Below are 72,089 nucleotides of genomic sequence, written 5' to 3'. Positions count from 1 at the left end.
TTGTCCATAATTCTCTTATAAAAGAGTTGAGGAGTCATAGAGACTTATTCACACGGGTGCTCGGGAGTAAAGAGAGAGTTGAAGAAATTTATCACGATCTTGTACCTTGCCTCACCAGAGAAGTAACAGAAGATAAATGGACGCACTTCCATGAGATAAGACATCTCATAGAAAGTGCGTATAAGAGACCGTGTATTAATCTTACAAGATATGGTTTCTCAGAAACTTATTTCCCACTCCGCACTACTCCACCTCCAAATCAAAATGATCATCTATCTGTGTTGGGTGTATTTTTAATCCTCGACATTTTCTTCAAGTTTATTTGAAATCAGGATGTCTTATACTAGTTACATCACCGGAATGGGCAAATCATTTTACAATCGAATCTGAGACTTGGGCGGACCAATTTATTGAAAGGATACAAGAGTACACCAAATTAAACAACATTGAAACAACAAAAAATAGGTTGTCGGACGACAATTATTTCAGGTCATTTAAGTAATTATTTATCATATTATTATATGTGACATTATGTTAACGTATTATGATGTTGAATGAAAACATATTGTTATTATGTCTCTATGTTGGATTATGTCTCTTGTTTATGTTTTTGTTCTATATTATGCTTTTGTTTCTGTTTTTTGATATCAGGGCAGTTACTAGAAATGTACGTTCATAATAGGGTTTATGTGGTCCATAACATCCTCCAACTATTATATATAACCTCCTTCTTCATATCATTTCATACCAAAATACCAAAAACCAGAATGAGCATCATTTGGCATGTTGATGTTGATTTTACCAGCAATACACAATCACGAGAATTTAAGATCACCGAGTACACCCCTCTTGAAGATCTACAATACACACTGCATGAGATTCTACCATAAGGCGACAATAAAAAAGTTGTGAAGATCGAGTACCGCTCGCCATCCATTAACAACGCAGGGAAGCTTAAGTCATCAATCATGAGCTAAAGACGAACTGGATACAATTATTGCGAGATCGGTCGATGATATTATCAACATGTTGCAATGTCCAACTGGAAGTTGAAGTATAATGTTTGAATTATGTTAAAAAATCCTTAGTGTATTGCTTATGTTATGTTATCAATGTTTGAATTATGGTATTTTGAGTTTGTGAATTTGGTGAATTTGGTTTCTGTTTCTCGGAAAATAGGTTCCTGGTGCGTCCCGAAAATTTATTTTCGAAAAATTGATTCTTAGTGCGTCCCGAAAATGTATTTTCGATAGGGGTGGCAAAACGGGTTGTGGCCTGCCAGGCCGGCCCGCGCACATGCCAAAAAATAACAGGTTGGGTTAGGATTTTGGGTCCGCCGCTCAGCAAAGTCTGTCCTGCCAAAACCCGCTGCTCGCCAAAGACCGCCTCTTCGCCAAAATCCACTTTTTTTTAGTTAAGTCTAGTAATTTTAATTCTCGATGATTTTATTATATACATTTATTTGTGAATATATGCAATAATTTTTAAGTAAAATTAGTTTAAAAGATGCTTTATAAAAATTATTCTAAAAATTATGTGAAAAATCTAATTAAAATGTAAAAAAAAGTCTATTAATCTATTAAAAAATAAAAATAAAAATAAATAAATAAATAAATAAATAAGCGGACAAGTCCGCCGGCCGTCACCTTAACGGGGCGAGTTAGGCTTTTATGCCCACTTAAACATGGCGGACTTGTTTGCCTCGCTCTTTTTTTTTTACGGACATATGACGGAGCGGACAGACCGCTTTACCACCTCTAATTTTCTATTTTCAAAGATATTTTTGAAATTACATTATTGGTTAAAAAAACTCTAATTATTTGATTTTGAAGCAACACAAACACTTGAATAAGACCAAAAGATCACATTTCCGGATATAAATTTTTAAGAAGGCATTGTGAGAATTTTATGTTTCCTCAATTTGACAAAGATTATCTCTATATTAACAATGATTAAATTGCCTATGGCACTGGCAGCAAACATAAACAGAAAATTAGTTCCCAATCATTATGTATCTTCCATTTCTTTCAAATAAATGGAACAAACTTTTATTTTCTAAACAAATTGCATCAAAATTAAAACAAGACTCAACAAAATAAGGCCAGTTAATATAGCTTATTTTTTATATAAATGATTATTTATAATTTTATATTTTTAATTTAAAAGAAATCTATAAGATTTTTGTAAAAAAAAGTTTCAAATAAAAAATTAATTGAAATGGTTATTTATAAAATGTTATTTTCAGTATTTTATCATTTATTATATTTTTATATAAAAAATTAAAAATATTATTTAAATTTATAATTGTTTTAAATAGTTTTAATTAAAAATTAAAATAAAATATAGTATCTTTTTAGAAAAAAATGTAATTTTGAGTATGTTTTAATCTTCAAGAATATTTGTTATGAAAGGTTAAAATTAGTCTTTTAGTTTAAACAAATGAATTTTAATTTTTTTAAAATTATTTTTGAAATTATTTTTTTAAAATTATTTTTTAAAATTAGTCTTTTAGTTTAAACAAATGAATCAAGACCCTCTGAAGAATTACTAAATCTAAAAAAAGGCAAATCAAGCCTATTCTTTACAAAATATACCCTCAAAAAACTAGGAATGCTACTATAATCAGTGTAATCAGTAATAATTAACCCTATATTCGCCAGAGAATCCGCATAACTATTTCCTTGTCGGAAAATGAGATACCATAAAAGAGATATTTTCCGTAATATTAACACAATTAATCAATCTTGTGCGAAGATGCCAAGGAACACAGAAAGGAGAAAGGAGGAGAAAAAGCACGCACATAACAAAGATGGCCAAAGGCCCAAACAAAAGCAAACTGACTAGGGACTAATCTCAAAGGGAAATATCTTAAGCCACATATATTCTTTTTTTTAGGAGTTTGTGACGTTATTTATTTATTTTTAAAATTCAGAGATCCATTTTTGAAAGTACTATATTTTATTTTATTAGAGGTATTTTCGGAGATGCATTTCTGAAATAATCTAATATTTATTAAAAATATTAAAATCAAGGTGAATCAATTGTATTAATTGTAGAGTGAAGACCCATTTTGGTCCCTCACAAATATTACACGAGTCAAATTAGTCCCTCACAAAAAAATTGACCCAACTTAATCCCTTACAAAATTTAACCGGGTCATATTAGTCCTTCTGCTAATATTTTTCTCAAATCGGTTTTTTCTACTTCTAAACCGGTTCTTTTCATACTTCTAAACCGTGACTGGACTGACACGTTAGATTTTTTTTAAATACTAAATTAATTTTTATTTTTAATTTCATTTTTAAACAGCTATCAATGAATAATATCAAAAAAGCCAAAATTATTTCTTAGAAAGTAATTTTTAAACAAATAATTTCCATGATTTCTACTAATATTAACAAATTCTATACATAAATTTTTACCTATGAGGTCTCAAATTCAAGTCCCATTCAAGTTATAAATAATTTTCACTTTACAACTAGACAAATCAATTTCTATCGTTAATAAAGTGACTATCATTTACAACTAGAAAAATCAGTTTCTATTGTTAGTAAAGCAACTATTATTTACAACAAGACAAATCAATTTCTATTGTTAGTAAAGTGATTGTCATTTACAACTAGATAAATCAATTTCTATTCTTAATAAAGTGATTATCATTTACAACTAGACAAATCTATTTCTACGGTTAGTAAAGTGACTATCAATAACAACTAGACAAATCAATTTCTATTGTTAGTAAAGTACTATCATTTACAAATAGACAAATCAATTTCTATTGTATAATTGACTGTCATTTAATCTGAAGAGACTTAGTTTCGAGACCATATTGATACAGCTTTTATATTTTATATTTTAAATTTAGAATTGTTTAAGATTAACTACGTGGGCCTAAGTTCAACTCCTTATAAGAAACAATTTTGGCTTTTTTATATTATTAATTTATAATTGTTTAAAAATGAAATTAAAAATAAAAATCAATTTAGTATTTACAAAATAAAAAATAAATAAAATCCAACGTGGCAGTCCAGTCACGGTTTAAAACTAGAAAAAAAAGCCGATTTGAGAAAAATATTAGCAGAAGGACTAATATGATCCGGTTAAATTTTGTAAGGGATTAAGTTGGGTCAATTTTTTTGTGAGGGACTAATTTGACTCGTGTAATATTTGTGAGGGACCAAAATGGGTCTTCACTCTTAATTGTATAACTAATTGTTTTTTTGTTTGGAAATTGTGGTATCCGGTTTTGCGACCGACTAATCTAAGAAGGACTAATTCCACCGTGGGACCAATCCCACTGTGCACTAGCGGATGCTCCGTTTAAAGCAAGAACAAAGTTCTGTATGGAATAACCAAACACAAGGATTGATAACACCTAGGCTCTGTTTGGTAATACATGTTTTTGAGCTTATAACTTATGTCTTATAAGCTCATATGATAATTTAGACCCGTTTGGTAACTGTCTTTTCATCACGAGCTTATAGCTTATTTTACTAGCTTATAGCTTATTTTCCAGACGCTATTTTAAATAACGTTTTATCTTATGTCTTATAGCTTATTATTTTTTCTTCCTTTTATATCCTTATTATTTTAATTAAAATACATTTTTAACCCTTATAATATATTTTAATTTAAAATAAAATAATTATATATTAAATATATGTCATTTTACATTTATAAGTTAATTGAACTGCTAATTTTACCTAACACTTCAATTAACTTATAAGTTATCAGTCTGAACCATCCGCAATAAGCTATAAGCCATCAGCCATAAGCTATAAGCTATCAGCTAGCTTATCAGTCAACTGCTATTTTTACCAAACAGACCCCAGGATTCGAACTCAGGACCTTGAGAGGAGCACATTCTCAAAATATACAATCGTTATAATTATTATGCATGCAGTTTTAGTCTTATTATTTTTCAAAATTTTGAAAATTATTTAATTACCCTTAAACTTTTAAAATTTTGAATTTTTTTTCATATGTGTTTAGAATACAATAAAATATTTCTTTATCAAATTATAGAATTTTTTAAAATAAGAAGAATTAAATATGAATTTTTAAAATTTTAAAAGATAACGTTAAAAGTAATGTAATTCTCGACTTAGAAATCAAATTTTGAGTTGCTTTTTTTCCAATGAACTTTTTATAACGTTCTAAACATGTCTGTAAAATAATCATTCAAAAGTACACATCGGTTTAACAGTAAAGACTAAAACTACGTGAATAATAATTTTGTAGGGAGCAAAATATTTCAATTTTTTAATAGGAATCAAAAACAAAATTTGATAATCCTATAGGTACCAAAAACATATTTAACCATATATATATATATATATATATATATATATATATATATATATATATATATATATATATATATATATATATATATATAATTTTAACTAAGATATAACAATTATTTGTAAATAACGATCTACCTATTAAATATTTAAATCAACACATTATTCTCATATAAAATTAATTAAAAAAAATTAATATAAGTTAAAAATTATAATGTTAATAGGAGGATATTTTTAACATGATAATTTTATTAATTAACAACATTACTCTAATATTTTTTTTATTGATTAAAGTGTTCTTCATTGCACCTTTAATACAAGAGAAATCAAGTTTATTCGAAACGCACTAAATGCATAATGTTGTAGTCATTTAAAAAATAATTATTTTTATAATTTAAAACAATTTGTGATAAATAAATTATAATTTTTTAATCATTTTAAAAATATTATTTTAACTGATATTTAATCAAAATCAAAATTTTATTTAATCTCTTTAATATTCTTTAATGCTAAATTTAAAAAATTAAATAAACAAAATTTTATTCATGTACACTTGTTGAATATGTGCATTGGAAATTATTCTTTTTATTGTTATAACTTATTGGATGTATGTCGTTGAAGATTAAACACATGATACAATAAACTAATAACGTGTAATGAAAATTTATGGAATTGTTGATTTGTTATTGATTAAGGGTGTGTTTGGTTCGAGGTAGAACGATGGGAGGAGAGAGAATACTTTTAGTGAAATGTGTTTGATTTAAAGGAGAGGAGAGGAGGGAAGGGAAGGGGAGGAGAGCAAAATTCCTACAAATGACACTTTTTGCGTCCCCAAATTGAGGGGGGGGGGATTCAGGCGGTGGTGAGGAAATCTGATGACACTTTTTGCGTTCCCAAATTGATGGGGGGGGGGGGGGATTCGGACGGAGGGGAGGAAATCTGAATTTTAATGTAAATTAAACTTTATTTTTCACTTTCAATTATTTTAATTTTTATTTAATAAAAATTATAATTATTGTAATTTGTTGTTTTTTATTATAATTTATTTTATGTATTCAAAAGTTGTTATCAACGCATATTTTATTTTGTGTCGAGAGTTATAATACTAGTGTACTCAATTATTTTAATGTTATGTGATAAGTTATGACTTTTTAATCACTCAATTATACAAATATTATATCCAAAAAAATATTTATGAAATTTTTACCTTTTAACATCATATCACTTATATAAAATTACAAAGATAAAATTGTAAATTATTATTAAAATCCATCTCATTCCCTCGTGAACCAAACATATATATAATTACAAAAAATACCTCCCCTCCCCTCCCCTCCATTAAAATCCCTCCCCTCCCCTCTCCATCATTTGAACCAAACAGACCCTAAGATACGTTTTAGTATCATTTTTTCAGCATATAAAAAAATAAGAGAATTTTTCAATATGAAGAAAAATCTTTTAAAAAAAATATTCACGTACAAAAGTGTCTTGAAATAAATAAATATTCTTTAATTTTATATCATAAATTTATTTTAATATTTAATTTTTAATTATAAATTTAAGTTATTCTTTATTAATAATAAATCACTTTAATTATATTATAACTATATTATAAATAAATATTTTTTCAAAATAAAAAATTGAGATATTAGTTAATTTGGATAAACCCGAAAATAAAATATTGAAATACTTCGGATAGACATATTTCAAAAACACTTTAAACTAAAAATTAAATGCTTTCAGATATACATATCTGAACCAACCAGACACTGAATTATAATACAGAAAACCAACACCTAAGGTAGTGGCGAAGCTAAGGCCCGGCTAGGGTGGGCCATTGCCCAGGCTGTGGGCCCATTTTTTTTATTTGGAGTAAAAAATAAAAAATGTCAAAAAAGAAAAAAAGTGTGAAAGAGACCGAAAAGAAGGATGAAGAAAAGAAACAAGGAAAAGGGAACGACGACACGCACGACCCATCAGCCACCTCTCCCTTTGAGTCCGACGACGCCCACACCCCTCCGAGTCTGACAGTCCGACGTCCGCCCCACTGCCCACTTGCCTCTAAGCTCCAGCCAGTCTAAATCCGACGCGAATCGCGACCCGCAACCTTCGACGAAACTCCGATATTCTCTTGCTTTAACTTTTCCTTGTTTCATGATTGTCATTGTTCTGCTATTCTGTTTGTGGGTTTGTGGTTGGAAAAGAAATTTTTGATTTTAGATTTGAGGAAAAAGAAGAAAATAATGCAACTTATTTTGCACTTGCAGAGAGAGATGTTTTTTATTTATTTCATGTTTGATTTTTCTGCATAAATTATTATCAATATGGGGTTTGTTGTTATTAATTTTGCAGCTTATTGAGTTTGTTGATTTGGTACTTGTTTACGTTGTCTTAAGAATATGGAGGTATTAGATTTTTGTGTTGCAATTTAAGTTTCAAATGGAGATTGGAGGGGTACTATTCCATGTTCAGAAAATAAGAAGGAAATTTCTTTATCCACCCCCATGTTTTCTTGGTCACCTCTGGCGAAAAACCCAAAATACCCCTTATTTCGGAAATGCATTTCCGAAATGCAAAAAAATGCTGTTTTCGGAGATGCATCTCCGAAAATGCCTTTTGTAATACGGTGAACTGACTTTATTTGAAATGTCGCGGTAAGCAAGAGTCGCCACCGAGTTTTATTTTATCCAAATATCAGAAAGGCTAAAAGAACAGGAAAAACCTTTTAAATAAAAACTGAGTTCGGGGGGTAATTTATGCAAAGGGAAGGTGTAAGACACCCTTTGCATCCATGGTTTTCCATGGGCTCTTAATTGCTTTGCTCTTTGAAGAAAAAGTTTCAGAAATGTAGAAGAAGAAAATAAGGACTTTAGCTCGTAAATGAGCGTAGCCTTATTGAAGTTTTTTAAGAAAAGGATAGAAAAAGGAATTTAAACCAGAGCATGCAATTAAGGGCAAATTACCTTGATATTTGTAAAAAGATTCTTTTAGCCTTTCAGGGCTATCCATGCCATAGGAGGACAAGGAAGTCCTTTGATTTGGAGGTTGAAGGATCGTCGCATTATTATTCGCCATAAGACTGTCCCATGCCATAGAGAGGCAGGTAGTCTAAGGGAAGGATCAGAATAGCCTTTCGTTTAGGCAACCAGAGGATACCTCAGCCTTTCGTACGCAACTTCCGAGGGACGAGATCATATTAGTGTATCGAAGGCAACATCATTAGGGACTTATGATCTTTGCATTAATCGAGGCAACATGGCTGAGGTATCCTCGTATTCGAGGGACATGGCTATTCTGCAAAAAACACAAGGCAACAAGGCAACAGGCAATTGGCAACAGGTAACAAAAGGGGTTACCAAAAAGTGTGCGTGGGTGCAACAATCACGTGATTAATTCAGAAATTATCTTATAATTAGTTATTCTAATCTGATTAACAGACTTGCACTCCCTAGGATTACTAACCACACAATAATATAGGGAAGGGGAAAAAGAAACCAGCGGATTCATAGTGCAATCGGGTTTGGCATAAGTAACAATTAAGCAGAAAAATAAAAGAGATTAGAGTTTTAGGGTTACCGACTATTTGAGCTTTGGCGGTTGGCAAACCCTGAAAAGGTGGGAAAAATAGAAACCAAAAAGGGGTGAGTGCATTATCAATTCAATGGCAGATATGGTTAACCCTAATCAAAATAAAAAAGATAAAATAAAAGGGAAAATAAATATAGAAACTTAGCTTCGATTGATAAGGTTGATAGTCGGAGGTTGCCTCGAGCATTGACTCTGAACATCCGAGAATTAATAAGAAAATAATAGGAAGTGAGTGTATGGACAGTTCTTTTTAAATTAGCAAGGCAAAAAGAATAATTAAAAAAATTAAAAGTGAAAAATAATATTGTATTAGATATAAAAAGAAAAGGAAAAATAAATAATAAAGAAGGTTGAATCGGGACTTAGCTTCGTAATGGGCGTGGCGCGTAATCGGAAGAAACCCTGTTGCTAACCCTGAAAAACGCACAAAGAAATATTTTTTCAGTGTAGGTGTGATCTTCGTAAACCCTGATTAGGGTATGAATTAATTGACAATTAACAGAAAATATAATCGATTTAATTAATTATTGGTTTTTCAACCTAATTAATTAAATCGATGGCAAAATTAAATTCGATTAAATAAACGACCTTTACATAATTTTTATTAATTAAAAGAAATTTAATTATGATTTTATAACATTATTTGAATAAGATAAGAAACAAATTAACAAATTAAAAATAATTAAGATTTTATTATTATTTTTTCTTATATGATTTGTAAAAAAGAATTGAGTAAAAGATCTATTAACATATTTATTAAAAAACAACATATTATATATATATATATATATATATATATATAAACTAGGTTATACAATTAAAAATAAAAAAATTACAAAAATCTTAACTTTTAATCCTATGCGAGCAGGCGTTGCAAGTCCATGGTACACATGCGTTCCCTGGTACGTTAGATGTATGGCTAAGACAATCCAATGGATGGATGACGAGGGTGCATGATATTGCCATGGAACGAGAGGCATCAGATCCGAGGAGAGACACACTCAAGCGCGCGCCATTCTGGTTTTTGAACCGGCCAATCACGCGATGACACGCAGTCATCTTCTTCACGAATGCAGCCTGCAAATTTTGCTACCGTTTTGCTACGATTTTGGTTCGTAGCTGTTTTACCTGCAAATCAAAAAACGATGTATACACATAATAAATTTGGCGCGACCCCCCGTCCTGATCATCCAGACCTCACGGTCGTCATGGTACCTGAAATTGATCCTAATTTTGCCTAACGAGAAAACCCCAATTCGAGTTTGTTAACCCTAACAATGGTAGATCCTCATACGTACGCTCAAACATCAATCAAACCAAACAGAAACTATTATAACATTCAGATAAGCACATGTATACCATCAAATTACATTAATTATGCATGAATTGATGAAATCGAAAAAATCAAGAACCATGTAAATATAGGCTATGCATTCATGAACAAGAACCTGTTAGCGTGTGCAAAGACTTTGGGCTCGATCAAGGAACTTCAAGTGTAATACGGTGAACTGACTTTTTAATTGAAATGTCGCGGTAAGCAAGAGTCGCCACCGACTTTTATTTTATCCAAATAAGAAAGGCTAAAAGAACAGGAAAAACCTTTTAAATAAAAACTGAGTTCGGGGGTAATTATGCAAAGGGAAGGTGTAAGGCACCCTTTGCATCCATGGTTTTCCATGGGATCTTAATTGCTTTGCTCTTTGATTTCAGAAATGTAGAAGAAGTGAATATGGACTTTAGCTCGTAAATGAGCGTAGCCATTTTGAAGGTTTATGAGAAAGAATATGAAAAAGTTTTAGCCAGAGCAAGGCAATTAGGGACAATTACCTTAATAATGTAGAAAATCAGTTCTTTTAGCCTTTCAGGGTGAAAGGGTCTATCCATGCCATAAGAGGGCAAGAAACCTTTCATTTGGAAGTTGAAGGGTTGTCGCAATATCATTTGCCATAAGACTATCCCATGCCATAGAGAGGCAGGTAGTCTAAGGGAATGATCAGAATAGCCTTTCATATGCAACTAGAGGATACCTCAGCCTTTCGTAGGCAACTTCCGAGGGACGAGATCATATTGTGTATCGAAGGCACCATCATTAGGGACTTATGACCTTAATCGAGGCAACATGGCTGAGGTATCCTCGTATTCGAGGGACATGGCTATTATGCAAAAACACAAGGCAACAGGCAACAGGCAACAAGAGGGGTTACCACAAAAGCGTGCGTGGGTGCAACAATCACGTGATTCAATTCAAAATATGTTATCTTGTAATTAAGTGACTCTAATTCAGTTCATAGTTGCACTCCCTAAATTACTAACCACAACAATTAATATTATACAGTTTAAGTGCCTTTAAAAGGCCAACCAATACAAGCCAGGAATAGATACATAATAATGGGGGAGGGGAATAAGAAACCAGCGGGTTTGGCATAAGTAATAATTAGGCATAAAAATAAAAGAGGTCAGAGTTCTAGGGTTACCGACTATTCGAGCTTTGGCAGTTGGCAAACCCTGAAAAATTGACAAAAGGAAAAAATACGAAGGGGTGAGTGCATTATCGATTCATTGACAATTAGGGTTAACCCTAATTAACTAAATAAATAAAGCAAAAGGAAAGTAAATAAAATAAATATGAAAAAGACTTAGCATTTTAATTTGATCTGATATGGTTTGTAGTCGGAGGTAGCCTTCGAGGTTAACCCTGAAAAATGGTAAAAGAGGCAAATGTGAGTGCAAAATAGTCCATTGACTTTCGAGGGTTTAACCCTAATAATAATTTCACAATGTAAAGAAATAATAAGATAGGGTCGGGATTTAGCTTCGTAGAAGGCGAGGCGTGTAATCGGAAGGCACCTGAAAATAAACCCTGAAAAGGATACACACAAATAATATTTTTAGTGTAGGGTTAATTCTTGTAAACCCTGATTCGGGCGTAAATTGAATAAAGTGTCAAATCGATTTAATTAATTATTGGTTTTGCAACCTAATTAATTAAATCAAAGGAAAGAAAATATAATCGGGCAAAAAACATTTTTTATGATTTTTATGAATGAAAATAAAAAATAAATAAGTATTTATAAATAAAAGATATAAATAATAAATATGTTAAGAAAAATAATTTAGATAATATAAATATATTTAGGAAATATAAATAAAATAAATAAAATGAATAAAATAAATAAAATAATTTAGTTTAGTAAAATATTTTGTGAAGAGAGAAGAAAATAAGCATATATATAAATATATAATAAAAAACAAGTCATGTAATTAAAAATAAAAAAAAATATGAAAATCTTAGCTTTTAATCCAGTGTGGTTGGCGCGTGTGGTCCACCATACACCTGTGTGATCTGACGCGTTGAACTTGTTGCAAGCATGATCTGATGGTAGATAATACGAGGGTGCATGGTATCTAGATGAGTCACAACGCGCTGAATCACTCTGGCCTTCAAACCAAAAACGCGCGCGCTTTCCTTCCATTCAGAGGACGACACCTCATCATCTTCAACCTTCGTCCGTCGTTTTAGGTCTGCAATAGACCTTTAGCGACGGCCATGTCCATAGCTAGAACCTGCACGTTTACGAATACAGCAAAACCACCATAGAAATATTTCGCGACCATACGAATGAGTTCGTCTCACCTTCCTGAATCTGATTGTGCCTGCAAATACCTCTAATTTTACCTAAAACCAAAAGCCCCTATTTGAAGCTCGTAACCCTAATAATGGCTATTAGCATATACCGGTAGAGAATTGCAATTAATGATCCCGAATTCATCCATACATCATCACAAACTATATTATGCAATCAAAACATGCTAATGTATCATGAATTATGCAAACTAGATCAAGAAAATTCGAGACTTACCTTGGCTTAATGGAGGTAATTCTGGAGGTGCTGATTGCGTGTGAGGGTTCCAGTTGCTTCAGAGAACTTCAGGGAACGTATTGGAAGCCTTGAATTGGATTGAATCTCCCTCAAACCCCAAAACCGAATCACACTTTTTCTTCAAATTTTTGCACTTGGTTAGGGTTATTCTGCAGAAAAGACTTCGTGACCTAGGGGTCTGAATTTGTTTACTACTTATAGTAGTATGAATTAGGTCAATCAAATAAGAAAGAATCTCATTGAATCCAATATTTGAAACCTTGGAAATTTGATTGTAATTTTCTTCACATTCTTTCTAATTTTGGTTCAATTTCAATCTTCATTGAATCAATCTCTTTTGCACAAATTTTTAATGAATATATGGTTTAATTGATGATTGGAATTGGTTAGAAATATAATCAAATCAAATTTCTTGCAATTATATGATTTATTTTGATTTTTAATTTCTTTTAATATGAATAAAAATTCATAATAAATCACATAATTCAAGTAAATTCGTGGAAATTGATTTTTAGGCTTTAGATAGCTTGTGGATCAAGATTGAATCAAAATAACTTGGGCCCATTTGCAAAAATATTTCAATTCTTTCACATTTTTCCCTCCAAAATAGTCCAACTTTGACAAGGCCTATCTCTCTCAATTTTTGAGGTATGGAAGAGTTCTAGAACTTTTTAGAAACCTTAGAGAGTCCTATAATCAGTATCTTTGGTCTCATATCAAAATGATTTTCCATGCTCCTTGTGTGTCCTTTTGAAAAAGTGACTTTTTGTTGACTTTTGGAAAGGACCTATAATGTTTTGGTCCATACCTCTCAAATGAAGCATTTTTAGACTTGGCATGTGAGAGACAAAGTTGTACAGAATCAAATTTCCTTCAAAATAAGAATTGGATGGAAAATTTCTGATGTTCCATGTGGGAGTTATGGCTGGTCAAAGTTCAGTTGACTTTCTCTTATACAAACCCTAATTTAGAAACTTTTTTGAATTGTTGATTTTTTATCTTTCCTTGATGAACCATGATCAATTCTTGATCAAATGGTGGATGATACTTCACTATGAGGATGTTGACAAAAAATCAGGAGTTTTGACTGTACTTTGACCACAGTTGACTTTTAGGTCAACCCAGTCGACTGTTGACTGTCTGAGCAATTGAGTGACCACTCTTTTGAATTGAGCCCTGAAATTTGTCATGGAGGCCATGTGAGACATCATAGACCATATGGAATGCCTTGGAGCTATTGATTCATTGATTTTCTTTTGAACAACAAAAACCCTAGTTCTCTGATCTTTGCTTAGGAGAGTGCATCTTGGAGCTTTGTATCTTGATTTAACTTTTGAATAGGAGAAATAGTATGGGAAAATTTTGGGGTATGACAGCTGCCCCTGTTCAATTTTCTTAAACCTGAAGATGTAGAGTGGTTTGCATACCAGTCGGTATCTGAAGGTAGAAGAGGATTGAACACTAGAATACCCAGGAATTTGCCCTAGCTGATGATGAAGGGAATTTTGTCAGAGATGGGCTTGAAGATGCCATCCAGGTGTTTGGAAAATATGTATGATGGTGATGGGCTTAAAGATGCCATCTAGATGAGCATTAAGATAAGTTATGTATCTGAGCTTGAAGCAGCGGTTGTTTGAATGTTGATCGTGTCATTACTGTTCGTGGTAGATGAATTAGATCTTTGAGAATTGGTCGTGTCAGCACCGTTCGTAGTAACTGAATTAGACTTAGGAAATAGTTGATCGTGTCCACACCGTTCGTGATGATGGAATTAAATCCTTGGAAGTTGATCGTGTCAGCACCGTTCGTAATGCCTGCATTAGATCTTGGAAAGATGATCGTGTCTACACCGTTCGTGATGATAGAATTAGATTCTTAAAGGTCGATCGTGTCAGCACTGTTCGTAGTAACTGAATTAGGTTTTGGAGAGATGATCGTGTCTACACCGTTCGTGATGATAGAATTAGATTCTCTTGTCGTGTCAGCACCATTCGTAATAACTGAATTAGACTTTAAGGGACAATTGATCGTGTCCACACCGTTCGTGATGATGGAATTAGATTTCTGACCGTGTCAGCACCGTTCGTAGTAACTGAATTAGATCTTTGAAAATGATCGTGTCACCACCGTTTGTGGTAAATGAATTAGATCTTCGAGCGTTGATCGTGTCAGTACCGTTCGTAGTAGCTGAATTAGATCCTGGAAAGTTGGAGATTTCGTTCATTTGTCTGTACCTGTATTCTGCAATAGGTGTCGCAATTTACATAATGCCATGATGCATGCGTTATGTAATGAGTCTCTCAAAATAAATGAGAAACGTTGTATGTTATGCATGAGTTTATTATGAGATACTATATGCAATGCATGGATAGGTATGCGATGTGTGATCACAATTCATATCATATGAAGTATCTTGATCGGGATCCCGATGTCTTTATCTTGTATGGAAGATATACAGCTGGGGATTTATGATTTCTGCTTGGGGATGAATAGCGTCTTGACGTACCCAGACTGGGGATAAGAGAAATTGATAAATTCTGTTGGGGAACTATGTCTTTTGTTGAGAGTATTTGAAGATATCTTCTTGATGAGTATTCTGTTGGGGAACTATGTCTTTTGTTGAGAGTATTTGACCACATTTGACTTTTAGGTCAAACTAGTCGACTGTTGACTTTCTGAGCAATTGAGTGATCAATCTTTTGAGTTGAGACCCGAAACTTGTCATGGAGGTAACGTGAGACATCATGGACCATAGGGAATGCCTTGGAGCCATTGATTCATTTATTTTCCCTCAGAACAACAAACCCCTAATTGCTGAGCCTTGTTTAGGAGAGTGTGTCTTGGAGCTTTGTACTTTGATTTTGAATTTGAATAAGAGAAATAAGATGGGCAAATTTTGGGGTATGACACCTTTTTTTTCAAAAGTTGTCTTATTTCGGAAATGCATTTCCGAAAACAGCATTTCGGAAGTGCATTTCGGAAGTGCATTTCCGAAATACTGCGCGTTTTGCAGATTAAGCAAAACAACCCCCCATTCATTTTTACCCTAAATCTTAAACAAACTTCCTCTCTTCAGAATTTTTGCATAACCAAGTTTGAATCCTACAGTTAACCATTCCAAACGCTACTCAATCTCAACCTAAAGCTACTCAATCTTTTCAATTGGTAAGTTTTTCAAACTTTAGATCTATGATTCAAATCTCTGTTAGGGTGTTTAGAAATTGCATAAATGATATAGGAGTATGTTGGTAGTGGTATTTAGGTTGTTTAGAATCATTAGAAGTTGTTTTTGAAAATTCTAGTAACACACGCTCGATGTCAAACTGGATGTTATGACATCCACAATTACGCAGCACAGACAGTAATAACAAAACAGCATAAAACAGTAAAGAACACACAGAATTGTTTACCCAGTTCGGTTCAAACAACCTACTATGGGGGCTACCAAGCCAGGGATGAAGTCCACTATCAGTAGTATCAATTCAAAGCTAAACTTCCCCGTTTACAACTTATCACTTAATCACTACCCAATGATCCTTCTACCTAGATATGGAATATCTCCATTCCACTCCCCCCTCAATCACAGCAGTGATAACACATAAACAATAAACAATTACAGATAGAAGACACACTTCAAAAACACACCTTGATCTGCTTAAAAGCTTCAATCAAGAGACACACACTCGTGCTTAAAAGCTTAGAGTGACACAAGAAAAACACAAACTAATTCCAACGTAATCATCAAAGATAATAGTGTGGATCACACGAGACAGTTACAGAACAGTAGTTCTTCACAATACACAATCTTCTGTCTGGGTTCCAAATTAGGATTGCAGTTCTTTTTATATGCAGTCTTGAACCTTGGGCTTTTTAAGAAACACAATAGGGTTAACAAAGTTAACCTAATTCACACGCCAACTGTCTGTTACACAATGTGCTGTCAGTAGGATCTTCTGAACGAAATTTGCAGCACTCAATAAAAAGTTTCCTAAACAGATAAAAGTGATAAATCAGGAAAGACAATTAATAAACACTAACAGCTCTTGCTGTCACACATGGATGTCATGACATCGATCATGACATTCGCTACAAAACCTGTATTAGCTCCACACATATATGCAACCTGCATATACACAATCAACCAGGAATGTTTTACCAATAATGTAGCCACCATGCAAACACCTTCAGTTTTAATGTTGAATTTTGGGGTATGCCATGGAAGTTGCAGAAGGGAGCTTCGCAGGGGTGTTTCGGAAGTTCATATCCGAAAACACCTTCATTCCCAGTTTCGGAAATGAACTTCCGAAGTGGTCCAGAATTTCTTTTTTTTTTGTTTTTTCAATTGTTTCGCATTCTTATTGATTGCAATTGTTTTCAGGAACATGGCAGGCAACCCAGCACGCATCAGACATGGGAGAGAGACCCAGACATCGTCGGCTAGACGCGAGCGGGCGGCACAGTTGGCGTCGATGCAGGGACGGGGTCGTGTGCGAGTACCTGTGCAGATGGACGAGGGTACTTCCTCATCTGGATCCAGGAGTCGTCTGGCTCGGGTCTCTTCTTCCCGCCAGCAGGAGGTACGAGAGGAGGAGGAGGAAGAAGAGGCAGTTACATACCAGGAGGCGGAGGAGGTACCGAATGTTGACCCTCCGCACGGGGAGGAGGAGGGCTACGCGGGAAGGCCCAGTGATACGACCTTCCTGATTACCTACCACGTGCACGTCGCTCGACGTATCTGGGGGAAGAGGTATTTTTTATAATTTGCCCGACTTTATTATTTAACCAATTTTTATTTAGCTGTTTATTCAACATTTTCTTAACGGTCTAATTAATAGTGTTTTTTTTTGTTGTAACAGGAGAGACAGACATTGAAACAGGTGAACCACGCCCAAGAGATTTTCAGTCTCTTTAAACCAGAGGCGCAGTGGTTTAACGACGCGGTGACAGCTTCAGGGCTAGGTGGGTTGTGCATAACGGGGTAGTATACCATCAGCCACGGCATGCAGGGGGCCTTTGTGGAGAGGTGACACAGGGAGACGTCTTCTTTCCACTTACCGGTTGGGGAGATGACGATCACCTTGCACGATGTGCAGTGTCTTCTCCACTTACCGATTAGGGGGATGCTGTTGGACCATTCTCGGATCCAGAGGATCGAAGCCAGTGAGTGGATGGCGCTCTATCTGGGTATGGAGCCAGATATGGCTGACTTTGAGTGCCAGACGACAAATGGGCCTCATATCCGGTTCACCACACTGAGCGCTTATTTCGAGAACCGCCTGGTGGCGGCGGTCGAATTCGAGGAGGCGGATAACGCCCTATTTGTGGAGTATCACCGTGCCTGCGCTCTACGGTGCTGGTTCATGTTTGTGGTAGGCGCTGCACTCTTTGTGGACAAGAGTGCAAGATATATCGACGTGACCTACCTCCTCTACTTCATGGACTTGACTACCGTTCACCAGTGGAACTGGGGGTCAGCTATTCTGGTATACCTATACCAGAAGCTGAATGAGGCCTCCAACTGGAGGACTAGGCAGTTGACCGGATCCTGCACACTACTGACGGTACATTTCATTTCAATTGTTTCACGTTTATTTATGTTTCGTATTTATTTTTAGTACATTATCGTGTTTGTGTTTCAGAGCTGGATTATCTCCTACTTCCCCCCGCATCCACGACTTCCGCGTTGATCCTGAGTACGAGGACGCCATGCCCAAGGCCGCCTGATACGTTCTCCAGAGGGGGAACAATGCAGTGGGACCATACTGTGGGTACCTCGACCGCACGATGCACGATGACATCAGTTGGAGGCCATTCAGCGACTACACTGATGTTGTCGCCTTTGATAGCATCTCGTTATATTCTGGCTGGTTGGCATGCGGGACCAACACCATGATGAGGTATCTCCCTGAGCGGTGCTTGCGGCAGTTTGAATTTGTGTAGATGATACCCAGGTCACCTTTTGAGGCTGCTCCCGACACAGTTACCCGAGTGCAGCTCACTGGCATATTTGAGGATTGGGAGCATCATGTGGTCCCGGAGGAGTATCGTCGCATGAAGGTCACCCAGGACTGGCACAGTGTGGAGGGGTATGTCACATGGTTCTATTGGGTGTCACATCCTCGGATGACATCCGACGCTCCCGGCGCTCCTAGGCCAGCATACGAGGAGATCCTGGAGAACCAGCAGGTCGAGGATGACCATGCCATTGATCTCCTGCCGATCTGCTAGCGGATAGAGCTGCTTGGGCGGGACGCGTTGGATCAAGGTATCATTGATCAGGGCGGTCCAGAGGCAGTCGTCGTGGGGGAGAGGATCGTCGGTGATGCGGGCCGTGCGGCGGCATACAGCCGGCAGAGGAAGTCCCAGGGAAAGAGGGTTAGGCATACTCAGTAGGGGTTCGGGTTTATTTTTTTTGTATTCGAATTATATATTTCGCACACTATGGCTCGGTCTGTATATATTATTTGAATTTTATTTATTATATTAGTATTTTACGTTGATATGTCGTTTGTTTTGTTCGGCTTTTTCGTTTTGTATATATTATATATTTTGTATATATTTCGTACGGGACTATTAGAAAAAGCATAAAAAAAAGACTTCTGCATAATTCGGAAATGCACTTCCGAAACACCCTAAAATCTGAAAAAAAAGGTGTTTTCGGAAGGGCATCTCCGAAAACATCCCCAATTTGGTGTTTTCGGAGATGCACTTTCGAAGTTTGGGAAAATTTAGAAAAAAAGAAAACTTCGGAAATGCATTTTCGAAGCAGGGGTAAAGTGGAGTTTTTGCTTGGGGTGACCCCATAAGAAGGTGGATAAAAAGTAAACAGATAACTTGTTTCTATTTTTTTTTCATTTGTTATTTTACTATAATTTGTATAAATTGTAAATTGATATAAATATATTGTATAAATTTGTTTTAAACATGAGAGAGATAATTTATTTTTATTCTTTTCTTTATTTATTTATTTTAAAATATTAATAATAATATCAATATACTATATAAATTGTTGAGAGATTGTTAATGATTGTTTGATTTGTTTCGTTCAATGCCAAAGATGAGGAAATTTTTGGTTGATAAAGCAAGTATTGAGAAACTGAGAAACATTTGGTATTTCTAGTTGTTTACAAATTTATCGAGTTAACTTTGATATTATCGGTGTCGACAACATCTGTTGAAAGAGTTTTTTCAGCAATGAAAATTATCAAATCTAAATTGCGCAATAAGATCAACGATGTGGGATTCAATGACTTGATGGTGTGTTACACCGAGCGAATGATATTCAAGTCACTTGATGATATTGATATTATTCGAACATTCATCAGAAAGAAGTCTCAAGACATTTGCCTCGTGATTTTATATAACACTCTATTGTAATATTATATTTCATCTCTTTTATTTTAAAATATAAGTTTGTTGATAAAATGAAAAGTCTGTTTTATTTTGCCCAGACTTTATAATTTTTCTAACTTCACCACTAATTTAAGGTATAACCATAACACAGGGAGCACATCTGCACATTTATTAGCTTCTTTAAAGGAATGCATCACATGAACCTCATGCCAATCTATAAGCTTGCGAATCTTAAAGATAAAACCAACACACTCTAAATATATGTTTTATTGCACACTTGAAAAACTTAGAATTGATTCTTCATGTGTAGAGTTAATTTATATTTATTTGATTGCTCACAAGTAGATTTGATTTTACTTTAAATAATTGATTCTCCTTGAAAACAAGATTTATAGTTTTTGAGTCTAGACACGATTTTCACACTGAAATATAACTCTTAAATTCACTTTTACATGAATTTATTCCAACGTAAACAACTTTCCATTCAACTCAATTTTTGTTGGAATCAATTTTACAAAATCAGCCTACTCAACTTTCCATTAAACTCAACTTTTGTTGGAATCAATTTTACAAAATCAGCCTTCTCAGAATCAATTTTTTCACTGCAAAAACCAAAAACACCCGCACACTAAAAGCGACATCCTTGATATCAGTTAGTAGTGTCTGCCCGGACCCTGTTGCTTGAAGTATAAAGGCTAAGTCACACATGTTTCACAAAGATTTTCCATAGATTCTATTGTTTGAAGAGTTCAAATTACAGAAATAATACAAATCTACCCTCAATTTCTGGTTTTCAAATTATACAAATGGCTCTCAGAAACTCATAATCTTCTGAGAAAGTGACTTTCATCTCATATCAAGAACTACAAATGGCTGATTCTGGTATAATGAGCATCTCTTCCACATAGACAAAACTATGATTCATCTCAACAATCAAATAATTCTACCTACAAAAATTGACACAGTCCTATCTATCTATCTATAATCTATGCAGAAGGTAAAAGAACAGATTCTGCAAATGAGGTAGATCCATTATTAGGAGCACCCTTTATCTTAAGAATAGAAGTAACCAAATTATAAATCTCAACATTCTCAAAAGAAGGAACCTTCCTCCCTCTTGCAAATTGAGGACCATGTCCAATAAAAATACTCCTCATCGAGAAAAACGAGTTGTCATAACCATGCGATCCGCCGCATTCTTGACTCTTCTTTTTCTTCTTCTCTACCTTAAACCCTTCTCCAATCAAACCAATAATCGGCGGAATCCGATCACTCGCCGCATAATGAAGCCTACTAGGCAAATCCTCCTTAAGATACATCCTCAAATTCTCTCCATTCACAACTTTCCCCGAACTTAACCCTTCGTTCATCTTCGCAACAACATCCGACGAATCAAAACCAGAAGCCGGACGAATCGCGAGTACCGGCGTATGCGAAATGACCCAGCTTTCAGGTATATCAATCCAAGAAACCAAATCATCAAGAAAAATCAACTTCTTATCACAAGTACCAACCATTCCATGATCACCTACCATAATAATACTAACATCCTCAAAAACTCCTCTTTGTTCTAAACCACTAATCAACCTACCTATCATCTTATCAATCCTGGAAACAGCTTTTGTAATCTCAGGATCATCAGATCCAACTTTATGACCTTGATGATCAGGGTCCTCAAAATAAAGTGTCATAAAATCCGGAATTTCGTCACTCGCAAAATCGAAAAACTTCAAAATAGAATCAACCCTATTCTCAAAGGAAACAGAACCATTATAATTTAAACAATATTTAGCAGGACAGTTCCAAGTACCTTTGTTCACCTCAGAACCAGGCCAGAAATATGTAGAAGCTTTCAACCCATTGTTCACCACAGTTTCCCATATGGGTTCACCAAGCCACCATTTGGGATCATGGTTTCTCATGTAGAATTGATCACCGGAGATTGGATCTACGAAGTGGTTGTTGATGATGCCATGATAAGCAGGGTAGAGACCAGTGGCGATAGAGTAGTGATTTGGGAAAGTTAAGGATGGGAAAACAGGGATTAAGCCTGTTTCAGCTTCTGTTCCGTTTGAAATCAAACGGGTTATGCTTGGTGTAGGGGTTTTGAATTGGTAGCCGAATCGGAAACCGTCGGAGGAGATTAGAAGGACCACAGGGTGTTTGAGTTTGGTGAGAGGGCGGGATAGGGTGGTGTTGTGAGTGGTTGAAGATGTTTGTGGTGGAGAAGGAGAAGATGATGAAGATGATGATGAAGAGAGGAAGAGGAATGCGAAGGCTGATGCTGCTGAGAGGGAGATGGTGGTGATGATGATGAGAGAGATGAAGAGGGTTTTGTTATGGGAGGAGGAAGAAGAAGGTGAAGGGTTAGGTTCGGTGTTGAAAGAGAGAAGAGCTAGTGATGGTGATGATTGTGAGTCGTGTTCTTCTTGATCTTGGGTTGGAATTGGTGATGGTTTAGTTGCAGGGAAAGGATCAGAACCCATGTTAAGGTAAGTTGAATTTAATGTTGTGTGTTGTGTGTGTTTAATGTTGTTGCTGGTTATGTTGTTACGAGGTGGTGGTTATGGATGAAATGATGAGTTCTGTTTGAGAAAGGGAAAGGTTGAGTGAGAATGAATCTTGAATGGTTAATGGTTGGTTGGTGCTCTCTTCTGGAAGACGACGGGAGAACTAACAAAGGAAGAACCACGTTTGACTTCGAAAATAAGTAAAAGTGTATTTTTTAAGAAATTTCTTTTTAAGCTCCTTAACCTTCTCAAGGCCGCATAATGGGGAAATTCTCTTTTTACTCTTAGAATTCGGAGATATATCTTTGAATGTGTTATGAATATTTATGTTAGTGGATGTCCATCCATCTCTTAGGTTTTCATCTTCCTATTCCATATGTGTGATTTTCTATCTCCCTTGAGTCCTATAAATAGAGACCCATATTACAATGTAAAGCACACTTGAAAGAAGATGATAATACAATATTACCTTTTCTCTCATTCATCTCTTCTTCATCTCTATATTATTTTGGTTAATTTCATAACACGTTATCAACACGATACTCTATAACGCGAGTGATGATATAGCCAGGTTCTACGTTATTTTTCTAATCTTTATATAATTCATGATTTTGTTACTATTTTTTTCTTCATATAAATATGTTTATTTTTTATATATTTTGTAGAGAAATTTATTTACCTTGTACAATAATATTAGACTTTTTTTATCATTCTTGTTAAATTCCGGAAGAATTTAACATTAAAGTATTTCTATATGTTTGTCCGAAATTGAATTTTAACACAAAAGTGTTAATTTAATATTCAAGCAACCCTGAAGGATTGCACAAAGATTAATTTTTCTTGACCGTTGTTTATGGAAATAGTTTGTGATGTGATATTTGTAGAACTAAAGATTATTATTATTAAACTATCTCCAAATTATTATTCAAAGATTCAGTTTAATCGAATATTGTGTTTATAAATAATTGATGAATTCCAGAAGAATTCAACGTTCAATCACCTTTAAAAGGTCGCATCTATAATATTATTGAATCCTAGAAGGATTTCATAATTTTTTTTTTGTATCGATCTAAAAATTCATAATTTGTAATATGCTCATTAAAAGATTGTCATTCCAGAAAAATGACACAAATAATTTTAACGCATCCCAAAAGGATGGTTATATTTTTTTTATAGATTATTGTTTATAACAAGTTTTTTATATAGTTCCTGAAGAACTTATCAAGCATCCCTGAAGGATAGAAAAATAAATTATTTTTATAGTTCTTGAAGAACTTATCCATCCCTGAAGGATAGTAAATCAAATTAATTATATGACGATATAACTTAAGTGATATAATATTGTATTATTAAATATGTTTAATTTTATAAGGGGTAATTGTTTGATAATCATATGATAATATGTTCATATGAATGTGTTTGATTAAAGTGTTTAATACTGAGATACTATTATATTGGTTTTGAATTATATTGGAGGTATCAAATATCTTTGTATTACACAACACAATTTGGACAGAAAATGTGTAATAGAAAAGCTACCGTCTTTTTCCTCGGGCTTGTACTACACTTATATCAGTACAATTTAAGCACATGTCATTGTAAACCAGTAGTTTACAAATTACACTTAAATGTGTCGTTGGTAAAAACCGGTTGGGTCATCTCGGATATAATATGATGCGAATAATTTGTATTGAAGAACCAGAAGTTTCTTCAATCCAGTCAATTTTTGTGTGTTTCTAAAGGAAAATAAAAATTTGAGAAATTGCGTTTTTATGACATTAATGGTTGCATCGACTAAAATATCATGCATATGTCTCTACTCACAACCAGAAGTTTGTGAAATTATTTTCTCAACTAATTAGACTAAGATCTTGTTTTCTGGATTTTTTTAGAAATTCCTATATAAGTATCACATATATTATTAAAATTGATATTGAATATCATGTAATATATGTTCATAAAAAGAAAATGGACCCGAAGATCCATTCTTTAGACGTCTAAAGTTAATTAAATGGTTGATACTTATGAGATCATTAATTCTAAATTATATATTTGAAACACCCAAAATATGATATTAAGATATTTATTCGCATTAAGCCAACAAGATACTATATCTTAGTCCTCCCTAATTTATTCTAATACTTCTCATCTTAGTGAACATTTGGATGTGTTGTGTAAATTCCAATTGCTCCAATATAATACATTAAGATGAGTCATGATAGAATATTGGAAAAATATAATTAATATGACTCTCAATTTTGAGGATATAATTTGAGAAAATAATCAAATACTTGATTGCAGCCCATTAGGCTGATTATCACTTGATAAATTAATCTTTCCAATATTAGGGGGAGGGAAATGAACAGCTGAAATCATGAACAAGAAGTTCAAATGAACAAGTTAAAATAAATTGCTGTCTTGATCCTCGTACAAATCAATATGAACCAAAAGTTCAAAATATTATTCATTTGCAAAGTTTATGAAATAAATTATCAGCTGGTAATACTCCACTCAAAGTGGATTCTCCTATTGGATAATATAATATTGCAAATGAGTTGTAGTTGCGCCTGAAGCGTGGTATGAAAGTCGGTTCCAATGTTAAAAGTCCTCTACTAAGAAAAGAAACTAAAGATGACCCAAGTGAGGATATGAAAATGCTAATAGCACTTTGATCTAATTTAATTTTCAGTTCCAGAAGAACAAATCAAGTACTTGAAATATGAAATAAAGAGATCTCGATAAATTATGTCCTGGATGAAATGGAATGGAATCGAAATTGATATAACCAAATAAAGTCAATATTGACAATGTCTTTGTATACAATATAGCGCTAAAAGTGATCAATGATAACGAGGATCATGAGTCAAAGTCTATTAAAGATTAGAGACTAAGTGAGAATTGGCCAAAATAAATATATTCAATTGAATAAGAATTAAACTCACTTTACAAGTGACTCACTTTTGGACCTATAGTCCGAACACCTCATGGTGTGAAACTAATTGGATATAAATGAGTTTTTGTGAAAAAGAAAATAAGAATGATATAAAGTTTGATTTATTGCTCAATGATTTTCACAAAGACCTAAGATTGATTTTGATAAAACATATTCACCTGTAGTGGATTCAATTGATTTTTGATAATTAATTAGCCTTGTAACACATGAAGGGCTTAATTTAAACATGATGGATGTAATGACATCTTATTTATATGGTTCACTTAATAGTGACATTTACATGAAACTCCCTGAAGGGTTCAATATACCAGAGGCGCGTAATTTTGGATCTCGAGAAAACTACTCCATCAAATTGAACAAGTTTCTCTATGAGCTGAAAGAATCTGGATGCATGTGGTATAATCGCCTCAGAGAATATTTACTAAATGATGAATATACAAATAATTCAATTTGGACTTGTATTTTCATAAAATGATGTGGAAAAGCATTTGCAATACTAGTTATCTATGTGAATGACATACATATTATTGGAACTCCTGAAGAGCTTCCAAAAGCTATAAATTCCTTAAAGAAAGAATTTGAGATGAAGGACCTAGGAAAAACAAAAATTATGTCTAGCCTTACAAATTGAGAATTTGGAGAATGGAATATTTGTACATCAGGAAGATTATATAGAAAAGTGTTGAAACACTTCTATATGGACAAATCTTATTCGTTGTCTACTTCAATGATTGTTATATCATTAGATGTAGAGAAAGATCCTTTTAGGCCTCAAGAAAATGATTACAAAAATTCTTTGGTCCTGAAGTACCATATCTTAGTGCAATTGGAGCACTAATGTACCTTGTTAATTATACACGTCTCGATATATCGTTTGTGGTCAATCTATTACCAAGATACAATTGTTAGCCTACATGAAGACATTTGAACGGAGTCAAACATATACTTTGTTATCTTAGATATGCTGGTTACTTGTCAGATTCTCACAATGGTAGATCAGAAACAGGTTATTTGTTTACATGTGATGGTACAACCATTTCATGGAGATCTATGAAATAAATCATGGCAACAACTTCATAAAATCCCGCATTACTATTAACACTACATGAAGTCACTTCGAAGAAGACATTTTAAGCAACGACTACAAAGAATATCGTCTCACATGTAAATGTCTGCATGAGGGGGAGAAATACATATGTTTTGCACTCTTTTTTCCTTCACCATGGTTTTGTCCCATTGGGTTTTCCTGGTAAGGTTTTTAACGAGGCAATTCACATTCAAAGGATATTGTACTCTTTTTCCTTCACTAGAATTTTTCCCACTGGGTTTTCTCTAGTAAGGTTTTAACGAGGCATATCCTCAATGGACATCCAAGGGGGAGTGTTATGAATATTTATGTTAGTGGATGTCCATCCATCTCCTAGGTTTTCATCTTCCTATTCCATACTTAATATGTGTTTAATATGTGTGATTTTCTATCTCCCTTGAGTCCTATAAATAGAGACCCATATTACAATGTAAAGCACACTTGAAAGAAGATGATAATACAATATTACTTTTTCTCTCATTCATCTCTTCTTCATCTCTATATATTGTTTTGGTTAATTTCATGACAGAATGTATCATATTTTATTTTTTTAAGAGTGTTTTCAGAGATGTATTTTTCGAATTCATCCATTGGTGGGAATTAGAAGTACATATCCAAATTACATAAATATTGAAACCGAAATTTAACATTACATATTGTTATAAACGGGTAGCTGAAGACGTTGCACAATTTTAATGATATCTTCTCCAGATCTCTGAATCTTCGAATCGACTTCAATCGGACCCTTAGTGGAGTATCGGCGAAAAGTACTCCGCATAACCTTTAAATTGTCATTTGTCTTCAGTGCAAACTGGGTGAACTGCACCTTTCCTTCGGTGTCAAGTGATGGCGACACCCAAGCTTGACTACCTTCCAATTTTTTGGATATAGCAGGAGAGAATTGAGTATGGTAATCAGCTCGGCGAACGGCGTGTCCTTGGAGAACCTAAATTAAAGTGGCGGTTTCGCACCATTGAAGTAAACAAAAGCAAGGTGATGATATGTTTGGGTCATCTCTAATTTGTGGTGTTTGATGTTGATGCATTGGTTAGAGACCCTATTTATAGAAGAATTTGAGCAATTTGGTCACAAGATTTCTTATCCTGTGTCAGGGCATGTTTCAGAGATACACTTCCGAATTCACCCCTTATTTTTTAACGAAAAAGGGTGTTTTCGGAGATGCATATCTGAAACATTCCTTGATGGTTTTTTTAAAAAACATTTCGAATATGCATTTCCGAATTATGTAGAACCAGAAATTATTTAGTCAGAATCAGCACCATGAAAACATAAAAACAATTAAATCGATAAAAGTAAGCAGCGGTAAAATGGTTCGATTACATACAAAAATGATTCGATTACATTCTAAAATATATCAAACGTATTGTCACCACTTAATTCTAAAACTGGTTCTTTCTTCGACTTCTCCCTATTTGATTCTCACTCAATCTCCGTCAACATCGTGAATTATTCCATCCTTTCCAAAAAGTGATATGGCCAAGTTTCCTCCTCTTTTGCGGAATGTGTCATCCACTTCAATTGTAAAAATTTCATAAATATTTTCTTGGAAATAATATTTGTATAACTGAGTGATTAAAATGTCATAACTTATCACATAATATTAAAAAAAATGAGTACACTTGATTCGTATTGTAACTCTCGATACAAAATAAACTATGCGTTGATAACAACTTTTGAATATATAAAATAAATTATAATAAAAAAATTATAGTAATTATGATTTTAATTAAATAAAAATAATTTGAAGGTGAAGAATAATTATAATAAGTTGATGGAAGCAATAAGAAAAAATCACAAAAAGAAAAATAAGAACATGAAAGAAAATAATATTTTTAAAATAGTAAAATAAAATTGAGGATATTTTTGTAAATATAATAATTTAATTAATATTAAAACTCAGATCCCCTCCCCTCCCCTCCGAATCCCCCGATTCGGAGGAACGCAAAAAGTGTCATTTGGAGGGATTTTGCTCCCCTCCCCCCTCCTAAAAATTGAACCAAACACATTTCATTTTAAATATTCCCTCCCCTCCCCTCCTAAAAATTGAACCAAACACATTTTATTTTAAATATTCCCTCCCCTGACCTCGCTCTACCTCGAACAAAACACACCCTTAGTGTTTCTATTATACATTATACATTATACTCTACAAATAGATGACCGAAGATCGAAATTTGTGTTGGTTGTTGTTGATTAGAATTTTGATGGAATTAGATATTTAGTCTGGTTTGTGGTTGGATATCGGACAAAAAACATTATTCATATCCAAATTGAGTAGCATTTTGATCAGTCTATTGGTCCGATTCTATTGAGCCGGTTCCCAAGTGGATATCGGATAAACCGGGCCAAAATAGTTGTATTCCAAGTAAATGGTAAAATTTTGTTTAGTATTGTTCTTTGATATGCAAGTAGATGAATAAGCATAACTGAGCCAATTAATTGCAAGTAGATAAAATTTTGTTTAGTATAATTGTTCATGTTGTCTTAGACTATGACAAGATTAATGAAACATGACAAATACATTAAGAGAATTAAGTTAGGCATTGAACGGAGAAATAGTTATGTTGGTGATTTTAGTATCATCAATGTATTTTGGTAGTAATGTGATTTACTATAGGCCGATGCAATTATGCGTTGAGCTTGAAACGAGTTAGGGTAGTGCGGAGTGCACGCTCGTAGAGCAAAACGTGCAATTGAATACGAATAATAGAAACGGGGTTCCAAGGGGCGGAGCCCCTGGCGGGGTCCAAGGGGCAGATCCCCGTTTGAAAATTTTTCTTAACAGTTGTACCCTTTCCCAACAGACATGACCGTTTTCCGAACAATTGTGTCTTTTCGGTTTTTGTTATTGATCTCTTATATAATGAGTCATCTGGCCTCGGTTTTGGTGACACAAAAAATAATACTTCCTCTCTTCATTCCTGATCTGTTCTCTATTGTCATATGGAGATTGCTCTTCGAGAATTATCCCCACAAAGATTTTGTGAACCCAGGCAAGAATAGGGTCAAAATACTTTGTTCGGAAAGTGTACGAACACGATTCTTCGAAGTTATCCAGGATTATCATACCCGGATTTCTAACAAGTTATGCATTCACAATTTCAATTGTACGACAACACCACCAACTTACATATTATTTGTAGAAGATCCAACTTCAAACTTTCCTTGTTGGTAAAGTGTAGTATTGACATCAATGGGAAGCTTTTTAGGGCGGACACAACCTCGCTTGCATTGTACAGTAAAATATTAGCGGGGACGTCGTCATTGCCATCTGCCGGAAAATTTTCCAATAGATTTGTCCCAAGATTTTGAACAGCGTAACACTTCTTTTGGCCCCTAAAACCATGGTTGCTCTCCCGAGGCTGTGAAAACTTCAAACATGGCACTTAGTGTTCGTCCTTCAGCAACCACTTGATCTATGGTTTTTCGGTTAATCATGGATGGTGTAATATCAGCAAGAGGCCTTCTTATCACATTGGTAGTTGGTGTCAGCATGATATGATCCACAACATAAGGAAAAAGAGCAGTTGGCCTGGTGATTCGATGTTGATATTCATGGAAGTTGACGCTTAAGATGTAGTTTTGAGACGTTTAGCGTGATTTTGTTTTTGTAGTAAAAATCTTCGTGCTTGTGCTCTCTTAGCAGCTATCAATGAAGTTTGGTCCATTAGAGGAAACCTACATTTATGAATTATGAAAATCATTAATGAAGTTGCGACCATAATACAAAACACAATTTGATGGACAATGTCAATCAAGAATATGGTAATTACAACAACGTTGAATGCTGAACTTGTGTTCAAAGATCTCAATTGAATTGCTGCCTATTGAAACATTAGTTATAACTATATACAAGACCAGTTCAAAGAGACATTTCAACATGTTGTGGAAGCTGCTTCAGTTGATGTCTTAATATTGTTGGGTTTCTTAAGTATCAATTAAATAAATGTAATAACAAAGGCTGTAAATACACAACAGACATTGGCATTGAATGGGGCATTACCTATTTAAGTTTCATTAAAATTGCATTGACAACATGGAATCATATGCATATTGCTGCAGGTACAATCTCATTGAATTATGGGAACAAAATAGAGATGGACATATTCAATGTCATGACAGTTCATTAACTATGTTCTTGCTATGAGGAGTTAATTGAATTGCTGAGGTTAATGGATGGCTCGAATCGACAGTTTGAAGAAATTTTGTTACAAAAAGTCATAGCAATATTAAACTATTGTTAAATTAAAAATATCTATGTTTATTTTTTCAGTTGGTCAAGGAATTACGTTTAAGGAGTAACATCCCACTAATGTTTAAGGAGAAACTAAGATTTGTATGGTTAGAATTAAACTTTAATGGAATTGTTAGTGCCAACAAAAACAACAAAAGAAATGTTTAAGGAGTAACTAAGATTTGTATGGTTGTAGTTGAATCGCAACAATGTGATTGTACTCTAAAGATGTGTTATTTGTTGATGCTCAGAGTTGTAACATTAGATTGAAAGTGACTTTTGGTGCAAGTAGGCAAATCTTCATGTACTTGAAAGAGAGGATATGGTTTTTTGTTGCAATAAAGTAGTAAGCAAGGACAACCTCAATACGATAAACTAAGCATGTAAAGTAGACTGCATTAAATACCACGATGACCAAAAGTGACTTTTGGTGCAAGTAGGCAAAAGTGAAGGTCGCAGACATGTTTGATTATAATATGTTATCTTGCAAACATTAAAATAATATAATGTATAATGGAGGTTGAACAAAAATGGCTAGAGGATGGCATGGCTTTCTAGTACAGCTGCATTGCCGGACAATATTAACATTGATATGGGGTATTTTCGATATGCAGAGCACAAGAATTAGATTTCCCTTCATAATTAAACCAACCGTATGATGACCAAATGCAGTATATTGCCTTATACATTAGGCAATGGACATTGTAAACTGGCTTTGTATTTTAGACAGCTATTACATTTGAATTACTGAATAGATTGTTTTCCAAGTTGCATCCATAATTGTTAAGTATTTCAAGTGAAACATCGTATGAGTTCTACGTGATCTGTCCAGTGTATTGTATAATCTGGCAATATTAAAATGAGACTGATGACAGCCCATTGATAAATGACATTGCTGTGGCACATAACTCTATCTTAGTTCAATGTTATTTAACGCAGTTACTTTAATGTTTAACTCAGAAATTGAGGCTGGGAAATTTAAAAGATTTAGGAATCCTCATTATTGCTTCTGGCATAACCTTAACCACGACGTTATTTATTAATATATTAAGAAATTTCATCTTCTTGTCCCTCTAAGATGAAAGTGAGTTGATGAATACAAGAAACCAATAGGGGTGGAAAAACATGTTTCTTATATAGATTTCAACTTTCCAATTTCTTAATTTTTAACATGTTTAATGTTTAACATGTTTCTTAATTTTTAATTGACTTTACCAAAATTTGTGATGCTAATCAGTTCTAAGGCTACTGTTTTTGTTGCCTGTTGAACTCAGCCGAATTCTTATATCTGAAATAAACATGTTACATGGTTACTTGTCTGTCCTTTTCATCCATGTTACACGGACACCACTAGTTACATTTTTTTTCTACAACAGATAAATATAGACAGACTTGCTAGTGCTATTAATATACAAACCAATCTTAAGCCAAAAGTGCAGTCACCACCATTTGTAGACAATTACTTGCAGGCAACATCTTATGCAGTATCCAAAAGAAACATATTGTAAACACTGACATATTTAAAAACTGTCGGGAAAGGTTTCATTTGTTTTTAAAAACTGGCATATTTTATAATATTTTTTCAACTGTTTTTAAAAACTGCTAGGTAGTGTTACTTTATAATCATATTAAAATGTTAATATTATTAGTATTATTTTTAACTAAATCGTTATGATTAAATATTTATAATTAAACTAATAGGAAAATATTTTTGAACAAAAATTAATCTACTGAGTATTTTTAAGGTTTTATTATTTTTTTTAATTAGTTTGACTTTTTTCACACTACTATATAAATTCTAATAAAATTTTGAAAGTCTTATATATATATATATATATATATATATATATATATATATATATATATATATATATATTTATTAGAGTCTATTTTTATTTTTTGTACTAGGTCTCCAAATTGTCAGAACCGGTCCTGAGTAAGACATTTGATTCTGACTGGATTTTCAGACTCTAACTAGGGAGCTTGCCCACCTGATTCTGTTTCATCATGGGAACGTCTCTCATCTCCTAGAAAAGCAAAACTTAACACATTGTATCTCTCTCATCCTTAGAGGTGGAATACCGAGCTTTAGCCAACACTACTTGTGAAGCTACATGGTTACGATGTCTTCTCCAAGACTTCAACATTTCCATTACCAAACCAATCACTATCTATTGTGACATCAGAAGCACCATTCAAAATGCAACATATGATGTCTTCTCCAAGACTTCAACATTTCCATTACCAAACCAATCACTATCTATTGTGACATCAGAAGCACCATTCAAAATGCAACATATCACTTATTTTCTTCCTTCATTCTTCCACCAATCGGCGCATTTTTTTTTTGTGGTCTATGTTCGGCGCATTTTTCTTGTGGTCTATGTTGATGGCATTATACACAAAGAAGTGTTGGATTGTGTTGTCCTCCTTTACAGCTCTATATTTTTTTCCTAATCTTTCTTTCTTTGTTGCTTCCTAAATCGTTCATTGAATATTGATGATCACGTGAAATTATGTGTCAACCACTGATTCAACTGTATGAGATCCTCCTGAGAGCTCCTGGTGTATTAGGAGCACGTTTCAGTGGTGCTGAGTTTAGAGCACTTGTGGAGGAGGCCCTTAGCTTGCTACTGAAGCTGCATCAGTTGTGGAGAATATCTCAAGGCCCTTGCTACATAAACAGAGATACTGCAGTTTCAGTATGTGGTTCGGGTGATTGTGCACTTGTAATTTTGAGTACCATTTTTGTTCTCACTTCTCATCAATATTATTTGTTAATTTCATTCTCATTCATCAAATCTTCTTTGTTCTTTTTATTCTCTGTGCACCTTTGATGTTTAAATATCTTATAAATTCTTCCAAAAGATCCAGTAATAAATAATGGATATTATTAACCGTAAAAAAAATGAAGATAAAATGTGTTATAAATGGCAGTAGCCAAGGGACCTTGAACTGATGTTAAATTTTTGTGTTGCTAATTAGTTCAAAGGCCACTGTATTTATTATTTGTTGAGCTCAGTCGAATTCTTATATCTGAAATAAACATGTTACATGGTAACTTGTTTGTCCTTTTCATCCATGTTACAGACACCACTAGTTACTTTTTTGCTAGTTGTTGCTAATATACAAACCAATCTTACAGTCTGCAGCACCATTTGTAGACAATTACTTGCAAGCAACATCATATGCATATGCTGTATCCAAAAAAACATATTGTAGGCATCTTAGCATTATATATACAACAAGCAAAAGGAAACATTGTAGACAAGAACAACTTGTTTCTACAAACTAGTAACAATCATATGAAAATTCAAGTATGGCAAAAGAGATTCCTTTCTTAAAGGAGTACAGCTTCTCCTTAAATTCTTCAATGACCTTTGGCTCATCCAAGCATTCATCAGTAAAGGAGAAACTCATCCTCTCAAGCACTGTACCATTTTCCATTAAATATTTAGCTAATAAAAGCTCATGCTCGTTTCCCCAGACATCTCCAAATTTCACAACTTGGAGACTGGACGTCAAACAATCTGGCACAGCAGCAGAATTGGGAAGCTCATGGTTGGATGTCAATATTCCCTAATGATTTGTAATCAACAAAGTCTAAATAAGATATAAAGGTTAAAATAAAATAAAATAAAGCAAATGACCAACCTTGAAAAGTAGAGTATTGAGAGTAGGAGAGTTTTGAATTAAGCCCAACAAAACTTGAACACTAACATAGCCAAGTTCCAAATAGCTCAACATTGCAAATTTAGGCAGAATAGCCACATTTGGTTGTGTCCGAAACTGGATGACAAACATTACAGAAACAAGCACACGTTATACATGGTTCATCTTTTGTTATGTGGTTAATAATGTTCATTAAACATAACTACTTATGGATTTGAACTATATTAACAATGTAATAAGCATGTGTATTTGTAAGTAAGTTAGTAAATGATAGGAACTTATCTCATATACCTCCAATTTAATCCTCTTCACTTGACTAAACTGCTTGAGAATAGGAGAGACACGTGATTCAGTTTCTTGAACTCTACACAAAGTGATGGTAAAAGTAGCATGGCAAGCTGGAGGTTGATCAGACAGAACAATAGCTTGTGACATACCATCACCGCGATAAGTGAATTCTTTCAAGCATGAATCAGAAATTTTGATTTTGCAGAGCGGCTCACGAGTTGGTGGCATATAGTCTTGTAATATGGAAACACTTTCAAGTAGAGGTGCTTTTAGTTCTAAAGTGACATCAGCCTCACCCGCACTTAACCATGAGCAGTTGTGTGTCTCAAACTTTTTCAATACTGAAAAAATAATCTGCTGAGATTTGTCAATTGTAAATGTAACTCCATACAGCTTGAGAAGTTTTAGACTTGTAAAAAGAAAAACACCATAAATCTTATAGATAGGGATTTTGATAGGAGAAGAATAATGCGTCATGAGCACCAACACTTCTAAACAAGTGGCATGATTGAAAAGGTAGTGAGATGTTAGAGTAGAGAAGGTGAGTTCTTCACGCGAAGAGATAGAAAGTCTTTTTATCCTTTTCTTCAAGATGAAAGTGATCAAGGTATTTAGAACTGTTGGATCATATTTATTAGTAATAACAAGAGAAAAACTTTCCACACTGTGACTTCCGGTAAGAAGAAGTACTCTATTGACAAAGTTTATAAAGCACTGTTTGAGTGTTTTCCTCTCAGATTTCTTCCTCTTGGAAGAATAGAACACACTATCGTTTAACTCCACCTTGGTGATGAATGTCCACTTTTCAATCCATCTTTTAGACAACACACTTGTACGAACAGCATCTTTTGTGGGGAGAAACGAGAGAATGTGAGTTATAAGTGATTCAGGTAGATCGCTTATTATATCATCTTTTGCCTTATGCTTCTTATGAGTTGATGAACCAACAGACTCCATAATCTCTGTAACATTAACCCTAGAAATATCAAAGCAAAGAATAAATACGGAATCTAACCCTAATGACTTAAATTGAAACATGCAATCTTAAAAAAGTTTGTGGGGTTGGAAACTAAAGGATGATACTCACCTTGTTTACCATTGATTCTCCAATACGGCTTTTTAACTTTGCAAGTTTTCTACTCCGGCCAAAACAGTTTCCCAGTTACTCTGTTTAATTGCAAGTTGAGGTGGATCAAAGTGGAGGCGAGGTGACTATACTCTCCTGTTTCTAAACTAGTACTAGATTGTTATGATGGTACTAGTACATAGGGGAGACTGAAAGACTTACAGAGCTGACAGATTAAAATTAAAAATATATTAATACATAATTAATTAATACACATAAAAAAAACAAAGAAAAAATACGATTACATTTGAGAATTTTTTTAAAGACCACCTCTCATCTCGGTCATCCTTGCTGAAATTTCTCAAATATCTTTTTAATTCGAAAATGCACTTTCGAAGTTGAAAAAAAAAGTGATTTCGGAAGTACATTTTCGAAATCACTTTTTTTTAACGTAAAAAAAATATTTCCGAAATCAACACTTTAGAAATGCATTTCCGAAATAATACGTGTTTGGCTGTTTAAATAACACAGTCTCCCCCCATTTCCATTTACCTTAAATCTTTCAAATTTTCCAAATTTCTTCTCAAGTATTTGCATAAACACCAAAGACAAATTCAAATACCATCAAAGGCTACTCCAAAGGCTCTTAAACTACTTCTAAAGCACCTCCAACAAGATCTCAAATTTGAAAGTTTTCAAAACTTTCAATTTAGAATTTAAATTGATATTAGGGGTGTTAGAAATTAGTATAATGTAGTACATTTTAGTTATTATATGTTACTGGATGTGTTACGGGGTGTTAGAAAGTAGTAAAAAAATTATTTTGATGCATTAGGGCAAGGATTTGAAGTTCTACAAAAATGGAGTTCGGAGAGGGGTTCGGAAGTGCATTTCCGAAAACACCTCTCTGACCAGTTTCGGAAGTGCACTTCCAAATTTTACCCAGAGTTTTTTTTTTAATTTTCTTGAGTGTTTCGCATTCTAATGGCTTTTAATTTTTTCAGGAATATGGCAGGCAACCCAGCTAGACTCAGACAGAGGAGAGAGATACAAACAGCATCGGCTAGACGCGAGCGGACGACGCAACTAGCATCAACGCAGGGATGGGGTAGAGTACGAGTACCCGTGCAGATGGATCAAGGAGTCGGCTGGCTCGGGTATCTTCTTCCCGTCAGGAGGAGGTACGGGAGGAGGAGGAGGTGAGATACCAGGAGGCGGACGAGGAGATACCTGATGTTGATCCTCCGCGCGGGGAGGAGGAGGAGGGCTACCCGAGAGGGCCTAGGGACACTTCCGTGTTGATTTCCTACCACGAGCACGTCGCTCGACGTGTCTGGGAGGAAGAGGTATTTTTTATAATTTATCCTTTATTATTTAACCGTTTTTTATTTAGCTTTTTAGTTCACATTTTCTTCACGGTCTAATTAATAATCTTTTTTGTTTTTGTTTTTGTTGTAACAAGAAAGGCCGACGCTAAAAATGGTGAACCACGCACGTAAGATTTTTGATCTGTTTAAATCAGAGGCGCAATGGTTTAATGATGTGGTGACTGCTTCCGGGCTCAGTGGGTTGTGCATGACCGGGTAAACCACAATCAGCCACGGCATGCAAGGGGCTTTCGTGGAACGGTAACATCGAGAGACGTCTTCTTTCCACTTACTGGTTGGGGAGATGATGATCACATTACACGACGTTCATTGTCTGCTCCACCTGCCGATCAGAGGGAGACTGCTGCACCATTCCCGGATCTAGACGGTCGGGGCAATCGAGTGGATGGTCGAATATATGGGTATGGACTCATACATGGCTGAGTTTGAGTGCAGGACGACGAGTGAGGCCCATATTCGGTTCTCCAGCTTGAGAGAGCTGTATGAGAACCACCTAGTGGCGGCGGTCGAGTCAGAGCAGGCGGAGAACGGGCTTTTTATGGAGTATCACCGTGCATGCGCTCTCCGGTGGTGGTTCATGTTTTTGGTAGGCATTGCACTCTTTGTGGACAAGAGTGCAACATACGTCGACGTGACTTATCTCTGCTACTTCATGGACCTGACTACCATTCACCAGTGGAACTAGGGGTCAGCTATTCTGGTATACCTATACCAGAAGCTGAATGAAGCCTCCAACTGGAGGACCAGGCAGTTGACTGGATCTGCCACACTCCTGACGGTATGTTTCCTTTTAATTGCTACACATTTATTTATGGTTCATATTTATTTTTAATACATTATCGTGTTTGTCTTTTAGGGCTGTATCATCTCCTACTTCCCCCGCATCCACGGCTTCGCCATTGATCCTGCGTACGATGACGCGTTGCCCAGGGTCGCCCGATACGTTCTCCAAAGGGGGAACAACACAGTGGGACCATACTGCGGGTACCTCGACCGCACAGCTCACGATGACATTCGTTGGACGCCATTCAGTGACTACATTGCTGTTGTCCCATTTGATTGCATCGCGTTAAACTCTGGCTGGTTGGCATGCGGGACCAACACCATGGTGAGGTATCTGCTGGAGCGGTGCATGCGGCATTTTGGACGTGTGCAAATGATACCGAGGTCACTGTTTGAGGCTACTCCCGACACAGTTAGCCGAGTGGAGCTCATTGCCATATTTGAGGACTGGGCGCATCATTTGGTCCTGGAGGAGTATCAGCATATGAAGGCCACCAGGAGTGGCATTGTGTAGAGGGGTACGTGACATGGTTCTATCAGGTGTCACAACCTCTGATGACACCCGACACTCCCGGAGCTCCTAGGCCAGCATATGAGGAGATCTTGGAGTACCAGCAGGGCGAGGATGATCATGCCACGGATCTCTTGCCGATATGCCACGGACATAGATGCTTGGGCGGGAGGCATTGGACCGAGGTATCATCGTGCACGGCGGTCCAGAGGCGGTTGCAGTCGTGGAGAGGATGGTCGGTGACGCGGTGCGGCAGCATATAATAGACAGAGGAGGTCCCAGGGCTTTAGGGTTAGGCATACTCAGTAGGGGGGTTCCAGTTTATTTTTCTTGGACTTTTTTGTATTCGGTTTGTATTTTTTGACATTTACGTACAGTTTCGTACACTATTAGTTGTATATATAATATTAGTATTTTATATAAATATGTCGCTTATTTTATTCGAGTTATATTTTATTTATATCATTAATGGGAGCGTTATTGTTGTTTAATTAAAAATACGGGAAAAAAAACAAAAAAAGTGTAAGAAAAACAAAATAAAAAACAATTTTTGCATATCTCCGAAATAACCCAAAAATGTGAAAAAAATGTTTTCGGAAATGCATCTCCGAAAATATCCCATTTGATGATTTCGGAAATGCATTTTCGAATTCTAAAATAATCTGAAAAAAAAATAACTTCAAAAATGCATTTCTAAAGTAGGGGTAATTTTGGGTTTTCGCAAGAGATTCTCCCTATAAGGGATCTACAAAGAAAATCCCTTACATTTTTAAGGATGAACGTAGTAATTTAGAAAATAAGGGCCCGTTTAGCACAATAAGAGATAGTGTTATCATTTTTTTTTAATATAATGTTTAATGAAAGAGATAGGATAAATAAATTCTAAATTTTATTTTATTTTACTTATTTTTAGCCTATCATAATAATTTTTCATTTAAATATAATTTAAAATATAAAAATAAAATTTTAATAAAATTCAAAAAATTATAATTATTTTATTGAAATTAAAACATTTAAAAGCAAAATTGCTTTAAAAGAATTTGAAAATCAATACTACTAAGATAGAGTGAACAAGAAAGACACAGTGAAACCGCAGCCTATTCATTAAACTACGGTTTTGATTAAGGTACACGTTTAAAACTGTAGCCTATTCATTTGACCATAGTTTTGATTAAGCTACACGTTTAAAACTGCAGCCTATTTATTAGACCACGGTTTTTAAAATCTATTTTAATTCACAGATTTACTCTTTAAAACTGTTGCCTGTTCTTGATAATATTTATTTATAAATTAAAAATAATATTAGATAGTATTTATTTAAAGATTAAAAGTAGTATTAGATAGTAATTTTAAAAGTTTAAATTATCAATAACAGTATTATTAAATTAAGGATAAGATTCAATTTTGCTATTTATAATAAAGAATTCCACTAAGAATAAGCAACCTATTTAAAGCTAAATATACAACCATAAACATTCATTAAACTATTACAAAATCTTTTTGCCTAAGCTTTGTTTTATATTCCCATTTCCTTATAGATGCATTCCTCCAATATCATTTCTTCCATGTTCTATTTTAAATCAATTCACACACCCTGCAAATTTAAATCAAACAAAATCATTAAACAAAAATGTTAGAATGTTTATTGTGGCATCAAACAAATTTTTTACAATAACTAGTACGCTGCTCTGGTAAATTAACTAGTATGTTGCTCTGCTATTGTGGCAAATTAGCAATTCATGTGGAAAGGATATACTGAAACAATCTTCTTAGTACCTCATTAAAAATTTATCAATACAAAAATAATGGATATAAATACAAAGGAGAAAACATGGTTTAATGATTTACCTGTCAAAAGTTAAACCTTTTTCAACAAAAGTCAGCTTGACATTAACAGTTTCAGTTGAAGGTTTCTAAAAAAGATGGATAAAATGAGAATTTGCCAAGGTTGCAACTGTTAGTAGTTATTATTATTAATATTAATATTATATTGTTTTATTGTATCATTATAAGGGTAATTTAGTCTTTTCTAGCATTTAGTATTTATACTCTGGTGTAACCCTTATTCCCCAGTTTTTGTTTATTCTATTGTAACCCTAATTCACAGGGTCTTTCTCATTCTCTATGTTTATATACGATTACTATTGTTAACATGGTATCAGAGCTCAGTTTGATTTCGGATCGGTAGTAAAGTGGCCATATATTTTTTCCGGTATTGGATTATTGAAGTGTCGACGGTACTGTTTTGAGCAAAATATTCCGATAGTTGGCATTACGGTGTTGGCCAAAATTCACTAATGGTTTGGTAATGTTCACTTGCTTTTTCTAATACTGCTCCTATACAATATAATTGACGTCATCATTCATTCATGTTGTTTCTTTAAGGTAGTGGTACTTGTTTTCATAAGGTGTGATTGAAAAAAAATTGATAGTTGGGAGAAGGAGTATTGACGTGACAATATTTGATTTGGGACCATTTTATTTGATATTTTTCGTAATTGTGGTGTTTGATTATTTCATAGTTAATTACAATGAGTAATGATAAAGATGATTCTCTCCAGTATGTTAGTGTTCAACTCAATGGAGAAAATTATTCTTATTGGAGTTACGCAATGAAAAAATTTTGAAAGGAAAAAGGATGTGGAAGTATGTTGATGGAACCTCCGTTAAACCTACAGATAAAAAGGATGAAGCAAAATATGCAAAAGAGTTGGAAACATGGGATGTTAGTAATTCTAAGATCCTTACTTGGATCAATAATTCTGTTTCCCAGTCAATAGGTGTGCAACTGGCAAAATATGATACTGCTAAGGAGGTTTGGGACCATTTGAAACGTTTGTATGCTTAATCTAATTTTGCAAAACGATACCAGCTAGAGAGTGACATTAGAGCTCTGGAACAGAATAATATGACTATTCAGGAATTCTATTCAGCTATGAGTAATTTGTGGGATCAATTGGCTCTTATGGAATCGACTGAATTGAAAATTGTCAAAGCGTACACCGATCAAAGAGAAGAGCAGCGTTTGGTTCAATTTCTAATGGCGCTTAGGGATGATTTTGAGGGACTTCGTGGGGGTATTTTGCATCGTAACCCTCTTCCCAATGTTGATTCAGTTTTTAATGAACTGCTGGCAGAAGAAATAAGACTCAAGTTCCACTCTAGTTTGATTCCAGATAAAGGAGTTCTTCCCACTCCTTCGTCTGTTTTTGCTGCTCCATTTTACAAAGGAAAACCTCAAGGTAGGATTGGGTTAGGTAGTGATGAATGTGCTTTTTGTAAGGAGAAAGGTCATTGGAAAGCACAATGCCCCAGATTGTTGAAAGGAAATAAGAAAAATTTCAAGAGCCCATCATCCAATGTGGCTGCTGCTGCTCCTACTACCATTGGTTATGGTTTTGATCACGTATATCCATCAGAGACTACTTCTCAAATACCTGATATTGCAGAGCAGCTCCAGAAGCTTCTTGCTACTCAGTCACGTGCCATGTCTGCCTCCTCTAATAAAGGTTCGAACTCTTCTTGTTTGTCAGGTATATCTTCTTCCATATGGATTCTTGACTCTGGAGCATCACACCATATGTCATATGATGCAAAATCGTTTATGTCCTTGAATACTACATCATCTATATCAGTTAAGACTGCTGATGGCACTGATATGCCATTAGCAGGCATTGGTTCTGTCTCCACACCTAACTTTTCATTTTCTGATGTTTATTATATTCCTAATCTCACTTTGAGTCTTTCTTCTGTTAGTCAATTGTGTGATTCTGGTTACTCAGTTATGTTTTCTTCCACTTCTTGTTGTGTGCAGGATCCTCATTCCGGGAGGCTGATTGGGACAGGCCATAGACAAGGGGGCTTTATGTTTTGGATGAGTTGAGAGTCTCAGATACTGCAGCCTCAACCACTACTTCCACAACTGATTTATTATCCTCTTTTCGTTTGAATTCTTCGTCTTCTAGTTTTTATTTATGGCATTACCGTCTTGGACAAGGTCTCTGCTTCTAGATTAAAGTATTTAGCTTCTACTGGAGCTTTAGGAAAGTTACAAACCAGTGATATCTCATATTGTTGTGGTTGTAAACTTGCTAAATTTTCAGCTTTACCATTTAGTAAAAGTGTTTCAATTTCATATGCACCGTTTGACTTAATTCACTCTGATGTATGGGGTCCATCACCGCTTCTTACTAAGGGTGGATCTAGATATTATGTTTCGTTTATTGATGACTATACTCGTTATTGTTGGGTTTATCTTATGAAAAATTGTTCTGAATTTTTTGACATTTATTGTATGTTTCGTGCTATGGTTAAGACTCAGCATAATGTTGTTATAAAGTGCTTCCGTTGTGATTTAGGTGGTGAATATACCTCTAATAAATTCTCTGAATTGCTTGCTTTTGATGGTACAATTCATCAAACATCTTGTACTGATACACCTCAACAGAATGGAGTTGCTGAAAGGAAACACCGTCACATTATTGAGACTGCTCGTTCTCTTTTGTTGTCTGCTTCGGTTCCTAGTGAAATTTGGGGTGAAGCTATTCTTACTGCTGTTCATGTTATTAATAGAATTCCATCGTCTGTCACATTAGGTTTGTCTCCCTTTGAAAAATTGTATAACTCTATCCCTGATTATTCCTCTTTGAAAGTGTTTGGTTCTACTTGTTTTGTTCTTCGCCCACAAGTAGAACGTAGTAAGTTGTCTTCTCGTTCTGCTATATGTGTTTTTCTTGGTTATGGAGATGGACAAAAGGGTTATCGTTGTTATGATCCTGGTGCAAAGAAATTGTATGTTTCTCGTCATGTTGTTTTCCTTGAACACATTCATTTTTACTCTCTTTCTTCTGATTCTATTATTACTAGCCGTTCAAAACTCACTCACATCGATCCTTTTGGTTATAATGATAATGTTTCTAGTGACTGTAATGTTGAGAATTGCAGGATTGATACTACTGCTACTCCAGATACTGACTTCCCTCTTGTCCCCACGGCTACCTAAGAACCTCCTGCGACTGTTGATCCTCCGCCTCTCCGTTATCCCCCTCGTGATCGTAAGTCTACTCAATTGCCTGATTTTGTCTATTCTACTTACTCTGCTTCTTTTGCTTCTTTTCTAACATCTATCCACAGTTGTCTGAGCCCTCTTCTTATAAAGAGGCTATTCTTAACCCTCTTTGGCAGCAGGCTATGATAGAAGAACTTTCTGCTTTGCACAAAACAGATACTTGGGAATTAGTACCTCTTCCTCCTGGAAAACGTGCTATTGGATCTCGTTGGATATACAAGATCAAAACTAAGTCTGATGGGTCAGTTGAGCGCTACAAAGCACGCCTTGTTGCTAAGGGATTCTCTCAACAATATGGTATGGATTATGAAGAAACTTTTGCTCCTGTTGCTAAGATGACTACTATTCGCACTCTTATTGCACTTGCATCTGTTCGTCAGTGGCATATTTCTCAAATGGATGTTAAAAATGCATTTCTAACTGGTGATCTCCAAGAGGAAGTTTATATGGTACCCCCACAAGGTATTTCTCATAATCAAGGGAAAGTGTGTAAGTTGAAAAAGGCATTGTATGGTTTGAAACAAGCTCCACGAGTATGGTTTGAGAAGTTTACCACTGTGATTACATCTATTGGCTTTCGCTCTAGTGATCATGATTCTGCTTTGTTTGTCAAGACTACTTATCATGGTCGTATTTTACTCTCACTATATGTTGATGATATGATTATTACAGGTGATGATATGGAAGGAATTCATGATTTGAAATTAGAGTTAGCAAAATAGTTTGAGATGAAGGACTTAGGCACTCTGCGCTACTTCTTGGGCATTGAAGTTGCCTACTCTCCTAGAGGCTATTTTCTCTCTCAATCCAAGTATATTGCCAGCATTCTTGAACAAACTCATCTTTCTGATACTATAATAGCAGATAGTCCTCTTGAGTTAAATGTGAAATATGCTTCATCTGATGGTGTTCCTCTGCCAGATCCCACCTTATATCGTACTTTAGTTGGCAGCCTAGTGTACCTTACGATTACTAGACCAGATATTGCTTATGCTGTTCATGTTGTTAGTCAGTTTGTTATCTCTCCTACTACAGTGCATTGGGCAGCTGTTCTTCGCATATGTCGTTATCTTCGGGGAACCCAGTTTCAGAGCCTTCTCTTTCCCTCATCATCCTCATTGGAACTTCGTGCTTATTTTGATGCGGATTGGGCTGGTGACCCTACGGATCGTAAGTCTACCACTGACTTTTGTGTCTTTCTTGGAGATTCTTTTATTTCTTGGCAGAGTAAGAAACAAGATATTATCTCTCGTTCTTCTACAGAAGCTGAGTATCGTGCTATGGCATCCACCACTACAGAAATAGTTTGGTTGCGTTGGTTACTTTCTGATATGGGCATCACTCTTTCTGAACCAACTCATATGTATTGTGATAACAAAAGTGCAACTCAAATTGCCCATAACTCGGTCTTTCATGAACGTACCAAACACATTGAGATTGATTGTCACTTAACTCGTCATCATCTTTAGCATGGGACAATTACTCTATTGTTTGTCTCCTCCATTTTGCAGATTGATGATTTGTTTACGAAGACGTATTCCATTAAACGTTTTCGGTTTTTGATTGACAAACTCTCGATGCTCTCTGCTAATGCATCTTGAGTTTGAGGGGATATGTTAGTAGTTATTATTATTAATATTAATATTATATTGTTTTATTGTATCTTTATAAGGGTAGTTTAGTCTTTTCTAGTATTTAGTATTTATACTCTGGAGTAACCCTTATTCCCCAGTTTTTGTTTATTCTATTGTAACCCTAATTCACAGGGTCTTTCTCATTCTCTATGTTTATGTTTATATACGTTTACTATTGTTAACAGCAACAACTCCAAGGTAGACTAGGGAAAAAGAGTATTACTAACACTTATCATTATTCTAAATCAATTCATATGATCTTACTTCCAAATTTGCTTTGACATTCAGAATATTATCATGTTACATTTCTCATGGGAGCATGGTATCACCAGGTAGATCACACACAAACACACCAGGTCACAAACAGCAATTCCCTATTTAGATCAAATTGAATATCACAAATATGCAGCTTTTTTTAATGGTACACGGCTGCAACTTAGGCTATTATATTTATCTCACATATGAGGTGAGCCTACACATTTTTTTTTGGCGAAAAATGTATATAAGAGGAGCATTTGGGACATATATGCTAAAAAAACAATTACACAATATACAATAGTAGCAATGTTTTTTTTCTTTGTATATACCAAATGTATCAGGTTTGACACTTAACTTGGCTAATTTTTGTCTTATAGTCATCAAATATAACATCTTTTGACAAGCTCATAACCACAATCTCCCTATTGAATAAATAGTTTTGTCATAGGAGGCACCAAATGTATTTGTAAGTAACTTATCTCATATAATTTGATCCTCTTCACTTGACTAAATTGCTTGAGAAGAGGAGAGACACATGATTCAGTTTCTTGAACGCTAGACAAAATGATGTTAAAAGTAGCATGGCAAGCTGAAGGTGGATCAGACAGAACAATAGCTTTTGACATACCATCACTGTGATAAGTGAATTCTTTCATACGTGAATCAGAAAATTTGATTTTGCAGCGACGTGGCTCACGAGTTAGTGGCCTACAGTCCTGTATTATGTAAACACTTTCAAGCAGAGTTGCTTATATGTGCCGAAATTAACTAAAATCTATGGAAACTTACACAAATAACAGAATTATAAGCAAGCTTCTGAACAAAGTTCAGAAGAACATTTACATAATTGATAATTTTATATTTAATCTGCAAGTAGCTAGCTTAGAATAAATAAGTAATCAAAAACCATAGACAACAATCTTCCCTTTTTCTTGGCTAAGACACCAAACATATTAATTGGCTCTATGATGAGATCTTTTCTTTTCCTAATATAATTCACATTTCACAATAACAATAACTTTAGAGGCATTTCCGTAATTCCGTCGATCTCTTTGGCTTTCCGCCAACGGTTTCTATGACTATAAGTCCTTACAATATACAACACTTAGCATCCAAATGTTAGTAATCACTTTTCACAAAGCAACACATTAGTTATAACTGAATTGGTAATTACAACAACGTTGAATGCTGAACTTGTGTTCAAAGATCTCAACTGAATTGCTGCCTATTGAAACATTAGTTATAACTGTATATAAGACCAGTTCAAGGAGACATTTCAACATGTTGTGGAGGTTGCTTCAGTTGATGTCTTGACTAATATTGTTGGGTTTCTTAAGTATCAATTAAAGAAATGTAATAACAAAGGCAGTAAATACACAACAAACATTGGCATTGAATGGGGCATTACCTATTTAAGTTTCGTTAAAATTGCATTGACAACATGGAATCATATGCATATTGATGCAGGTTACTTTTGTGAAGAAAAGTTCTCTTACATTCACCACTGTCAAAATTGATGATTAATGATGCTTTATTTAAGCGGTGGGAGGGAGGAGAAATTTGAACCGAACTCCCTGAACAAAACCTTGAAGACCAAACCATTGTCGAAGACCAACACCGCCTTTCATTGAATGCCATGAAATGGAACAATGGTGTAGGTACGTTGCGATTCTGCAGTCAAATGGCCAAAATCCATGTGCATATTCTAATTGACGGAGGAACTTAGAATACGTACCTTCAACCATAAATTGTTGAATTTATAAATTACTCAATGAAATGACGCCTTACTTCAAAATACTGGTAGGAAATATATAGAGCCTAAAAGTTGAAGGCACGATGAAATAACTCCATGCTCATATCCAAGGGAATGATATCGTGGTTCCATATTTCTTGCTCCTTATGACTAGAACAAATTTGATATTAGGGTCTTCTTGGCTCGCAACACTGGGTTCTCACATCACCGACTATGCTAGACTCACACTGAAATTTTATTTACAATACAAGTTTGCTACTCTGCAAAGGAAGATAACAATAAGTCCACAATAACCCAACTACACCAGTTGAGATAAATACACCAAACACACGAAATAGATAAATGTTTCATAGCGCAGTTACTTCACAACGAGAAAAGTTTAGTAGAACTAAAAGGGCTTTCAGAAAAATGATCATCTCCCAAAACATGTTGATCCATAAAAAACTTAAAGCATTTTAGTTTGTTTTCACAATTAAATGTTGCCCCATCAAGCAATTATGCCATTTTTGTATTACCATCACAATGGTCATCACTTCTCTTTCATAAACGGACTTCCGTTGAGCACGATCTGACAATGGTTGACTCAAGAAAGACACCGGTCGAACATTCTGCATTAAAACAACACATAAACCTTTGTTATAAGCATTTGTTTCTATCACATATGGAAAACTGAAATCTTGAACCGTGAGCACCGACAATTCGGTCATTATTGTCTTCAAAACAGAAAATGTACTATGCGCCTCCTCATCCAAATGAAAATTATCTTATTGAGGAATTCGGTTAGAGGCCTTGCTAACTTACCATAATTCTTCACAAATTTGCGATAATACCCCATTAAAACCAAGAAGCCTCTTAGGGACTTGAGATCTTTGGGTGTTGGCCAAGTAAGCATCGCTTCAATCTTTTAAGGGCCTGCTGCCTAACCTTGAGCTGAAATGATATGGCCTAAATAATCAAGTTTAGACTGGCCAAAAGTTACTTTCTTGAAAGGCCTTGCATCTGCAATAATACAAGCAGCCAAAGTCCTTCACAATGAATTTTTCGGCCATCCCCACCTTTCACCGTGCAAGCACGCGTCGTTATAATTGGCAAACATGTCTCTATTCCACCGCAATTTGACCTTCTATCTCTCACCACAATTTGATTGTTTTCTTGGAAGTAAAACCTGAAATGTTGGACATGGAAAAGTGCATATATTTTGAAAGTCATTGGCTACTATTTAAATATTATTAGTGTCACCAGAATCAAATTCCTCTATGATTAACAACATATGAAGTTGTTTATTAGAAAAAATATGCCACAATTCAAATTGTTCATCACAACAAAAACAAAGGCATTTGATAAGTTATCCTGCATTTCAGTATCATAAAGCCTCTTCATAGCCTGATTGTTATAAGGCTATTTTGTGGTGGTTTCTTAGTAATTATTGTTTGGAAGAGTTTTTTGGTGGGTTGTTTTGGCCGAGAGTTCCCAAGAAATGGTGCAATTTGATGGAAATGATTTGGTGGATTTTTGTGGTTTGTGGTTGCTCTCTGCAAGTTTGGATAACATTTTATTTATTTTGAATAATTAACATGATGAAATGTTAGTTTAAATGATTTTGAAATTCTCATTGCTGCTTCTGAATGAAGTTCCATTCAAAATTATGAATGTGGTAAGAACCTTAAGCACAGCGTTCTTTGTTGATATATCCTAAAATTTCATCTTCTTGTCCCACTAAAATGAAAGCAATTGAGTACAAGTAATCAAAAGGGGTGGAAATACATGTTTCTTGTATAGATTTCAACTTTCCAATTTCTAGTTGCACTTCTTTTTAGCTGAAAATTCCATGGTTGACTCCGATGTAATCTATATAGGCGTATAGCCTAATTAAATTTCTTAATTTTTAATTGACTAAATTTTTTTGATGCTAATTAGTTCAAAGGTTACATAGTCGAATTCTTATATCAGAAATAAACATGTTACATGGTAAATTGTTTGTCCTTCTAGAACAGAAAATAAAGACAAACTTGCTAGTTGCTGCTAATATACAAACCAATCTTACAGCCAAAAGTATAGTCACCACCATTTGTAGACAATGAATTGCAAGCAACATCATATGCTGTATCCAAAAGAAACATATTGTAGGCATCTTAGCATTATATAAACAACAAGCAAAAGAACCATTGTAGACAAGAACAACTTGTTTCTACAAACTAGTAATAATCATATGAAAATTCATATGAAAATTCAAGTATGGCAAAAGAGATTCCTTTCTTAAATGAGTACAGCTTCTCCTTAAATTCTTCGATGACCTTAGATTTAACCAACTCTGCACGAGCAAGGGAGAAACTCATCCTCTCAAGCACTGTACCATTTTCCATTAAATATTTAGCTAATAAAAGCTCATTCTCGTTTCCACGGACACATCCAAATTTCACAACTTGGAGAGTGGATGTCAAACAATTTGGCACAGCAGCAGGGTTAAGAAGCTCATGGTTGAATTCCAATATTCCCTAATGATTTGTAATCAAACAAACTCTAAATAAGACAACATATAAAGGTTAAAGTATAATAAAATATAATAAAAAAACTACTAGTAATTACTAACCTTGATAAGTAGAGTATTGAGAGCAGGAGACTTTTGAATTAAGCCCAACAAAACTTCAACACTAACAAAGTCAAGCTCCAAATCGCTCAACATTGCAAATCTAGGTAGAAGATCCAGAATTGGTTCTTCCAGAAACTGGATGACAAAAATTGGAGAAACAGGCACACATTATACTTGGTTTATCTTTTTTTATGTGGTTAATGATATTTCATTAAACATAATTATTTATGGATTTGAAGTGCATTAACAATGTAATAAAACTCATGTGTATTTGTATGTAAGTTAGTAAATGAAAAGAACTTATCTCATATACCATAAATTTGATCCTCTTCACTTGAGTAAATTGCTTGAGAAGGGGAGAGACACATGATTCAGTTACTTGATCGCACCACAAAGTGATGGTAAAAGTAGCATGGCAAGCTGAAGGTGGATCAGACAGAACAATAGCTTGTGACATACCATCACCGCCATAAGTGAATTCTTTCAGACGTGAATCAGAAAGTTTGATTTTGCAGGGCGGCTCACTAGTTATGGTATTGTGTACTATGTAAACACTTTCAAGCAGAGGTGCTTTTAGTTCTAAAGTGACATCAGCCGCACCCGCACTTAACCATAAACAGTCTTGTGACTCAAACTTTTCCAATACTGAAAAAATAATCCGCTGAGATTTATCAATTGTAAATATTACTCGATACAGCTTGAGAAGTTTTAGACTTGTAAAAAGAAAAACACCAGAAATCTTATAGATAGGGATTTTGATAGGAGAAAAACAATATGCATTGAGCACCAAGTCTTCTAAACAAGTGGCATGATTGAAAAGGTAGTGAGATGTAAGAGCGGAGAAGGTGAGTCCTTCACGCGAATAGATAGAAAGTTTCTTTACCCTTTTCTTCAAGATGCAAGTGATGAAGGTATTTAGAACAGATGGATCATAATTGTTAGCAATGGCAAGATAAAAACTTTCCACAATGTGACTTCCGGTAAGAAGAAGAACTCTATTGACAAAGTTTATAAAGCACTGTTGGAGTGTTTTCCGCTCAGATTTCTTCTTCTTGGAAGAATAGAAGACCCTATCATCCAATTTCACCTTGGTGATGAATGTCCACTTTTCAATCCATGTTTTAGATAACACACTTGTACGAACAGCATCTTTTGTGGGGAGAAACGAGAGAATGTGAGTCATAACTGATTCCGGTAGATCGCTTATTATATCATCTTTTGCCTTATGCTTCTTATGAGTTGATGAACCAACAACCGACTCCATCTCAACAGTTTCTCTAGAACTATTTTTCTGCATTTTAAAAACACTTTCAAGGATCAAAGAAAAGAATAAAAACTGAATCTAACCCTAATGACTTTAGTAGAAACATGCAATCTTAAAAATGTTTATGAAAGGATGATACTCACCTTGTTTATCGTTGAGCTTTTTTACTTTGCAAGTTTTCTGTAATTTTTCTACACTGGCCTAAACACTTTCCGCAGTTACTCTATCTCATTGCAAGTAGAGCTTGATGGTTATGTAAGCTAGTTTATGGGAGATTCATAGAGCTGACAGATTTACTTATAGCCTAAAAGCTTCTTCATCACGAATCCATTACTCGCCTCTCGATATATGAACCGAATCATTTTAACTATTTTATAAAATAAAAATTATACTATTTCAGTTCAATTTTTAAATAGAAAATTTATGTTGAATAAATTATATAGATTAAAAAAAAGTTACTTATAATAAATTAAATTTATTAATAACTTATAAAATTATTCTAAGATTAATTTATTATTTCAATTTTATTAAATTTCAAAACTGTTTCAAATAAAGTTTTAATTTTTTTAAATAATGTTTTTATAATTTGAATATAATATAAATATGATGTGAAACACATGAAATGATAGAATATTTTTATGACATTTGCACTAATATATTTAATTTAGATTTGAATCCTCTCATCATATCATTTGTTTAGTGTTTCTATTATACTCTGCAAATAGATGACCGAAGACCGAAATTTGTGTCGGTGGTTGTTGACTAGAATTTGGATGAAATTAGATACTTATTTTGATTCTGTGGTTGGGTATCGGACAAAAAAAATTATTCACTTTTAGATTGAGTAGCATTTCGATAAGTTCATTGATCAGATTCTGTTGGGTCGGTTCCCAAGTAGATCTCAAATAAACCGGCCCAAATAGTTGTATTACAAGTAAATGGTAAAATTTTGTTTAGTGTTCTTTGATATGCAAGTAGATGAATAAGCACAACTGAGCCAATTAATTGCAAGCAGATAAAATTTTGTTTAGTATAATTGTTCATGTTGGCTTAGACTATGACAAGATTAATGAAACATGACAAATAGAGTAAGAGAATTAAGTTAGGCACTGTACGGAGAAATAGTTATGCATTCACATTTTCAATTATACGATAACAACACCAACTTACATATTGTTATTTGAAGAAGATCCAACTTCAAACTTTCCTTGTTGGTAAAGTGTAGTATTGACATCATTGGGAAGCTTTTTAGGGCGGCCACGGCCTCGTTTGCATTGTAAAATATTAGCAGGGATGTCGTCATTGCCATTTGTCGAAATTTTTTCCAATAAAGTTGTCCCAAGATTTTGAACAGTCGAATACTTTTTTTGGCCCCTAAAACCATGATAGTTCTCCTGAGGTTGTGATCCTTCAAACATGGCACTTGGTGTTCGTCCTTCAGCAACCACTTGATCTATGGTTTTTTGGTTAATCATGGATGGTGTAATATCAACAAGAGGCCTTCTTATCACATTGGTAGTTTGTGTCAGCATGGTATGATCCACAGCATAAATAAAAAGAGCAGTTGGCCTGGTGATTCGATATTGATATTCATGGAAGTTGACGCTTGAGATATAGTCTTGAGACATATAGCTTGTTTTTTTATTTTTGTAGTAAAAATCTCCGTGCTCGTGCTCTCTTAGCAGCTGTCAATGAAGTTTGGTCCATTAGGGGAAACCTACATTTATGAATTATGAAAATCATTTATGAAGTTGTGATCATAACGCATAACACAATTTGATGGACAATGTCAATCAAAAATATGGTAATTGCAACAACGTTGAATGCTGAACATGTGTTCTAAGATCTCAAATGAATTGCTGCCTATTGAAACATTAGTTATAACTATATACAAGACCAGTTCAAAGAGACATTTCAACATGTTGTGGAGGCTGCTTCAGTTGATGTCTTGACGAATATTGTTGGGTTTCTTAAGTATCAATTAAAGAAATGTAATTACAAAGGCAATAAATACACAACAAATATTGGCATTGAATGGGGCATTACCTATTTAAGTTTCATTAAAATTGCATTGACAACATGGAATCATATGCATATTGCCGCAGGTACAATCTCATTGAATTAAGAGAACAAGATGGAGATGGACATATTCAATGTCATAAGAGTTCATTAACTATGTTCTAGTCATGAGACTATGTACAATGGAGGTGTTGAAAAAATTATTCAATAGTTGAATAGTTGCAATGGAGTGTTGAAAATGATGTGAATTAATTTGTGTTGAAAATATAACAGGTTGAATGAAGAGGAAGTGGGGGCCAATATAATACTTTGCAAAATCTTATTGGTTGTTGTAATTGTTTAAATTTTTATCTCACTTTAATTATTTAAAATTAATTATTTTATTTTAAGTCAATTATTTATTTATTTTTATTTTCATCAAAATTTATTATTTTTTTCCCTCTATAAATAGAGACTTGGTTTATTAGATTTGAACACTAAATTGAGATTTCTCTCTCTAATTTTTCTATTTAGCCTCAAGTAAAATCTTGTTTGTAGCAGTAGCACTAACAATCTTTTTAGTAAAATAGATCCCAATAATAACCTTTTAACACCCAAAATTCTACAAAAATATAAAATTAGAAAAATAAAATTCAAATAAGTTATTAAATTAGAAAAAAATTTATTTAACTCTTAATTATTTTAATTTAATTTCAATAAATAATTGTTATTAATATATAATCACAAAAACAAAAACATAAAAGAAAATATGAATATGAAATAAAAGTGGTGGGGTAGGGTGTTGAATTTTATTAAACAAAAATCATTGTAGTGAGTAAAAGTTGAATGAGTGTTGAATTATTAGGTGGAAGAGAGAGAAGATGATGTGGAGGGTAAAAAGTGAAAAATTAGGATGTTGAATCCATAAACCATTGTACATAATCTGAGGAGTTAATTTAATTGCTGAGGTTAATGGATGGCTCGAATTGGCAGTTTGAAGAAAATTTGTTGCAAAAAGTCAAAGCAATATTAAACTATTGTTAAATTTAGAATATCTGTATGTTTATTTTTTTTCAGTTGGTCAAGGAATTACTAATGTTTAAGGAGTAACATTCAACTAATGTTTAAGGAGTAAAATTTCAATTGGCAGTTAGAAATGACTTACAGCAGAAATATTAAACTTTAATGGAATTGTTAGTGCCAACAAAAACAACAAAAGAAATGTTTAAGGAGTAACTAAGAATAATGTAGAAACATAGTTTGACTTTGTAGAAGTCAAATGTATCTAATGACTTGTAATAATACAAAAGTTCTCTCCTAGCCTATATAGAAATATCGAATGTTAGTTAAATGTTAGTTAAGTGAAGCCATTTTGAACATTTTCACCCAAAAAAACACCATCTTCACTGCCACCACTTTTTTTATAAACAAACAAACTTAGAGTTTGCGATATTTGAGAATCAACTTGCAGATGTGTTAACAAAGCCCTTGAAGCTCGATTATTTCTACAACATCAGGCAAAACTTGGAGTTTGTGATCTTTGAGGATAATAAAATCTAGACTGCACCCTCAAATAACAAATTCCTCATGCGCTTCCATAAATCTTAGCTTCATTGGCAAGTTTGTATTCTACTCTGCTCATGTGATTTAATGTAGTTACTTTAATGTGTAACTCAGGAATTGAGGCTGGGAAACAGGAAGTTTAAAAGATTTAGGAATTCTCATTATTGCTTCTGGGATAACCTTAACCACGACGTTCTTTATTAATATATTCGGAAATTTCATCTTCTTGTCCCTCTAACATGAAAGTGAGTTGATGAACTTGGGGTGAAAAAACATGTTTCTTACATAGATTTCAAAGATTTCAACTTTCCAATTTCTGGTTGCACTTCTCTTTAGCTTAAAATTCCATGATCGACTCGGATGTCATTTATATAAGCGTATAGCATGACGAAACGTGTTTCTTAATTTTTAATTGACTTTACCAAATTTTTGTGATGCTAATTAGTTCTAAGACTACTGTATTTGTTACCTAGTGAGCTCAGCCGAATTCTTATATTAGAAATAAACATGTTACATGGTAACTTGTTTGTCCTTTTCATCCATGTTACAGAAACTACTAGTTACTTACACGTAAAGAAGTGTTGGATTGTGTTGTTCCGTATACTACTTTGAAGCACTTTATTCATGATTTAATCTTTCTTTCTTTGTTGCTCCCTAAATCTTTCATTGAATATTGATGATCATGTGAAATTATGTGTCTGCCAAGGTCCTGAACCACTGATTCAACTGAGAGCTCCTGGTGTATTGAGAGCACATTTCAGTGGTGCTGGGTTTAGAGGATGCTGCATTGCACTTGTGGAGGAGGCCCTTGCTACTGAAGCTGCATCATTTATCAGGAGAAAATATCTCAAGGACCGACCTGAGTTAGCTAGTCACATAAGCTTTAGTATGTGGTTCGGGTGATTATGCACTTGTAATTTGAGTACCATTTTTGTTCTCACTTCTCACCAATATCATTTGTTTATTTCATTCTAATTCATCATATCTACTTCATTCTTTTCATTCTCTTTACACTTTATTTCTTCCAAAATACCCAATAATAAATAATGGAAATTACTAACCGTAAAAAAAATAAGGAAAACAAATGAAGATAAAATGTGTTATAAATGGCAGTAGCCGAGGGACCAAACAGATGATAAATTTTTGTGTTGCTAATTAGTTCAAAGACTACATGGCAACTTGTTTGTCCTTTTCATCCATGTAACAGACACCACTAGACACCACTAGTTACTTTTTCTTTTTCTTTCTAGAACAGATAAATATAGACAGACTTGCTAATTGCTGCTAATATACAAAACAATTTTATAGCCAAAAGTATAGTCACCACCAATTGTAGACAATTACTTGCAAGCAACATCATATGCTGTATCCAAAAAAACATATTGTACGCATCTTGGCATTATATATACAACAAACAAAAGAAACATTGTAGACAAGCACCACTTGTTTCTACAAACTAGCAATAATCATATGAAAATTCAAGTATGGCAAAAGAGATTCCTTTCTTAAATGAGTACAGCTTCTCCTTAAATTCTTCAATGACCTTACGCTTACCCAAACATACATAAGAAACGGAGAAACACATCCTTTCAAGCACTGTACCATTTTCCATTAAATATTTAGCTAATAAAAGCTCGTACTCGTCTCCATGAACATCTCCAAATTTCACAACTTGGAGACTCGATGTCAAACAATCTGGCACAGCAGCAGAGTTAAGAAGCTCATGGTCGGATTCCAATAATCCCTAATGATTTATAATCAAACAAAGTCTAAATAAGATATAAAGGTTAAAATTTAGTAAAATCAAATAAAAAATTAACTACCAACCTTGAAAAGTAGAGTATTGAGAGCAGGAGAGTTTTGAAATAATCCCAACAAAAATTTAATATCAACAAAGCCAAGCTCCAAATAGCTCAACATTGCAAATTTAGGCAGAATAGCTACATTTGGTTCTGTATAAAACTGAATGACAAACATTACAGAAACAGGCACACATTATACATTGTTCATCTTTTGTTATGTGGTTAATGATGTTTCATTAAACATAATTATTTATGGATTTGAAGTGCATTAACAATGTAATAAAACTCATGTGTATTTGTAAGTAAGTTAGGAAATCATAAGAACTTATCTCATATACCTGCAATTTGATCCTCTTCACTTGACTAAATTGCTCGAGAAGAGGAGAGACACGTGTTTCAGTTTCTTGAACGCTAGAAAAATTGTTGGTAAAAGTAGCATTGCAAGCTGAAGGTGGATCAGACAGAACAATATCTTTTGTCATACCATCACCTTCATAAGTGAATTCTTTCAGACGTGAATCAGAAAATTTGATTTTGCAGGGCAGCTCACTAGTTAGTGGCACACGGTTTTGCATTATGTAAACACTTTCAAGTAGAGGTGCTTTTAGTTCTAAAGTGACATCAGCCACACCCGCGCTTAACCATAAACAGTTTTGTGACTCAAACTTTTTCAATACTGAAAAAATAATCTGCTGAGATTTGTCAATTGTAAATGTAACTCCATACAGCTTGAGAAGTTTTAGACTTGTAAAAAGAAAAACACCAGAAATCTTATAGAGAGGGATTTTGATTGCAGAATAATAAGTCTTGATCGTGAGCACCAATTCTTCTAAACAAGTGGCATGATTGTAAAGGTAGTAAGTTGTAAGAGTAGAGAAGGTGAGTTCTTTACTCAAAGAGATAGAAAGTTTTTTTACCCTTTTCTTCAAGATGCAAGTGATCAAGGTATTTAGAACAGATGGATCATAATTGTTAGCAATGGCAAGAGAAAAACTTTCCACACTATGACTTCCGGTAAGCAGAAGAACTCTATTGACAAAGTTTATAAAGCACTGTTGGAGTGTTTTCCGCTCAGATTTCTTCTTGGAAGAATAGAAGACACTATCGTCTAACTCCACATTGGTGATTAATGTCCACTTCTCTATCCATCTTTTAGACAACACACTTGTACGAACAGCATCTTTTGTGGGGAGAAACGAGAGAATGTAATTTATAACTGATTCCGGTAGATCGCTGATTATATCATCTTTTGCCTTATGCTTCTTATGCTTCTTATACTTCTTATGCTTCTTATGAGTTGAGGAACCAACAAACTCCATCGTCTCAATAACAGTTGTAATAGAACTAGTTTTCTGCATTAATAAAATACTATCAAGTATCAAAGCAAAGAATACAAACTGAATCCATTAATTTCTTACTTGAACAAAATCCACTATTAGTCAAGAACCATGCCATACATATACAAATTAAATTTCACATTCGAAGTTATATAACACATTACAAATAAATTAATTAAATGAACTGACAAAGAAGTAGTATACTAAGAAGTCCATTTCAAGATTAGGTAAAACTAAAACAATCACATGATAAAATCAGTCTACTAATACATTAAATTACTGCATAATATTTTCCACAAAATAAATATAACTAATAGTCAAATATAATTTACCTCTTAGGTCACAAGACTCAGCAACCTTTTAGATCAATAACCTACACAATGCTACAACCATTTCAATAACAAATGGAAATCAGTTGAAAAAATAATATTAAAATATGTTAACAATGCATAGAAAAGATGAAGAAATATAAAATCTTTAAACTTGGTGTGTTTCAAAACAAAGATAGTGAAGACAAATAAATATAAAAAAGAAAAAAATAATTACCTTTTTGTAAATGAAGCAGAATATGAAAGAATAAAAAATCAACGGAAGCGAATTGAAAATGGAAAACATAGTGACACAGAAGATGAACATGAGATGGTCACTACAAAGGAGAAGAGGTTTTAAGATGGGTACGACAGGCAGCGGCGGTAGATGGGTTACGGTTAGGATTAAGGTTTGGATGTGAACAAGAGGGAAGAGAGAGAAGATAAATAAATAAATAAGATAGTTTTATCAATTTTTTTTAATATAGTAGTAATGTTTAATGAAAGAGATGGGATAAACAAAGAGAATCTCACAATATTGGTGATTGACACTGAGGGAGAATCACATAATCAATTGATGCCAGAATTGATCTCCAAACCAGACTAAATCGGTGGTGATAAACCAATAAAAAAAATTAAAAAATTAAGATATTGTCTACGGAATAAACCAACTAAAATTAAAAAAAATTACTTCGCTAGATGCACCTAGGAAAGCGAGGGACAAAAATGAAATTTCGTCAGTTACCTAGACTATTATAACGTGGATTGAGATATTATCTAAATAAATTCTAAATTTTATTTTATTTCACTTTTTTTAGTATATGATAATAATTTTTTATATAACATATAATTTAAAATACACAAATTGAAATTTAATATAAAAATAAAATTTTAGTAAAATTAAAAAAATATATAATATTAACAAATTACTTTTAATATTAAAATGAGTAGGAAATAATAATTTCGTATTATGATCATACATGTATAATATGTGATCAATCATTTTAAATATAATAAATTCTTGCACAAATAAAAATATACAATTGAAACATGTCATAGATGTTTTTAACATTTTATTTACATCATTTTATGTTACTAATGCATGCACCATAAATTCAAATTCATGATTTTTTAAATTTAATTTTTACTAAATTATTTTCTCCAGAAATAATGCATTATTATTTAAAATAAATTACTTGCACCAAGGAATTATTTTTTTGCCATTTATTTGCTAAAGTAACATATAAATTTCAAAATGTATCCAAACAAAGTATCAAACCCATGACACTTTAGGTTTTAATTCAAAGTCAAACCATTGCACCATTTTAATAATTTGTATTCCAAATGTTTCATTAAATGAATTTAATCATTATCATTCCTCACATAAATATTTTGGAAATCCTACCAACAGGTTCTTACGGTGCTTAACTTGACTCACTCCCAAATCACACCTAATAACTGAAGCTAGATTAGAGAATTTGAGATCATATGTCAGTGGTTACAGGTTTAACCTACCATTAAAATGTTTTTCTTTTTTTAGTGTTCTAAGACATTTGTTCTCTAGAGTTGGGTAATCTTTACCGACTTGCATAGGAAAGTCTTATTCAAGCATCATTCAAACCACTTCAAAGGTTGTAAGGAGAAATTTGTGATAATAAAGAGGAGGGATAATTCCTCATTAGTTACTACTGGAGCAGATGGTGTCCCTAGTGTTGGACGTATGACGCCACACATAAGAGGAGGCTGAATTGTGTGTTTAAAAAAAAATTGAATTTGAAAAACTTCTAGGATGAATTTCAAAGTTTGAAAATATTTTTGAAAGATTTTTAGCAGTAAGCAACGAAAAGTAAAATGTAAATAAAAATTTTAAGGGATAGAGAGATAATTACACGAAAAATTATAGAGGTTTATTCTAAAGAAAAAAGGCTTGATCCTCTCCCAAAGATTTGTTCTTGAGAGCCAATAAACTTAAAAGTTTTTAGTAGGTTAATTTTTGAACCCCTTTATATGAAAAAAAAATCTTGTGGATAACTTCCAACCAAACAACAGACAATGAGTGAAGTGGTGAGTCTTTCTTCCAAATGATGGATCGAAGCGGTCAGTCTTCTTTCCAAACATAAACTTGGAGTAGTTAGTCTTCAAGCTTCAGAACAAGATTTTACACGAGATGATCTTGAACCTAAGTAACTTTTAATTGGGCTTAGCTCACGAACCTAGAAGATTTTATAGAGGGCTTATCTTCAACCTTAGAAAACTTTTAACATCACACTGAAATTACGGACAGATGAAGACTTTTGAACAGGCTGAGCCTTCGAACAGACCGGTGACTTAGTAACTAAATCCCCAAACAAAATCTTTTAACGGGTTTAGTTTCAAACCCAAATAAATAATCTATAAATGGATAAATTATTCAACCAAGATAGAAACAAATATTTCATGGTGCATTTACAATACTACCCTTCCATTATTTCAAATGCCTCACTTGCAAAACGACATTTTTGAAAGTGCTACGACTTAATTTATAAGTGAGAGAAAGTAAAAGATATTTTTAGAGAGAGTGAGTTGTGAAATCTCACGTTTCTGGATGTTAAAATATGTGGGAAGAGACCTCTATTTATATGTTAGACGTTAGCCCAAAAAAGGAAACTTTTGGGGCCACAGTTGATGAGCCAATCGATTGACCTAAAAATAATCGATTAGAAAGTTTTAAAAGGAAAGAGAAGATATATACCTGTTACCCTTCATTAAGATATATCCTGAACATTTAGTGAGCATTTTCGCACTAACCCAATTATTGGGTAAAGTTCAAATCGATTGGCAAGAACAAAAAATCATCCAAAACATTTATGACAACTCCCAAATCGTCTGGCACGACTTCAAGACATTTTTAGAAATATTTTTTTGAGAAAAATAAGTTTAAAAGGTTATTTTTGTGTGTGTGTGTGTGATTAGTCGTACATCTTTACGAGAAAGCCCTTATGATTTTACAATATTATTCACTCAGATGTGTTAGAGCGAGCTTCCATACACTTCAAGTCTTGTCTGATATTTCAATCTGGTAGACACTTGCTTGTGCTTTAATTTGAGATGAGGCTTGAGTTGTATTCTATTTAGATGCCATCATCAGCGGATCAAAGCTTATCAAACCCTATTGATCTGATTGCATCTTTAACCGCTTTATACTTGACTTTAGTTGTTGTTATCAAAGACTAGTTGTCATCATAAAAAATGTGTTCATCTTCGATAGTTTCCTTGATTAATAACCTGCAAAACATGGTTCCACATTCTCCCTCTTTTTGATGATGATAACATATCTATTGGGGAGGTGGTAATAGAAACATTTGATATATGTTTTCGAGTGATAAACTCCCCCTCAAATAAGTAGAAAGTATACTCTACTCCCCTTGAGAATATACTTTTCCCCCTTTGTCAAAATAAAAAATGTGGGTAGAGAAACATTGCGATAATTTAAATATAGAAACATATTTAAAAAATAAACATTTAGGAAAAATAACATACTTTTATTAATTAAAATTTTCTAACAATTCAAAGTACAAAAGAAAAATTACAGAATTGAAATAGTATAGAAAGCAGAAAGCAGGAAATAATAAGAAATTTAAAAACAATTATACACATAAGTGAGTATCATCATCTTTGAGATGATTTTCTTGATCTCTTTCACGTCTTTTTCTAAACTCTGGTAGATTTCCAAGACTTGGTTGATTTATGTGCCTTTTATTTCTTCTAGATGTTCTTTCTCAATTATCGAGTCGTCCCTCTATTCTTCATTCTTTATATGAACCATCATATCTATGAGGGTAGTGTGGTCAATTCTATTGTTGGATGAACTTGCTTCTTCTCCCTGGATATCAATGTCGAAGGCAGTTAGGATTTTTGTGATCATTCTTCCATATGGAAGTTCTACTAATGGGTTTTATTTGAAGTGAGACATGTGAAGAAATATTCCATCCACACAGTATTTTGAAATGTTTTGGGTAAGAAGCAAGATAGGGACAATATCATCTTTGATAACATAGTTGTTATTGATGTTTTTTGGGAGCAAGAATTTTTATTAAAAGGTAATGGATGATTCAAACTTTTAGTTTAAAAGTTGATTTTGAAAAGGTTTTCGATTAAGTTGTTTGGGATTATCTCTTTTGTAGTGGCTTGGAGTATTTGGTTGACTAGAAATACAATTATATTAAAAATATCAATTGGACATTAATATTGTGATTTCTTATAGTTAAACTATAATATTGTTCTGTTTTTCTCATACATACTTGAAACTCTTACCAAACCCATATTAGAAAACCCTACTTTTTCAAGATGATCAAGTTTTTCCCATATTTCGGGAATCTCACCGGAGAGTTTATTCCCGCTTAAATAAACTTCCTTCATTTTGGTAAACTCAGCTAAGAACAAAGGGACACCAAATTGACCAAAATGGTTGAAGCTTAAATCAAAATACTTGATGTTTTTCAACTGAATAAAACTCTCTGGTATTTTACCGCTAAACTCATTCTTGCTCAAGTTAAGTTCTGAAAGAGAAACGAGATTTCCAACCTGTTCAGGAACACATCCTTTAAAGTGGTTGCCACTGAGATCAAGAATCTTAAGTTTCTTCAGCCTTTCGATAGTCGCCGGAAGCTCGCCGCATATAGGCCTTTTTCGTAATCCCCCGAGCTTGTTTACAGATACACATGAATTTTATTACACTGTTAATACGGTTTAAATACCTAAGTAATTATGTTTTTTTTGTACATATAGTTAATTATGTTTGATAAATATTATGTATTTGAACATCATTAACCATATAACAAAAGATAACAATGTATAATGTGTGTCTGTTTTTGTATTCCATTTGTTAAAACAAATCAGTTTCCCCTAATGTTTGTCACACAGGTTCTGACACAACCAAATGTGGCTTTTCTGCCTAAATTTGTAATGTTGAGCTATTTGGAACTTGGCTCTGTTAGTGTTCAAGTTTTGTTAGGCTTAATTCAAAACTCTCATGCTCTCAATACTCTAATTTTCAAGGTTGGTAATTGTTTTGTTTTTTTTTTAATTCAACCATGAGCTTCTTAATTCTGCTGTTGTGCCAATTTGTTTGACATCAAGTCTCCAATTTGTGAAATTTGGAGATGTCCATGGAGACGAGCACGAGCTTTTATTAGCTAAATATTTAATGGAAAATGGTATAGTGCTTGAAAGGATGAGTTTCTCCCTTGCTTATGCATGTTTGGGTAAGCCTCATTGAAGAATTTAAGGAGAAGCTGTACTCATTTAAGAAAGGAATCTCTTTTGCCATATTTGAATTTTCATGTGATCGTTAATTACTAGTTTGTAGAAACAAGTGGTTCATGTCTACAATTTTTCTTTTGCTTGTTGTATATATAATGCTAAGGTGTCTATAATAGAAAAGCAGTTGGGCAGCATAAAAGCTCTATATAAGGCATGTTTTCAGCTAGTTCTAGGTATCCAAGTTGTAACGAAGCTGTATCGAATTGAGTTCTAGGCATAAATACTTTTCAAAGTGATAATCACTCACATTGAGGGATTATCACAATTTTAGTTTTAAGTCACTTTACTTTGTACTATTGGATCGTGAAGCTTGTCGGCATAATAGAAGCATTTCAATTATGTTTTTATTTTCAAGTATCGCAATTATTTCCAGTTTTTACAGGTTTCCTTTTACTGCTTTATTTTTATTGTTGTTTAAAGTGTGTTTACGTTTAATCCAATGTTTAGCTAAATAGTCTTGAGTCCAGTATGTGAGGCTCGTCGTTTTCGAAGGGACTCAGTAATGAAGTTGGTTTAACTATTTATAAATTTTTGTTTTGGTCTTTGTTTCTAAGTTTAATTAAAATGGTTTGTCACGAGAGTGAAACCCAAATAAGGTTCGAACCGACATTTTGAAAGGATGGAGTTTGAACCAGATAGTAGGAACGAGGCATCGATCCTAAAGAGGACAAGAGCACTTTAGGTATTGATTATGATTTATTTAGTTTTCAAAATACGTTTCTTAATTAGAATGAGCGAGCGAGAGAAAAATCTCATGGTTAAGGAACATGGCTTTATTCAATAGCGTGAGAGTGAGTTTAGCATTTTAACTAATATTTTCTACTAAATATGTTTTTAACATCATTATAAGCCAAGCAGTTACAGAGTCCCTGAGGTACACGAAAAACACATTTCAGTCTCTCTTTGTTATCATATTTTATAATTTCACTTTAACTCTAGATTTAGTTTCGTTTAATCTAAGAAATTACTCGCCTTAGCTTTACATAGCACCAATTGATAACATTAGTTAATTATTAGTCCTTGTGGATTCGATATCTTTTAAAACTACCGCGATAGACTATGCACTTGCAGTTAGGTAATCCAATAGACTCATATAGTCACGCGAATAATAGGTTATCTAGATCCAACTGCAATCCCTCAAATGTGTTCCAATAAAGGACATTAGCCATACTAGTTGGGTTTCAAGTGTGAAACTTGTGCAAAGTCCCACATCGACTGGGAAAGGAGGAAATGATGGATTTATAAGAGATGTGACCCATACCCCCATTTCCTTAATGTTTTAGATGGATATGTGGTGTTAAGGTCTCTTCTAACCATGGACATTTGGCCCATTGACACTTTTGAACCTCACTCCTCGGACTTCTCCAACAAGTGTTGGGTTTGGTTGAAAATATACATATTGAAGAAGTCCCACATTACTTAGTTATATGAAGGAATAAGGATTCCAATGCTATATATAGGATTCAAGTTTTTCGTTACAAGATGCACCAATCAAAAGCGCTTTAAGCTTGTATTTGACTTTCTTTGTTCTCTTATAATTTTGTATTAGAGTGTTGTGAGATGTAGTTAAATTTTGCTTTGGAGGGTGTGGTGTGGCTTTAAGTGATTATACTTTATGTTGGAGTATGATTTTCGGTGAAGACAATGAAAGCTTATGTATTATTTTCAATCAAGGTGGGGTTGATTTAAAATATACATGTTGAAGAAGTCTCATATCACTTAGTTTTGTGAAGGAATAAGGAGTCAAATGCTATATATAGGACTCAAGTTCTTCGTTACAAAATACACCAGTCAAAAGCACTTTACGCTTGTATTTGACTTTATTTGTTCTCTTATACTCATGTATTAAAGTGTTGTGAGATCTAGTTAAATTTTGCTTTAGAGGGTGTGGGTGTATTGGGAGCCTACATTAATTGAGGGTATTATGTGTTATAACAATTTTCACATAGTGTTATTCTCTGGTTGTCTATTAAAAATGGTCTCTTTTTTTTTCCGGTTTTGGAGTTTCCACGTTATGTCTTTGTGTTTTTATTGTGTTCGTATTTTTTCTCTATGTTTGTTTTTCCCAACAATTTTTAGTCAGTACTAAAACCTTCTTGACGCCCCAATCATATTGTGGTATGTTTATGACTACAGGGTCATCTTCCCGAAACAAAACTCATGTCACATCTCTACATGAAAGGGTAATTTTGAGTTTAAGAGTTGAATTTGGTTTAAGATGCGAGTCCATCACATGCATTACTTGGCATGTATATCTTCTATAAGAGGAGTTACATTCTCCTCCCCGATGAATCCTTTGGCAATGGACTCCTTTCTAGAGGATCAATATATCATTCCTCCTTTCTTCTGGCTCTTTATCCCTCATAGGATATGGCTCTTGGGTTGATCTCCTTTTGAGGGACGCGATCTACTTCTTGAATGTTGTGGGGTGCCCTGAAGGTACCTTCTCACACGCCCTTCTTGGATGAGGCAATTTATCTCTTTCTTCAATCGATGGTTGCCATCTTTATGGTGGATCTTGACTTTGTGGTACTTACATAACTTGTTTGGTTTGTTCCCCATGACCTCCCACTTGGGTGTAAGGGACGGTGAGAATGAGTTGTCCTTTGTGTGAAGTACTTTCGCGCCAAGTTTGTCCTCACCTAGTGTTGAGTAACATGTCGCTTCCTATGGGTTTTTTATAGGCTTGAAGGTCACCCAACCAAGAATGGGCGACATCTGCGGTGGTAGGAGAACTCGAACCCTCAATGCCACATTCCTTCGCATCCATAGCTTTCTTCGCGGTGTTGTTTTTCTCGCCTTTGCATTCAACTCATACCATAATATTTTCCAAGGAACCTACGAGCTTTTAGGTGATAAACTTGTTGAAATCAAACTTTAAGCCCGTTCTAGAAAGCTCCCACAAAATTTTCTTGATTGTGGTGAATCACTTTAATGGGTCATCTCATTAAATTTGGCTAGATAGTTTCTCAGGGATTTGAAGTGTCCTTATAATATAAATTGAACAAACATGTTGAAACCCTTTGGTTTTTGCTTGAAGAGAATTGATGAATAAGCTTCATAGAGAGGTTTTGGTAGTTGGTAAGAGCAAACCTAGACAGGTTCATGTACCATCTTAGTGCCACCTCTATAAGTGTTTCGAAAAAGAGTTTGCACTTAATCTTATAGCCCTCTGTCCCAAAATAAATGTTACATCTATAAAAATTATTTGTCCCAAAATAAGTGTCACTTTTAGTTTCCATTACAATTTTAACTTTTATCTTCCAATTATATCCTCTAATTAATACTCATAATTTACATTTATCTCACATTGCATTAATGATAAATTGATAATTAGAATAAACCAATAATCAATAAAGATAATTTGATAAAATTGCAATTCTCTCTTTCATTTATCACAGTTTCTTAATCAGTGTGAAAGTGATAACTATAACACATATTTTGGGACAGAGGGAGTATTATATATTATGAATGAGTAAGAAATTCATTTTATAACTTTACAACAAATATAGGAATCTTCTATTATAAATATATAAAAGCTAAAGTACTTGGAAAAATCATGTATACCCTTCTGAGTTCACGTTATAACTTTTCTGATTTCAAGGTTAAAAGTGTCTAATTATACCCTTGCTTCATTTTAATCTTGCCGTCATTTTTATTCCAGTCGCATTTATTTTTATTTGTACAAGATTCAAGTCTCTGATTTGGAGCAGGTTCCTTATTTACAGTCTTACTTTTATTTAATTGCTTTTGTCTTGCCCTTGCTTTAATTGATTTATTATCTTGCTTGTCTTTATTGCTATTTTAACATGCTCAACGTTAATATGCTTACTTTCATTTCCATGTCTGTCTAAACTTTTAAAGGTTAAAATATAAGGATCGTCGTCATGATAACATTCCATATATTGTATCTGTAGAAACGCTTTAGGGGCTGTTTTAACTTTTAACACAAATTTTTTGTACTAAATTGTTTGGATAAGATCGAAAGCCGTCCTATTTTCAAAGTTAAACTTGGTTAATTTTTAACCATTCAAGAAGGGCGAAAGCGTTTTGTCTAGTTAATTAGGAATCTTTGACACTTTTAGAAAATGATTTTGAAACTGTTTTCAGACGCGTTTATGGTTTGAAATCTGATTCTTGAGCGAAGGCCATGAATCTCTTTTAAGTTAAATGTTCCAAGTTAAAACTACTTTTTTACTAAATCAAGGAACCAATTTCTTAAAACCGGATTTACTTCTTTAACGCTAAAAGCACCTTTTATAAGTGACAATAGAAGGAATTGATTAGAGAGTAAACTCGGTTCTTAGTCCGCGAAAGCGACAAGTTCCTGTTAAATTTCTTTTCAAGAGTAGAAAATATTGCCCTGTAAGTAGTTCTATTTAGAAACAATTGGAATATTATCTTAGTGATGTGAATTACATTCGAACCTGTCTTTTATCTGCAATTTACTTTATCCCTTTTATTTCATTGCACTGTTTACATCTCGAACAACTAAATTGATCCGCCTTAGATAAACACCCTAACAATAGAAGTCGATAGATTGACAATTAGTCTCTGTAGGAACGATAATCTTTTATATTACTTTGATGTGATTCGTATACTTTTATATAAAATTTTGCATTCGAACTCGGATTTCAAAATTTCTTTTATACCACAAATATTTATTGTATATGTGTTGATTGGTGAATATTTTTAAAATATAAAAGAGTTTTTATTTTTAAAACATTGAGATAATAAAAAAATTGAGAGTTTTTAAAATTTTATTAGAAAATTAATGATGATGTGGTAACAAGTGCAGTAAGAATGGCTTAATCCATAAGTGCAATATGTTAACCGGTTAGAAATTAGTAAAATTCATGGGGGATAAAAGGGAATGCTATTTATGCATAGTTTCAAAATTTCATTCCTTTAACTTCGGTGGTCACGTGGTTAAAGAAAAAATCAACTATTTAAAAAACTTTAACGGTTATTGACAGCATAAATTTTTTTTTTTTTATTGTCAGTGCATTTTAATTAAATTTTTAGTTTTATTATCTTTTATTGAGTGTAAAGGTAAAAAATTTGTGCACTAAAAGTGTAAATTAACTTTACACATACAACCAATCAAACTTTTTACACTTGTCATGCCATATTTGTCTTTTTAAATCAAAATTGTGTTTTAGTTGAATACATAGTTGTGATTGGTTGACATTGTAAAAATATTTTACACTATCAATGCACATCCATTTCTCTTTTCCCATTATTTAATGAGTTAAAAGTTAGCGTATTGACAATGTAAAATCTAGGGATGTCAATTGCATCTGTTAATGGGGATCCCTGTGGGGAATATCTGTGCGGAGATCCGAAGTTGAGGATTTTTTTCCCCGTGGGGATGGGGATGGAGGGAAAAGTTCTCCCGATAACACTTTGGGGCGGGGATTGGGAAAGTATCCTCCGTCCCCGTGGATTCCCCGACTCCGAAGATATATGTTAATTTATATATTTTATATATTATATAATTATATAATTTTACAATGTATTAGAAAATGAAGAGTCATTAGAAGTTATAGATTTGTCACACATAATCAACCACTTGCGCTGGACGACTTCGGTATTATGGTAGTAAATTAGTGGAAGCACGGTAGCAAGAAGTTATGTTACTATTTATTTATTTTTTCGTAAAAAATATTAGCAACATCAAGTTTTTTTTGCTTTTTTTATTTATTATTGATGCAAGATGTATTTTGATTTTTTTTATAAAATAAATATGCAAATATATGCGTTTTAAAAAATACGGAAAAAAAACAAAATACTAGTGTCATAGTTTTGATCAAAAAGTGTAGAAATTTTCTTAAGATTCGATCTCCGTGGATATCCGTGGGGATCTGTGGGGATGGGGATGGAGGGAAATATTCCCCCGTGGCGGGGATTGGGGATGGGGATGGGGACTAAATTTGGGGGCGGGGTGGGGAGTGGAGAAGCATCCTCCGAACAATATCTGCCCCGTTGACATCCCTAGTAAAATCATCCCATAAAAATTTATTATTTAGCTATATGATATAATTTATTTAAAAATAACATTAATATTTGACATTTAACAATTGTGATTGATTAATACTCCCCCTATCTTAAAATAAATGTCTTGTAAGGTTGTTACACACAGATTAAAAAATAATAATGGTTGAGTCAATAAAGATAACATTTTTACAAAATTATCTTTAATTACTATTGGTTGTTAGTATATATTGACATGACTTGAAAAGAGTATAGATAATGGGTAAAGTTGGTAAAAGTTAATTAATGTTGCATTGAAAAAAATAAAAAATAAAGAGACTATTATTTTAAGACAACTTTTTATGATTAAAAAGACACTTATTTTGAGATAGAGAGAGTATAAAATTGTAATTTTTAAATCTGAGTGAATATCGTTTATTCTCTTAATTAATATCCTCTTTATTGGTTAGAATTGCATGATTGAATCACATTCACGTATCATATCCATTTTTTAATTCAAGATTCATTTTTTTGGACAATCATATAATGTTCATGTAACGTATTATACGACTCTATGCTCTTAGCTGTCACATTTGATGAACATTCGCTCAAAAGCTAAAGTGGAATGAAATCACTTACTACCTTACAATTGAAACCGATTTTGGCGCTACACCAACCATTCACCAACTGCAATTGATTTCTTTTCATTTCACGTTATCATCATCATCACTTTCATGCATCGCTTCTTCTCTCTGTGCTGAGTTTTCCGATCTCATTTCCTCATTACATCGCTCGCCGACCGGAGATGGCAGAGTTATGCTGGCCTTCTAATACAGAGGTGCGTTATCTTTTCTGATTCGTTTCGATTTGATTCACCGCATTGCTATTTTTTACGCTCTGAAACTGTTTGTTTATATGACTCTGTGATTTTTAACCGATAGATCTATCTTGCAGTTACCTATTTTGTTGGAAACTGATCAATAATTGCACGCGTGTTTAGTTTTTGTAGTTCAGTTTAGGGATCAGATTGTTCTATAGAATGCATGAATAATGAATTTTCATATTGGTAACTAACAACTTGTGAATCTGTGATCCATAGAAATGAATAATATATAGGGTTTGAGTCTTTGTGAATGTACTATTGAAATAAGATTTATTGATCTTTGAGCAAGGAGGATCGGGTGATTGATGCTAGTAATCGATTTGTGGCATAATGCGACGAGATCTCGTGATTGTGATTAGTATAACCATAATTTACTGTTAACTTTTTTAATTTACTACTAGGTGACCAACTTCACTGGACTTTTTTTTTCCGTTGTTGAGATTTGTTTAGACCTTTGAAAGTTGAGGGTAGAAGTTTTTTTATAGGCAAGGAATAACTGAAAAATATGGAGAGCCTGAAATTTGGAGTGGAAGAAACATTTCCTTTTGGTCAAATCAAACTGTCCTCATTCATTCAGTCAGTACATTTTGATACTCAATGGTTAATTTGTATGTAAATTTATAATCTGCAGCTAAATGAAATGAGAGAGAAAGTTTCTGAAATGGCAAATGTGAAAAAAGAGGAAGTTCGAGTTGTAGTATCACCGTATCGAATTTGTCCTTTGGGGGCACATATTGATCATCAGGTACTTTTATACATCTCTCTGTTTTGTTATTGCTACTGAAAGTCAATTATTTAGTTTGGGCATGTTTTATAGATAAATTTTTGACTGGGAAGATAACTTTCTTCTGATCAATTGTTACTCAATATTCTCGTAAATTTCACTTGAAATTTGAAGCGTTATTTTGCACTTCGGTGTCTGCAGGGTGGGACTGTTTTAGCTATGACAATCGATAAAGGCATACTTCTGGGGTTTACTCCTTCTCGAAGTAATGAGGTAAAATTTGATCATGATCTCAATAATCAATCTTGAAAAACACGATAAAACATCTGGAAATTGCTTTCTTTTCTTTCATATAGCAGTTAAGCATGCAATTAAACAGCATGTGTTCTATTTATAGTGGTCTTTCTCTGTCTTTCACACACGCACACACACACACACACACATATTTCACTCGGCCTTTGTTTGTTTGGGGAATGACTTGTGGGGATTTATTTTTTTGTAGTGCGTACTTCGTTCGGGACAGTTTCAAGGAGAAGTTAAGTTCAGGTATCTGGCTAGTTACCATAAGGCTTGCTGTTTCCTAGTATTTATTTTTTATTAATTTCAAAATTTCTATTCCATTGCTCAAAAATCACGAAGGATTCAACAATACATCTGTTAACAAACTTTTATCAGGTGATATTTAACGGTTACCACTAAACCACATGAATCCTACTTCTTATACAGCAGAACCCGCTTCTTTTGTTCAGTTGGATCCTCATCAGTTTTATCCAATGATAAATAGTAGGTCTAAAAAGCATGTTAGAAAATACGTTGTTAACATTTCTCAATATCATCTTAGGTTAATGAAAGTGCCAAAATGCCAATCAAGCTTCTAGCTTGTTGGCATTTCAATGACAATTATGTTAACGGGCTGCTTCATTTTTCATTGTATAACTTTGTCATTTTGGACATCCATAATAACACTACATAATTTGCCCAATGTTGAGTGAAGT

The 72,089-nt window shown here is 33.9% G+C and overlaps 6 protein-coding genes across 10 annotated transcripts in view; 2 read left to right on the top strand and 4 right to left on the bottom strand.

The window, feature by feature from the left end:
• Window positions 1–20,834: 20,834 nt before the first annotated feature.
• On the bottom strand, window positions 20,835–22,835 carry LOC131603778 (uncharacterized). The gene has a single exon (XM_058876208.1). It carries the CDS (start codon window positions 22,609–22,611, stop codon window positions 21,112–21,114), a length of 1,500 nt encoding a protein of 499 aa, XP_058732191.1. The 5' UTR covers window positions 22,612–22,835; the 3' UTR covers window positions 20,835–21,111.
• Window positions 22,836–33,759: 10,924 nt separating this feature from the next.
• On the bottom strand, window positions 33,760–36,166 carry LOC131608128 (F-box/FBD/LRR-repeat protein At3g14710-like). Of its 2 annotated transcripts, none has more exons than XM_058880059.1 (4): window positions 35,978–36,166; window positions 34,894–35,852; window positions 34,585–34,719; window positions 33,760–34,509 (listed from the first exon to the last, which is right to left on the bottom strand). In XM_058880059.1, the coding sequence occupies exons 2-4, from the start codon at window positions 35,845–35,847 to the stop codon at window positions 34,222–34,224; spliced, it is 1,377 nt and encodes a 458-aa protein (XP_058736042.1). In that variant the 5' UTR covers window positions 35,848–35,852; window positions 35,978–36,166; the 3' UTR covers window positions 33,760–34,221. The 2 variants fall into 2 exon arrangements, with proteins under 2 accessions (XP_058736042.1, XP_058736041.1); XM_058880058.1 differs by having other exon boundaries at window positions 33,761–34,509; window positions 34,894–35,866.
• Window positions 36,167–44,434: 8,268 nt separating this feature from the next.
• Window positions 44,435–45,307, top strand: LOC131605965 (uncharacterized mitochondrial protein AtMg00810-like). Its single transcript, XM_058878251.1, has 2 exons — window positions 44,435–45,112; window positions 45,218–45,307. Exons 1-2 carry the CDS (start codon window positions 44,435–44,437, stop codon window positions 45,305–45,307), a joined length of 768 nt encoding a protein of 255 aa, XP_058734234.1.
• Window positions 45,308–49,268: 3,961 nt separating this feature from the next.
• On the bottom strand, window positions 49,269–51,200 carry LOC131603777 (F-box/FBD/LRR-repeat protein At3g14710-like). Its single transcript, XM_058876207.1, has 3 exons — window positions 50,255–51,200; window positions 49,942–50,076; window positions 49,269–49,846 (listed from the first exon to the last, which is right to left on the bottom strand). Exons 1-3 carry the CDS (start codon window positions 51,122–51,124, stop codon window positions 49,547–49,549), a joined length of 1,305 nt encoding a protein of 434 aa, XP_058732190.1. The 5' UTR covers window positions 51,125–51,200; the 3' UTR covers window positions 49,269–49,546.
• A 4,209-nt stretch (window positions 51,201–55,409) lies between these two features.
• Window positions 55,410–58,666, bottom strand: LOC131603775 (F-box/FBD/LRR-repeat protein At3g14710-like). 3 transcript variants are annotated; one of them, XM_058876204.1, is made up of 5 exons: window positions 58,452–58,666; window positions 58,238–58,288; window positions 56,907–57,920; window positions 56,594–56,728; window positions 55,410–56,510 (listed from the first exon to the last, which is right to left on the bottom strand). In XM_058876204.1, exons 3-5 carry the CDS (start codon window positions 57,885–57,887, stop codon window positions 56,223–56,225), a joined length of 1,404 nt encoding a protein of 467 aa, XP_058732187.1. In that variant the 5' UTR covers window positions 57,888–57,920; window positions 58,238–58,288; window positions 58,452–58,666; the 3' UTR covers window positions 55,410–56,222. The 3 variants fall into 3 exon arrangements, with proteins under 3 accessions (XP_058732187.1, XP_058732188.1, XP_058732189.1); XM_058876205.1 differs by having other exon boundaries at window positions 58,238–58,278; XM_058876206.1 differs by having other exon boundaries at window positions 56,325–56,461.
• Window positions 58,667–70,019: 11,353 nt separating this feature from the next.
• LOC131603774 (galacturonokinase) overlaps window positions 70,020–72,089 on the top strand; it is a 10,090-nt gene continuing 8,020 nt past the window's right edge. Inside the window, exons 1-4 of one of the 2 annotated variants that reach the window (XM_058876202.1) lie at window positions 70,020–70,325; window positions 71,002–71,115; window positions 71,296–71,367; window positions 71,597–71,640. In XM_058876202.1, the coding sequence (XP_058732185.1) occupies window positions 70,293–70,325; window positions 71,002–71,115; window positions 71,296–71,367; window positions 71,597–71,640 (263 nt within the window). In that variant the 5' untranslated portion in view covers window positions 70,020–70,292. Of the gene's footprint in view, window positions 70,326–71,001; window positions 71,116–71,295; window positions 71,368–71,596; window positions 71,641–72,089 lie in introns of those variants that run through there. The other variant, XM_058876203.1, reaches the window with a different exon arrangement.

Source organism: Vicia villosa, linkage group LG5 (assembly GCF_029867415.1).
Source record: "Vicia villosa cultivar HV-30 ecotype Madison, WI linkage group LG5, Vvil1.0, whole genome shotgun sequence".
In the NCBI taxonomy this organism is placed as follows: domain Eukaryota; kingdom Viridiplantae; phylum Streptophyta; class Magnoliopsida; order Fabales; family Fabaceae; genus Vicia; species Vicia villosa.
This window is presented reverse-complemented; position numbering and strand designations above follow the sequence as displayed.

Excerpts from the sequence above, each read along its gene's own strand:
- LOC131603775 (XM_058876204.1), bottom strand. The coding sequence starts at position 57,887 with ATGGAGTTTGTTGGTTCCTCAACTCATAAGAAGCATAAGAAGTATAAG. Across the intron at positions 56,729-56,906 it reads TGAAGAGGATCAAATTGCAG|TTTTATACAGAACCAAATGT; the intron begins GTATATGAGATA and ends TTTGTCATTCAG. Across the intron at positions 56,511-56,593 it reads TCAATACTCTACTTTTCAAG|GGATTATTGGAATCCGACCA; the intron begins GTTGGTAGTTAA and ends ATAAATCATTAG.
- LOC131603778 (XM_058876208.1), bottom strand. The coding sequence starts at position 22,611 with ATGGGTTCTGATCCTTTCCCTGCAACTAAACCATCACCAATTCCAACC.
- LOC131603777 (XM_058876207.1), bottom strand. The coding sequence starts at position 51,124 with ATGACTCACATTCTCTCGTTTCTCCCCACAAAAGATGCTGTTCGTACA. Across the intron at positions 50,077-50,254 it reads TGAAGAGGATCAAATTTATG|TTTCTGGAAGAACCAATTCT; the intron begins GTATATGAGATA and ends TTTGTCATCCAG. Across the intron at positions 49,847-49,941 it reads TCAATACTCTACTTATCAAG|GGAATATTGGAATTCAACCA; the intron begins GTTAGTAATTAC and ends ACAAATCATTAG.
- LOC131608128 (XM_058880059.1), bottom strand. The coding sequence starts at position 35,847 with ATGGAGTCTGTTGGTTCATCAACTCATAAGAAGCATAAGGCAAAAGAT. Across the intron at positions 34,720-34,893 it reads TGAAGAGGATTAAATTGGAG|TTTCGGACACAACCAAATGT; the intron begins GTATATGAGATA and ends TTTGTCATCCAG. Across the intron at positions 34,510-34,584 it reads TCAATACTCTACTTTTCAAG|GGAATATTGACATCCAACCA; the intron begins GTTGGTCATTTG and ends ACAAATCATTAG.
- LOC131605965 (XM_058878251.1), top strand. The coding sequence starts at position 44,435 with ATGAAGGACTTAGGCACTCTGCGCTACTTCTTGGGCATTGAAGTTGCC. Across the intron at positions 45,113-45,217 it reads CTCAAATTGCCCATAACTCG|ATTGATGATTTGTTTACGAA; the intron begins GTCTTTCATGAA and ends TCCATTTTGCAG.